Below are 71068 nucleotides of genomic sequence, written 5' to 3'. Positions count from 1 at the left end.
TGGAGTGTGGAAAGAGCTTCCTTCAGAGTGGAGTCCTGTCTTTACATCAAAGAACCCATACAGGGGAGAAACCATATAAATGCATGGAGTGTGGAAAGAGCTTCACTGTCAGTGGAAATCTAACTAAACATCAAAGGACCCACACAGGTGAGAAGCCCTATCAATGTATGGAATGTGGAAAGAGCTTCATTGCCCGTCAAAGTTTAACTAAACATCTAAGAACCCACACAGGTGAGAAGCCATAAAAATGTATGGAATGTGGAAAGTGCTACAGTGACAGTGGACAAATAACTAATCATCAAAGAACCTATACAGGGGAGAAACCATATAAATGCATAGAGTGTGGAAAGAACTTCAGTCAGAGTGGAAATCTTAATAAATATAAAAAAAACACAAGGGAGAAACCATATAAATGTATGGAGTGTGGAAAGAACTTCAGTCACAGTGTACATCTCAATTCACATCTAAGAACCCACACGGGTGAGAAACCATATAAATGTATGTGATGTAGAAAGAACTTCAGTCAAAGTGGAAGTCTAACTAAACATCAAAGAACCCACACAGGTGAGAAGCCATATCAATGTATGGAATATGGAAAGAGCTTCGGGGACACTGGAAGTCTAACTAAACATCAAAGGACCCACACAGGTGAGAAGCCATATAAATGCATAGTGTGTGGAAAGAGCTTCAGTGACAATGGACAACTAACTAAATATCAAAGAACTCATACAGGTGCGAAGCCACATAAATGTATGGAATGTGGAAAGAGCTTCAGTGACAGTGGACAACTAACTAAACATGAAAGAGTCCATACAGGTTAGAAGCCATATAAACGCATGGTGTGTGGAAAAAGTTTCAGCTGGAATAGAACTGTTTATACACATCAAAGAACCCATACAGGGGAGAAGCCATATAAATGCATGGAGTGCGGAAAACGTTTCACTGTCAGTGGAAATCTAACTAAACATCAATGGACCCATTCAGGAGAGAAGCCATATAAATGCATGGAGTGTGGAAAGAGCTTCACTGTCAGTGGAAATCTAACTAAACATCAAACAACCCACGCAGGTGAGAAGCCATATAAATGAATGGAACGTGGAAAGGGTTTCAGCAGTGGAAGAACTCTTAATACACATCTAAGAACTCATATAGGTGAGAAGCCATATAAATGCATAGTGTGTGGCAAGAGCTTCAGTCGGGGTGGACATTTTAATACACATTTAAGAACCCACACGGCGTAGAGCCATGAAACCCAAATATGTAAAAAGAACCTAAAAGCATGCCAGTTTGGTTTTCTTTCGACATAGAGCAGTTCTGTGCCTTTTGCATTTAAATTTAGCTTTTAACTCATTTTAGGGGCTAACTATTCTACTTTTACCAAGAGGAGGCCTGTCCTCCCAGGGCAAGCTTGGCAGAGGCTAATCTTGCTAGGTTCTTTTATTTTCTTGTTTCCTCTTAGTCTCCGTGGACTCTCACTGTTCTGGAATCCTACAACTGGAGCCAGCAGACCTCGCCATAGCCAATTTGGTAGGCCTGGACCTTTGGCATATAGTGCAGATTACATGGTGGTGGTTAACCTTTGGGAAGAAGGGGAGTGTGGTTTGGGTTCCAGTGACAGGATGACCTCCCATGTTTTTAAGGTTTGTGTTTCTCCCTTTAGAAAATTATTTAGAAACCATGATAAACCACTACTTCTCTGCTTTTGCTCTTAAGGTAGCTGGACTGGAGGGAGGGTATCAGAACATGCTGCATTTGTCACCTATGATTTATTCTTGTCCTTAGTCCAATTAGGGTAATTGGTCCTTTATTCATCCTTGCCCTTGTGGTAGCCATATTGTAATTGCTTCATTGATTATGCATGAATCCTATATATTGCTTGTTCTTATATAATAAGTTCACTACCATTTTTGTAGAAATTTTCACGGTTATTTCAATAAAACAACTTTTTGTGTGATTTTAATTTTTTGGTTATTTTCTGAGATAACTCAAAAGATTTCCCAAATTAAATTGCAGTCAAACATTTGCTCTACACATACTCTGGGGAATGGACTGCGGTGGAGGGGGGTGAGGCTGGGCCTTCAACAGCAGTTGAATGGTTTGGAGAGAGAGAGAGAGACTGCTTCTGCCATTGACTCCTCCAAGTCTTAAATGAACTGAGCTCTGCTTCCAGGGAGGCAAGCAGGGTTGTGGTTGAAAAGGGTCTCGGGGTGTGTGTGTCTTAGACCCCTTACTTTCTTGGGTGCCAGGTCCCAGCAGGGTCCCTATGTCTCCAGCATCTTACAAGCCAATTGGCATGAAAGGGGAGTGTGTTAGCCATTGAGAACAGTCTTCTAACATGCTTTCTTGTTTTTTCCTGCTGATTGGAGCCAATCAGAGGGAAAGGAGGTCAGTCAGACACCAAGAAGACTCTTTTCAGTAGCTAACACTGCCCTTTCATGGTGTGGGCTCCTAGGGATGTCTGTTGCTGTGGGAGAAGGCATTAACAAGGATCTCATTCTCAACCTAGCAGCAAAAAAGGGGAGAGGGGGCGTGGCTGTGACTAACATGAAGGGGCCCTGTACAGTACAGTACTTCTGAATTTGCCATTACCGTATTGGAGGCAATAAAGTTTCAAAGAGGGGAAGTTGATAGTGAAGGTGCTTCCTTTTGTCTCTGGAAGAGGAATAAGCCAGGTTGGGGGGGGGGCGGATGCCTGCAGAAAAGAGAGGAAAAGCCCAAAGGTGCAACAGTGGAGGGGACGCGGGGGAAGCTTTTTGGGTGAAGGGGGAGAGGATACGGGGCGTGCGTGAGGCGGGTGAGTCAGAGAGCGCCTCCGTCGGGCTCCCCTCTCGGAATCCGAGGCAGGGAGTGATCTGCCCCGACCAACTGAATGGTTTCCATCGGAGGCTCCTGGTTGAAGTTCACACTGACAATCCATTCAGTCGCCATGAGATTTCCCCGCGGGTGAGGGGAGGGGTCCGGGAAGCAGCTGTGCTTGGGGGGGGGAGTGAAGAGAGGGGGAAGGCGCTTCTCCTGCCCCTCTTCCCTTGCCCAAGGAGTCTGGGTAGACATTCTAGGAGGGCTTCAGAGAGGATCCTGCAATTGACCCCCCCCCCCGAAAAAGGTTGCCAACCACAAAGTGGACCGCAAACGGACTTTGCGCTGGCGGGACATGGGGGGGTGCCCTGATGCACAGGAAAGGGCGTGGGGGGGGGAGGGATGGTTGTGCGGCTTTTCTGGGCCAGACCCGAGGTGAGCCGTCCCTGAAATTCTTCGGCCTGGATTTGTGCCTGTGTGTGAGTGAGTGCGAGAGGGAAGGGGTTGAACTGACCAGGATCTTCTTTTTCTCCAAAGCTTCAAGGCAAAGTTGGGGTAAACAGACGCTCCTCTTGCTGCTCCTCGAGGGGAAAAGGCTTCTTGTTTCTAGAACAAGAGTTTGGCAGGACTTTCCGCTGTGGAAGGGAATGATACACGTTTATGGAAAAGGCGCCGAAGAGATGGTGCCCCCTTTTTAGGACTGGCCGCTGGCTGAGGCTGTGGGGTCTTCTCTGCTGCTTCTAGCCTTGCTCCTTCCCAGCCTCACAACTTAGCGTAGAAAATCCAGGGCTGGAAATCCTTGCGGAGTTAGAGAGGGTTCATAGCAGGGGTGTAGTCGTCCACAGTCTTGGAGGGGGGTCTTAGACCCCTTACTTATTTAAGAGCAGGGTCCCAGCAGGGTCGTTAAGTCTCCATGAGCCAATCAGCAGAAAAAGGGAGTGTGTTGGCCACTGAGAAGAGGCTTCTAACATGCTTCCTTGTCCTTACCTGCTGGCTGAAGACAATCAGTGAAAGGAGGTGAATCAGCCACTGAGAAGGCTCTTCTCAGTAGCCATCACACTCACCTTTCCTGCTCATAGAAGGCTGTACAGGCGGCCCCGCTTTATGGTGCTTCGCCTTTTGGCATTCTGCTAATGCGGCGGCTTTCAATTAGGGAAAGTCCCCGCTTTAAGGCGCTTGTTCCGCTTTTACGGCGTTTTTTGCTTGTCATGCACCATTTTTGCGTCATCTTTGCGCAACGCGCACCATTATCTTCAATGGGTTCAGCAGTTTCTGCTTTTCCGCGACAGTCCGGAACAGAACCTGCCGTAGAAGCGGGGCCCGCCTGTATAATCTTAGAAGGGGGCGTGACTATGTGAGCAGCATGGCTGTGACATCATAAAGGGACCCTGCACTTCCAAATTTGCCACTACACTACCAGTTCATAGTAGCATTCCTGGCAGCAACCCTGTAAGATGAGCCAGAGTGAGAGCCTGGGTGGTGTACTGATATAACAAGGCCCCACAGGCTCAAACCCCAGCTGGGCTATGGAGCTCATTGGGTTGCCTTGAGCCATTTCCCCCTCTCTCTAGCCTACCTCACAGGGTGGTTGTGAGAATAAAGGCTGTTTACGCACTATACATTTAAAGCACACTCAAGCACATTTTTTTCCTTCAAAGAATTCTGGGCACTAATTTCTTAAGGGTTGCTGAGAATTGTAACTCTGAGGGGTAGAAATTATTTTAGGAGAAAAATGTGATTTGAATATGCTTTAGATGTATCGGGCATACATCTAGCACCCATAATACCACACAGATGGGCAGACACACCAGTTTAACCCTATGCTTTCCTGCATTGAGTGCGAAGGACTGAAGAGGGGTTGTCATCACATTCTGTTCTGCAACCCCCTCAATGATTGGAAACTCTTTATTGAGATTTTCAGTCATGAGGAGGCTTGTAAGAGAACGCAACTGAGGCTACATTCATACTATACGTTTATCTCACTATTTCACTTTAAACAGTCATGGCTTCCCCCAAAGCATTGTGGGAAGTGTAGTTTGTGAACCATGCTGACTGAGAGTTGTGAAGAGACCTCTCTTCCCATCACAGAACTGCAATTCCCTGAGTTCTCTGGGAAGAAGAACTGACTGTTAAACCACTCAGGGAACTGTAGCTCTGTGAGAATAGGAGTCCCCTAAGAGCTCTCAGCACCCTTAACAAACTACAGTTCTCGATTCTACGGGAAAGCAATGAATGTTTAAAGTGGAATAACAGTGGAATAAATATATGCTAGACTGTTGTCTGAATGTGATGCCACCCTGGGTGGAATACAAAATTTGGGATCATGTCAACCTCTAAAACAATGGAAAACTGTTCCTGCAGGTATTTACCGTGTGACCTGTTATTAACCAATATGGAACAAAGTTTAGTTGTGAGCAGGGGAGAATTGAAAAGGAATCAATCAGCAATCTGAAAAAGGTTTCTGGGAATGGAGAGAAATGATGCTTTCTTCTCTGGATGCCACCTTACCTTCATCTTTTAAGCAGTTTTTTCTTTTTGAGATGTAACTGATCTCTTCTCTAGAACCCCACACAGAGAAGAAAACTTTGCTTTTAGATTCCATTCTTGCTGCTTCTAATAATTTTACATTGGGTTAAGATTTTCAGGGCTGGGGTTTCCACATACTTTTTGTATAGCTTCAATTATTTTATTGTGGTACAGACTACACTGTTTTATTTTTAAATATTTGTCTATAATTTTTAACTAATTTTTTGATGGATTTTCCTGGATCCCGGATTGATCTCTACTGACATGCATCTGAAATCAACGGAAGCTTGTTTCCTGGAATGTCACTCTGTATTAGTAGCTATGTTCTTCTCTTAAACAAAAAGGCCATGAGTTTAGGTGGAGTTTAGGTGGGCCAATTTAGGATTTTATTCTTACAAATTGTTCTTCTGAAAAAAGTTAAGTTTAATAGTCAAGTTGCATATTTGTATTCTATTTTGTTTTTCCATTTAATCATTATTTCCATATACTGTTCCTTGTTTGGAATTATTGTGCTCATTTCTTTCATCTACTGAAATACATTCACTGGTCTTCTTCTAATATACTTAAAATGAATCTTTCCGATTTTAGCCTCTTGAGTCCTGTTTGGTCCCCACCCTCTCACCTGTTAGGGAAATTGAATAACCTCATTTTCAGAGAATAGGTCTTTGCTGTTTTTATTTAAGTTTAGCTTCTCCCCTAAGCCATTTTTAGCATAAGCCTTTCTGTTTTTACCAAGAGGAGACTTCTACTCCCTCCCAGGGCTAGGTTGGCAGAGACTAATTTTTCTAGGTTCTTTTTTATTTTTCTTAGTCTTAATTTTTCTGAATTTCTGTAGAGCTTTTCATATAAGGAATCATGAATCTCTCTCTCTTTCCATCTCTTAAGTCCTCATTTTCACTGCACAAGCATCCTCCATTCTAGATATGGTTCCAGACCAGCAACTCACTGTTCAGCGTCTCCTTCTTCTGGACTAACACTGTGTGTTATTGACTCCTGAAGATCCCCCAAGATCTTTTATTTTTAAAATATTTATATGCAACTTTTCTGGTCAAAGCCAAAGCATCCAAAAATACTTACAAACAACAAGTATCTATTATCTATGATATTTATTTATTAAATTTATTAAATTTATATCCTGCCCTTCCTCCCAGAAGGAGCCCACTCCTTCATTTTGCACTTCAGGAAAAAACAAAAACATTAAAAAAATTTCAAAACAAAACATCTTTAAAAACACCTTTTAAAAAACATATTAAACAGCAACTCCAGTACAGATGCAGACGAAGAAAAGGTCTCAACTTAAAAGGCTTGTTGAAGGAGGAAGATCTTCAGTAGGCGCTGAAAAGATAAGAGACGGCACCTGTCTAATATTTTAAGGGGAGGGAATTCCAAGGGTAGATGCCACTACGCTTAAGGTCCACTTCCTATGTTGTGCGGAACAGACCTCCTGATAAGATGCTATCTGCAGGATGCTCTCACCTGCAGAGCGCAGTGATCAACTAAGTATATATAAGGGGTAAGATAGTTTTTCAGGTATCCTGGTCCTAGAACTTTTAACTTAGCCTGGCAGCTAATAGGCAGCCAGTGCAATTCTTTCAGCAGTGAGGTGACATACTGGCGATACCCAGCCCCAGTGAGCAGTCGCACCACCACATTTTGCACCAGCTGCAGCTTCCGGACCAACCTCAAGGGCAGCCCCACATAGAGCTTATTACGGTAATCCAGCCTGGAGGTTACAAGTGCATGCACAACAGTGGTCAGGCTATCCTGGTCCAGACACGGCCACAGCTGTCTTACCAGTTGAATCTGGTAAAAGGCACTCCTAGCCACTGAGGTCATCTGGGCCTCTGTTAACAAAGATGGATCCAGGAGCAACCCCAGACTATGAATACCCATCTCACCAAGTTGGCCCAGAAGGATACCATGGTCAATGGTATCAAAAGCAGCTAAGAGTAACAGGGTTGTATCCCCCTGTCCTTCTCCCGATAAAGGTAATCCATCAGGGCAACCAAGGCTGATTCAGTCCCATAAACAGGCCTGAACCCAGACTAGAATGGGTCAAGATAATCTGTTTCATCCAAGAGTACTTGCAATTGCTGTGCCACAACCCTCTCAATCACCTTCCCTAAAAAAGGGGTGTTTTTTGCGACCAGGCAGTAGTTGTCACAAACCAATGGGTTAAGGGTGGGCTTTTTCAGGAGTGGTCAGATCACCACCTCTTTCATGGTGGCTGGAACCTCTCCCTCCCACAATGACACGTTGACCATACACTGGATCCACTCGGTCAACCCCCCTCGGCAAGTTTTAATAAGCCAAGAAGGGTTGAGAGGACACGTTGCTGGCCACATCATCAGAAGCGCCTTGTCCATGTCATCAGGCCACATCACCTGAAACCGATCCCAAGACATTGCAGCAGGCACTGCAAAAATCAATAGTACTAAAATTAAAATTAGATTCATAGAAATAAAAGTGGAATTCTATGAACAATTCAGGCTTCATGCAGCATGCGAGATAAAAATTACCGTAGGGTAAAGACAAATGAAACAAATGAGTCTTTGAGGCCTTTTGAAAAGCCTGAAGCAAGCCACCCACCACAGGTACATTGATACAAGGAAATATGGCTAAGCGCAATCTACAACTGCTAGACCCCCAATCTTTTCCCTGATGTAATAGATCAATCAATCACTTTATTACAGTCATAAGACCAGACAACAATTAGATACACAAAAGACTGAGGGCAATTTTACAGTTTTGCTAATAGACAGGTATATTTAAATAAATTGTGACTGAGAGTCGCAGCCGTTTAATATACCAGAACGTAATATATTGTAAACAGATCCGTTCTTTGATTTTGAATTTGTAAGTAAACATCTGAAAATCAATCATTTAATACTTAGCTAGATAAAATCAATTAAACTTTTATAAAATATAACTATTTTAAGTCTATTAGCGGGTAAAAACTGAAATACATGTTAAAATATGACTGTTTTAGGTGCATTAGAGGGTAAAAACTAAAATTAGTGCTAAAAGATTTTTAATATAAAATCGTAAGCAAATAATTGTTGTTAGGGATTATTTAAAATGACTTTCCTATGATTTATTACAGCCATAGTGTATTTGGCAACAATTAACGTTGTCTCTGGGGAGTGGTCTCCTAGTAAATAATCGAGCCTAGAGGATTCAGATCTATGTGAAAAGGGAGCTAAAAGAGGTGATATTAGTTGGAATCTCAAAGCTCGATAGAATTGGCATCGTAGTAATACATGAGCATTTGTTTCGATTTCTCCCTCCCCACATGAGAACAATAGGTCCATATATGGAGTTTTATTATATCGTCCTTCCAAAAGTGCCGAGGGAAGGACATTGAGTTTGATCCAGGTGAAAGCCTTCCGATAGTTGGGAGTAACTAAATCCGATATATATGACATTGGGGTCAAATAATGTAAATTACATCTCTGGTTTTTAATTAGGATTTGTTGGTGTTGAACATCTATATCTCTTATTCGCTGTTTTATAGATGACCGTGCTGTTTCTAAGCCCATTTCATAGATTGTTTGAATTGAGAAGCCTATTTTTAAAGCTTTATTTTGGATCGCTTCAGCCCATGTAGATTTATAATTATCAATCAAAATATGGGGGGTTAAGCCTTCGGGATCAAATATGAGTTTTAGCCAAGTGTTAATCCTATTGAGCCACACTCTTGATTCAATAGATTGGACCCCCAACTCCAATCGTAAAACACAGTTTGGCACACACAGAGGGACGGCCATAATGGATCTTAAAAATATATTTTGAACTGTTTCTAGCTCCTTTAGATTATCACTGGCACTCACTTGGGACCCAAATGTTAATTGTGGGATTATTTTAGCATTGAAAAATTTCAAAGCAGGAGGTAAAAATTGACCTCCTTTGGTATAGAAAAAAGTTGTCAGGGCTTTCATTGTTCTTGCATTTAACGCCGCCAATTTGATATGCATGTGATGACTTCCTGTTCCTGATGTTTGAAAGATTATACCCAAATACTTAAAGGCGTGTACCTGCTCAATTTCTTGGCCTTCTATATGCCAATGGTGTTTGGTTCTTTTTTTGGTGAAGGCCATTACTTTAGATTTTTGGTGATTTATTGTTAGTAGTTCGGAGGAGCAGTAAGAGGCTATTTGGGAGAGTAAACGTTTTAAGCCTATTGGGGTCCTTGAAAGTATTACTATGTCATCTGCATACAGAAGGGCGTTTCTTGGAATGCCTGCAAGAATCGGTGAATGTAAAGAGGCAGCGTCTAATTTTGAAACAACATCATTAATGTATATATTAAACAGCAGGGGTGCCAAAATGCAACCCTGCTTAACCCCTTTAAAAGTTGGAATTGGGTTGGTTAAATATCCCTTATTATTACATCTCACTTGGAGGGTTGTTTTTTTGTGAAGGCCTTGTATCAAGATTAGCAACCGTTTATCTATTCCCAGATTATTTAATTTTGTCCACAGTCTAGATCTGTCTACCGAATCAAAGGCGGTTTTTAAATCAATAAATGCTGTATACAGTGCACCACCTTTGTTGCCTGTGTTAGGTCCAAACCCAACATGCAAGTCGCCCTGTCAACCCCAACTCGCTTATTACACCCGGGAAGAGTGCGGAGTTGAGTGCAAATGAACCCACTAAGAGATCAAGTAACACGAGACAAAAACCTTTGCAAAGGGGACCCAATACTTACAAGCCGAAGCAGGCCAGCATGGGAACCTCGTTTATTGGTGTTCAAGGGTTTATATAGGCTTACCCCGAAGTTTACAATATCGGGTTCACGTCATAAAATACAAAAGAAGCAATTGCTAACTGTCATAGCTTTGGGGCATATGTAAGGAGGTAAAGGGGTACAGGGGGAAGGACAAAGTGGAAACATCAAGACTATCTCTTAGACTCTATGTCTGCATATTTCGCATGTCCTTGAGATAAGCACTATGCAGGAGCAGACAAAGGCAACTATTGAGGGGAGGCCCAGCTGCAACCGGGCGCCCCCTAAACTGGAGACAGACATGATATTACTTTGCTTACATATCAAAGGAGTTTTACAAGTCAAGGTTTGTGGGACATTGGAACAGCGTTTGACATTGCTATGCAAGGCACATTAGTAACAATAAGCAAGGTTATAAGCATAAATGTGATACAGAAATGCATAGTAGGGACGTGTCCAGCTTAAACCGGCTTTTATTATGCGAGCCACTGGAATGTAGGTAAGGGTCAGGTCACCAGGAAATAAACCGACATTTTATATCAAAAGTCAAATAAAGGCCACTTTGGTTCTATTTCCCATAAAGCCCAAGCTGGTTTAGATAGGACAAGTGAACTATAGTTTTACAAGCACTGGGGATTTCAATTTAACCCCAACAGTGCCCCCTTTCAGCCCTGAGAGACTAACTAGTCTCTCAGGTAGCTGTATTACCTTGCTTGGGTTGCCAAATCGGTCTCAAAGCCATTTCCATGTAAGTTGGTTGCGGTTTTCGGAAAAATGACAGTGTGAGCTTGTTTATACAGACTGAGGCCAATTGCATCAAATTTGGAATAGCAGATTGAGGCTTTCGGGAAAATGAGAAATCAGCCTATGCAGGCAGGCGGAAGCAAGCTGGATTAAATTTGGGATGCATTGTATACAGCAACAAACAGCTATTAATAATACTATAACTATTACAACATAAAACACAATCTTGCGTCAGTCTGCTCAACTTCCTTTTCAGTACATCGACCAAGGAACTGTCAAGTATGACTGGACCTTTTGATACTACTAGAATGGCTCGTTTGCTTGGTTTTGGTCCCTAAAACTAAACTCAGAGACCTATAGACATTAACTGAATAACATTAGAAATACATTGCAAGTAACAATATCCAGTAATAATAATAATAATAAAAACTATTACTATAATCACATAAAACAATATCTTCTGCCAGCTAGACCAAAATTCACAGAGCCACCAAGGGCCAGCAGGCATTTGGCGACCCGTTAAGCCCCATAGGAAAAGAACAAGTCAGTGACCAAAGGAAAATCAAATGCAACAAATGCTACCATCTCAACAGTAATATTACCTTACCCACTGTTTTATGTCCCATTCTTCAAAGTCCAATTGCCATTTTCAAGTGGGTATATCACATGTATTGGTCACACAGACGTCACCTCTTACTAAACCGCTTATCACCCAGCCCTCCTCTACCTCCTTTAAGCTGTAGCAGGAAGCAAAGCAGACTGTACTCCTTAAGTAACAAAGGGAACTCCCACTTATCCATGTGGTGAAGTGTGTGTTCCTTGTTTTGGTTGTCCCTGTCTTCTGTAAAGTCCAGGCCAGTGGGGGGGTCTCAATATAAGAAGACCCCCTATGTCTGTATATATTTTCCGATATGTGTGCTTCTAGTCAAGAAAAAAGGAAAACTAATGCTATTTCTAACGAGCAATGGGATTCCCTGTGGATGGGGGTGTATCCGCCAAGGATTAAGATAACATTTATGCGACAGCGTTTAACTCTGCCCTTGTTTTTCTATGCACAAAACCTCTGGAATGCATTACCAGCCGTGGGGGTATGTGTGAGTTGGGGTGGAAGTTATAGCTCTTGGCTTTTGCACCTCCTAGATTCCACTTGAACCAAAACGGGGTTAGCCAAGCCGTACCACTCCCTCCTTTTATGTGAAAGGCAGATGTACACAGATGACCTTTCACATATTAGCAAGCACCGTTCTGCCCCCTGGCTCCAATACTGACTTCCGGGGTCTGACTGTGCCATATGAGATGGATACACATTACAAGGGCTAATTAGACAAAGATCAGAATTCAAATCACCACAATGGGGTACATTATAAGGGTTAAACCTTCTTTGGCATCCTTATCCCAGCCAAACAGGGAATTCCAAATACATCCATGTTACTGTATCTGTGAGTGCTTATCTATAATGTAAATGACTGTATGGCAATCATGTGCTATCTAGAGTGTACTTGCTCCCCCATTTGTTTAACTGCTTCTAATTGTTTCTGTACATAGGATGAGAAAGTAGTGTCTGAAGATCAGCTAGGTCATAACCTAATGTGATGGGTTTGAGGTGTTGAAACAAATCTGGATTAACTAATATTCTCTGGATGATCCATACAGGGACTTTAAATGGAAAATCACATCCTACCATTTCCTTAATACCACAAAGGCATCTATTGAAATGTTAGCATAGGTTGTGTATAGTACTTATCAATAACATCATAATCACAAAATGTTCTAAGGCACATGCACCCATGTCCAGAATATACAATAGTTGAACTTAATTCATTTCTTAGCATGAAAAAGCCATAAGATACATTAATCATTTTGAGAGAAAAGCAATCTTGATGGAATTCCAAACTATCATCTTCCTAGATTCTTATGGTGTTGACATCCATTCACATTAATTGTTACCTATTCCTAGCCATTGTAATGACAGAGTGAGAAAATAAACAAATGGGTCAAAACTTCACATTGATGAACCTCACATCTGAAGTAGCCAAATTCAGTAAACCCCTATTACAGAATCACTCAGAAGGATTTGAAAAGTAAAAACATCTAAAGAACAAAACAGCCATAACATATAAATTATGAAGGGAAAACAATAACAACAACACATTCTTAAAGGACAATGTATAAACAGTTACATTCAATATTACAATGGAAATATTACAAAGAAAACAAGTAAATAAAACAAATAAACACACTGTGGGATGGCTTGCACAAAGTTCATCCTGTTCCTGTTCATGTTCAGTTACAGCTTCCACTGAACATGTGTGTCTTTTGCTGATGCTAGGCAGAGAAAGGACTGTATGAAAAGATTGCAAACTTGCACAAGGTGCCCGTTTCAGGTTGCTGGCCAAAATAGGCCCAAAAATAGTTCTGTGGTTAGGTAGAATGAAGCAGGCCTCTATGCTGTTATTGCAGCAATACAGGAAAATAGCATGCCAGTTGCATATCGTGTTCTGGTCCTGGAGCACTTCAAAGATCGAGTCCAAAATGTCTCAAAATAAAAATCTTCTGTGATACACACGCAAAAGGAAAATGTTCCTTGGGGAGAAAACACTTCAGTACAGGAAGGAAAATATAAAAATAAAACATCCATGGCCACAGATGAGACTTCTGATCAAAGTGGACAAAACCAAAATATTGTTTTTGCAACAGACAGACAAAACACACAACAGTACAACATATTCTAAACTCCTGAGTTTCCCCATCCTCTGGCTATGTAGAGCCTTGCTCATGAAAAGTAGCCACAGAAAGCAGAGAAAAAGGATTTATACCTCTTGCTATGAATGCAAAACGAAGAGATGTTAGTGGCACAAATAGATTAAGTTCTGTTCCAAATCAGCAGGGTGTTCCAATGGTGCTCATCCTGTATGTAGAGCAGTTGCTCTAAGTGCCTGTCAAGGAATAAATGCACTAACATGCGTTATAATTGTGAACATCATTTTAAAAGAAAAAAGTTCATTAGTAATAGTGTGATTTATATGCACAAGGTATGACAATGAGGAAAGCATTTTCCTGTTGAAAGTCCTGGTCCATCTTCAGTCAAAGAGCAACTGGGGATGAGTTTCTGTTTTGGAAGCAAAGTAATATTGATTCCCAATGTGAATTCTAATATGAGGTAGACAATTACTGTGGCTGGAAGCTCTGCATTTTGGTCCCCTTTTGCTAATGAATTTACCTAGTCACAAGAGGGCATCACATTAGGTTTAAACAGCAAGGTGGCCTCAGTTTTGCCTATCTAGGAAATGGGCAAATCATACATTTCACAGACAAATTTAAAACAATTACCTGGGATCGAGTACCTCAAGAAGGGGTTTTATTTTCCTTATGGAAGAAAGAACCTTCAAGAAGTTTTGTTGTTGACTTCCAAATATATATATATATATATATATTTTACTCAAGTTCAAAAGTTTAAACAGGTATAGGTTCTAATCCACAATCTAGCAACAATGATGAAGAAGAGAGAAAAAAAACCCACATACAACATTTTGTTGTTTACTGTCATTTTTCCCTTTTCCTGTCATTTTTCCCTTTTCTTATTACCATCAATAACTATTTCTCAAACTATTCTTCCTCTACCATCAAAATAACTTATTTCCTAGAATCCTTCATTTTACTTACAACCTTTCTAATTCATGGGTATCTCTTCCCTGTCAAAGTGTATGGGGGGAGGAAAACATTTCTACCCACAAGGCACTACATACAAATTTAGTTGGCACTTACAATTGCCTCCCTTTATATACAGGTAAATGGGTAGAGTAGTTTCAAAAGTAATTTCGTTATTTTTGCCCCTTTGGCCACTGACAGAAAAACTAACTGTGCCAGGCTTTTATCTACAAGCAACAGCCAAAGGTTCAGGTCTAATCTAAACAAAAGGAACTCTAGTATCTTCTCCTGATTTCAAGATGTATGCGTAATACGTTTGTGCTAGATCTAGAGAACAAGGGGGGGGGAACCAATCTCTTTCTCTTTTCTGTAATTCTGGCTCAACATGCAGTAACAAAACAAACAAACGAACAAACAAACAAACAAACAAACAGAACCACGTCAAAAGAAACGTAACATTTACAAGATAAGAAATAACTGACAAATAATGAAAAGCAAAACTTATTCTAGACAAATATCCCCCCCTCTGTGAACATCTGCTATTGGGATTAATGTCAAACGGCAAGGGCTGAAATAAGAAATTATATTTAATAAGTTACAATCACATAACAGACAGCACAATAATTAGGAAAACACAGCCAATCCGTCTTTATATAAAACATAGTAAACCATAGGGATAACGTTAGACTTAAAGCATAAAACTGCTGCAGAGAAAACAATCATCCCACTGTTTAAACAGACTGGAGAAAACAATTTTAAGAAGCTTGAAAAGGAAGGGAGCTCCAAAGAAATAAAACGTTCCTCAATGGCAAGGACTGAGATAAGGAAGATATAAAACATTACATCAGGAAGGAAGATGCACACAAGTAATTTGTAGCAAGCAAGACAGACAAACACAAAAAAAACCTTAATAATCTAAATTCATATCAAATAAGGAGGAAGGGAAGAAGGAGTTAACCCAGGACAGGAACAAAAGAAAAAGAAACCCCGACATTCTAAAAGGAATCGCTTAGTTCAAATCCTATACTTTCTATAAAAAAAAAATGCTAAGAACTACTAAGAGAACAGGTGGGCAGCGCAGCTGATCCAAGCAGTTAAAAGAGGAAAAGGTAAAATCAGCATGATTTATGAACGACAGTAATGGAAGGAAAGTTCCCTTGAAAGCAAACCCACAGAAAAACTTTCATACATACACTGAAAAAAAGCTATACGCATACAACCTCTCACTTGGGTACCCAACTCATACACATTTCTTTTATGCAAATCCTTCCTATTACCATTCTTACGTTCTTACTTCCCGGGAAAACACAAGCCTTACACACCTAGGAGTCTGACCCGTCCCTGGGCGTCCAGGTACGGCTGGTCTCGCACAATCAATGGCGTTTCCTTAGTCAATAACCGTTTCTCTTTTTCTCCTTTTCGCAAGCGCGTGACCGTTCCCCCCTGAGGGCCCCTCTCCTGGATCCTTCTCTTCCGTCTCAGCACTTGAATCGGAAGAGACTTGTTTCCGTGCCGGCCGAGGAGCCCCGCCTTCGGGGCTGGAAGGCGGCGCTGGCGCGGAAAGCATAATAGAACGACTTAAAATCATTCTTCTATCTGAGTCATCCTCAGAAAAATAACTTGGAGGGGGGGCCTCACCGGTCAAAGATCTGTCTTTCAGCATTGTAAAAACCCTGCAATCTCTGCACTCCCATCTGCCATAGGAGCCAGAAATGCAATTAATCTGAATGTTTTACCTCAATCCGCTCCCCTACTCCTCTTAAAGGAACCACTCTTTGGCTACCGTTCACCCGGTGCCAATACTGCAGTTACCCGCGGTCTCGCTACCGCACAGAGCTCAATCATCTTTCTCTTTTTCAGGCCTCTCTTACGCACAGGCAAGTCCTCCTCTTGCCACAGCATACACATTATTCCCAAAGGGCTGTCCTTTACCGGCACACTCCCTTTATTTCCCATGACGTCTGATAGCGGGTTTTCCTCAACTGTGCTTTATCCCCAAAATGTCAAAGCCGCCCGCTTTTATTGATAACCGAGAAAATTCTCTCGTGGCGCCTGTTATCAAATTAAGGGGTGCAATGGCAAAAAGGGGGTCCGCACAAGGGATCCCGGACGAGCCCCCAATTGTTAGGTCCAAACCCAACACGCAAGTCGCCCTGTCAACCCCAACTCGCTTATTACACCCGGGAAGAGTGCGGAGTTGAGTGCAAATGAACCCACTATCAGAGATCAAGTAACATGAGACAAAAACCTTTGCAAAGGGGACCCAATACTTACAAGCCGAAGCAGGCCAGCATGGGAACCTCGTTTATTGGTGTTCAAGGGTTTATATAGGCTTACCCCGAAGTTTACAATATCGGGTTCACGTCATAAAATACAAAAGAAGCAATTGCTAACTGTCATAGCTTTGGGGCATATGTAAGGAGGTAAAGGGGTACAGGGGGAAGGACAAAGTGGAAACATCAAGACTATCTCTTAGACTCTATGTCTGCATATTTCGCATGTCCTTGAGATAAGCACTATGCAGGAGCAGACAAAGGCAACTATTGAGGGGAGGCCCAGCTGCAACCGGGCGCCCCCTAAACTGGAGACAGACATGATATTACTTTGCTTACATATCAAAGGAGTTTTACAAGTCAAGGTTTGTGGGACATTGGAACAGCGTTTGACATTGCTATGCAAGGCACATTAGTAACAATAAGCAAGGTTATAAGCATAAATGTGATACAGAAATGCATAGTAGGGACGTGTCCAGCTTAAACCGGCTTTTATTATGCGAGCCACTGGAATGTAGGTAAGGGTCAGGTCACCAGGAAATAAACCGACATTTTATATCAAAAGTCAAATAAAGGCCACTTTGGTTCTATTTCCCATAAAGCCCAAGCTGGTTTAGATAGGACAAGTGAACTATAGTTTTACAAGCACTGGGGATTTCAATTTAACCCCAACACCTGTATACTTAGAAATTAAATGATGTAGAATGAGGGCGTGGCCAATTATTGAGCAACGTGGACGAAAACCTGCCTGTTCAGGAACTAGAATATCTTTTTGGTCCAACCACATAGTTAATTTACTGTGTAGGTGAGCTGCATAGAGCTTACTTATGATGTTTAGTAGACTTATTGGCCTGTAATTTGCCGGATTAGATTGTGGACCTTTCTTATAGATTGGGATGATAATTGCTGCACCCCAATCCTCGGGAATCCTCATTGTAGAATCAATGTAGGTAAAAAGGGTCGACAAAATGGGAGCCCACCATTTTGCGTTAGTTTTAAAAACTTCAGATGGTATATTATCGGGGCCAGGTGCTTTGTTTGGTTTTAAGCGAGTAATAAGATCTACAATTTCCTCGTTAGTTACTGGAGGCCAAGATGGAACATCGTTTATGGTAATTTGCTTTCCAATTGCCATATCGGTATTAGACTGGTAAATTTTTGAGAAATAATTCTCCCAGGCAGTTGATGATATCAAACAATTTGAATGGGCATATGGCTTTGGCCAATGATGAGCAATTAAACGCCAAAAGATAGTTGAATTTTTCATTTTGGCAGCATCTAAAAGTCGTTGCCAAATTTGTAAAGTTTCTAACCCTTTCTTCTTCCTTATTAATCTTTTGTAGTTTTTTTTAGCTTCACAATATAGTTGAAGATGAACCAAAGATCTATCTGATTTGTACGTTTGATAAATGGCTGTTAATTCTCTTCTTGATGCTCGACATTCCATGTCGAACCAGGACTTAGATTTGTATAAAGTGGCACTTGGTTTCCTTTTTATATTTTTTTCGATGGTCATATAAAGAGTGTCCATCAATTTATGAAGATCTTGAAAAGGATCTGATGGATAATTGGGAGATAGAAGTTGGGCTTTAACATGCTGTATTTCAGAGGTATTCAAAGTGAGCGTAATAGCTTTTTCTAGTTTGGGCACCCATGTAATCTTGGCCTGGCGGATGACAATTTCATCATCCGCAAACGTTCGTTGGTTTAGATGAATATGTTCATCTACACAGTTAAGTTCCATAGTTAAGGGAGAATGGTCGCTTTCTGGGCGATTTATAATTTTGCAGTTACCAACCAGTTGGAATAACTCTTCCGATATAAACATAAAATCTATCGACGATGAGCCTCTAACCGAGAAATATGTAAGTTCCCCCTCCTGATCCCCATTTGTGCGACCATTAAGCAAGATGAGATTTAATTTAATTGTTAGGTTCATGAGACAAAGGCCTGTATAATTTATTCCTTTGTCTTTTGAGTGTCTCGTTGGGATATTTTGAATATTTGCTATTATTGGAGACGGTTGGTGATATTTGGCATAAAGGGCTGGATCAGATTGGCCTATCCTGGCATTAAAATCACCTGCTAATATCAATAACATTTCAGGGTATGAAGATGTTAAATTTATTAGGAAAGATTCAAGTAGAGCAATTTGTTTGCTAACTATTTTTTTTACCTCTGCAAGGAGGAAGATAAACATTTACCAGAATTAAAGAAAAACCTGACAGTTTTAAAATAATTGCAGAAGCCAATTCATGGAGCTCACTCGACTTAATAAATCGAGCTTGGAGCGAAGTGGAGACAAATATACAAGTCCCCCCTTTTGGATGACCCCCTTTGTTACTCATAGTGGCTGCCATATGGAAAGTTGAATACCCTTCTAAATTGACTTCTTCCAGAGACCAAGTTTCTTGGAGTAGGATAATGTCATGTTGGACCAAGAAATCCTTTATAAACGGATCATTTATCTTATTTCTCCAACCTGCGATGTTCCAGGAGACTATTTTCAATTTATCTATAGGAGGATTGCTCATCAGTCAGTTGGCAGATGAAAGGGATCTGTTTTTGTTCAGAATTGTCCCCTTAGATCGTCTTGCTTCTGTTGGCAATTTATGTTGTTGTGATAGGACATTGATGTCGTTAGCAGTGCTCCTAGAAGGAGATGTAATTGTCAAGAGAAGATGGGCCTTTGAAGACAGGGACTGCTTAGCCCCTGTATTCGGAATATGCAACGAGTCACTGTTTTCCTCAAAGGTGTTTAATCTGATTTGGGAATTGTGATCATCAGGCACATTGGATAAAAAAGGTTGTAAGTTGCATTTCTTTTTTTCTTCCAGAATCGATATTAGCTTTTTAAGTCTGGTGAGGATTTCAGTTTGAGCCTTTGATTCCAGTTCACTATATGAGTCTATAAGGAGTAACTCTTCTGGTAAAAAGTCAGAGTATTTTATAGAATTATTAATTAATGTCGGATTTACAGCAGGTAATCCTTGATGTTGATTGTCAGTTTTAACTGGGGTGTTATCATGCTCCATACATTTCGAGGGAGCTTGGTTTTCAAAAAATCTTGTAATCCATATTTTGTGTTCTTGAAAGTATGACTTTTTCTCATATAAAGATTTTACTATGCTGATATCTCAAAACGTTATTATAGCTCTTATGTTTTTATAGTTATAGAATAAATAATCAATAGAGGTGACTTCATTAGGTTTTACTAACCCAGGAACTATTTCTTCGACTAATTTGCAAAAATGGTAACTTCGTTCGTATTGACTTAACATACCTTTAGGTTTTGGATAGTTTATAAAAACCAAACAAAGTATTTTTGTTTAGAACTAAGTTCATTTTTTGATAGATTGGATAATTTAGTAAGTTGGAAGATTCCAATTGCATAGATATTTTGTGAGGAGTCCCTTGCGAATGAACCGTCAATCCTTGGTTTTTTTTGTCAACCACTATTTCTGCAATTTCTGCAGGATGAGAGATTTCTTTAGGACTTTGTCGATTGTTATCTAATAATGGTTGGTTTTCTCCTTTATGGTTATTAGGTTTCTTATGCTTCCTCTTTTTTCTTTTCTTCTTGACCCCTTGGGATGGTGGATCAATTAATCTAAAAAGCTTACCATAGTTCATGTAAGATTTATGTCTGGTTTTGCAGTTTTTAATATTTTTTGTTTTCTTAGTTTGATCCAAAGGGCGTTGACAAGCACGTTTCTTCTTTTTATCTCGCAATCTGCTGTCAGAAGACATTGTTTGGCAGGTTTGAGTTGATTTAGTTGATTGACCATTAACTTTACTATTGTGTTGGTCCATTTTCATTATACAGTCTATCAGGATAGTAAGTAGTGAAATAGATTCTGCAACAAAGCTGGAGATCTGTGATAATGATTGTGTTACCGCCGAACTCCATGTCTCAGTTGGTAATATTGTTTTCTGGGTGGGTTACGCTGTGGTATCCAACTCCTTCAAGTTGGGCATGATTGAGAGAAAAGTAGAACCAAATGAGATTCCTTGATGTGGAAAGACTAAGGGTGGTTTGAAGTTTGATGTACACCCCTTTGCTATGGATACTTCCGTCAGGGATTTCTGGAGCAGCAGATCCTCGATTTCTTTTCCATATGCCATCTCTGCTGTTTCATCATTGTGGGAGGATTCCAAGGGAGGCATAGAGCTATAGATGTTTTCATCTGTCAGATTGGCTCTCTGAATAGTCTCGGCCAAAATTGAAGAGGTGTTTGATTCTACTGCAGAGATAAGCTCCTGTGCTAAGTTTGGTGAGAAAGGCTTACTCCCTTTGGCAAACCAAATAGATGGATTACTAATAGTCCAATCATTTATATTCTTTTCTGGAAACAAATTATTTTTGTCTTCAGTTCGTTGCTTTCCTTTCTCTTGTATGTTATAAAATTGTGTTATTTTAGGCTGTTTAATCTTGGGATTTTTAACATTTTTGGAGAGATTTTCAGGCTCTGCACTGGGAGTAATACCCAAAGTTCTGTAAGATTTTCTCGTTAAAACCATGATTTTCTTCTATTAGTGATATTGCACTTATAAGTTTGGGAAGGTTAGTTGGCAAGAGCTAATCCCACATTTACTGACATTTATATTTTCGATGTAATAGAGTTGCAGCATGCGCCTGGCACCTCCATGTCTCGCTGGCAGTGTTGAAGGAAGCCATTCAGTTAGATCTCAGTCTGGTTTCTGGCCTGGTTATAGGATAGAAATAGCCTTGGTCACCTTGGTACATGACTTACACAAGGGAATGGATTAGGGTGTGTGGGGTGTCCAGATCACTTGGTAGCTTTCACAACTAGTTGAAACAATTTCAAGGCTTCTTTTTGTGCAGAGATATAATCTGGAAGGGGATGCAGATGGTACAGCAGTGTACTTCAACCTTGGGACATGGGTGTAGTCGTCCAGGGTCTTGGGGGCCTTAGACCCTTTGCTTTTTTGGGAGCAGGGTCCGAAGCATCCTGTGAGCCAATCAGCATGAATGGAATCTGTTAGCCTAACATCCTTTCTTGTCCTTTCCTGCTGATTGGCGCCAACGAGAGTGAAAGGAGGTGAGTCATCCACTGAGAAGTCCCTTCTCAGTAGCTACACTCTCACCTTTCATGCTTATTGGCTCTTAGAGATGTCTGTTGTTGTGGGAGAAGGCAATAACAAGGATCTCATTCTCAACTCAGCAGCCTAAAGGGGGGAGGGGTAGCTGTGACTAACACAAAGACTTCTGAACTTGCCACTACACGATCCCAGATGTCAGAATACGACTCCCATCAACCCCAGCCAGCTTAGCCAACGGCCAATGATAATGGAAGTTTTAGTACAAGAATCTCTGGGGATCCAAGGTTGAAGAACTGTGGTAGAGACATACAGCGTTACGCTGGCATAGGAAGATCACTGACATTTTTCTTTCTCTTTCTGATTATATAGAAGGATGCATACATGTGTTGCACCACACATAGTCCTTTTATTTATGTTTGTTCTTTATTAAATAGAAGTGTTTAAAAAAAAATATTAAAAAGACCCGTTGGACAGTTTGTAGATGGGGAGAGACAGCATCTGGTGCTCATTCTTCCCCAGGATAAATGAACTGAGCTCTGCTTCCAAGAGGAGCAGGATTAAAACAACACCACTTTATTAGTAAATTTTCAAGTATAACACAGCAACAAAAACGTACACCAGTCCCCTGTCCTTCCTCCCCACATCCCATAGAAAACCTCTATCCCTCCCTCTCCCAGGTTTAAGTTTGGAGGCGATGGGAAGGAGCACGTGGTCGATGAGAGGGTCCAACGATGGAGCAAGGATTGTGGGTAGGTAGAGAGAATATGGAGAAATACGAAGAATATGGACATAATATGGAGAAACCGATTGGTTCCCAATTGGAAAGGGTGTGAGACAGGGGTGTATTTTATCACCCTATTTGTTTAATTTATATGCAGAACATATCATACGGAAAGGGGGATTGGACCAAGATGAAGGGGGTGTGAAAATTGGAGGGAGAAATATCAGTAATTTAAGATATGCAGACAAAACCAGTAATGATTTGAAAGGAATGCTGTTGAAAGTTAAAGAGGAAAGCAAAAAGAGGTACAGCTGAATATCAGACAACTAAAGTGATGACAACAGAAGATCAAACTTTAAAGTTGACAATGACATTGAACTTGTCAAGGATTATCAAAACCTTGACACAATCATTAACCAAAAATGGAGACAATAGTCAAGAAATCAGAAGGCGGCTAGGACTGGGAGGGCAGCTATGAGAGAACTAGAAAAGGTCCTCAAATGCAAAGATGTATCACTGAACACCAAAGTCAGGATCATTCAGACCATGGTATTCCCGATTTCTATGGACGTGAAAGTTGGACAGTGAAAAAAGTGGACAAAAGAAAAATCAACTCATTTGAAATGTGTTGTTGGAGGAGAGCTTGGGCCATGAAAAAGACCAATAATTGGGTGGTAGAACAAATTAAACCAGAACTATCACTAGAAGCTAAAATGATGAAACTGAGGTTATCATACTTTGGGCACATCATGAGAAGACATGATTCACTAGAAAAGACAATAATGCTGGGAAAAACAGAAGGGAGTAGAAAAAGAGGAAGGCCAAACAAGAGATGGATTGATTCCATAAAGGCAGCCACAGACCTGAACAGGGTGGTTTACAAGAAATCATGTTGGATTTCGCTGATTGCTAGGGCCGCCATAAGTTGAAATCGACTTGAAGGCACATAAGAACAACAGAGAGAGAAGAAAATGTCCACTTCTTGCACTTAGTCTTCCAAGGGTTAAAAGATCCACGCTTTGGTTCCTAGAGGGGCCGGACAACTGAGAAGGGGGAAGATAATAGCGATGGGCTTCCTTTTCTGTTCCCCCGGAAGGGGAATAAACCCCCTGCGATTCCTTGGGGAGGAGGCGAGAGGGTTATGCACACAGAGACCCGAAGAAAAACATAAAAGGAGGAGAAACATAAAAGGGCCCCATTGGAGGTGATGTGGGGGGACCCTTTGGGTGATTAGGGGGAGGATTTGCTTTTTAGGGGGGGAAAGAGAAGACTCTTCAGCCGACTCCGCTCTCAGCATCGCAGGCAGGGGCTGGTCTCCCCAGTCCAGCTGCATGGTTTCTGCTGCAGGATGCTCTTTGAAGCGCCCCTTGGAGATCAGTTCAGTCTTTGTGACATTTGGGGGGGGCGAGAGGGCGCCTTGGGGTCGCCGAATCAGCTTTGTTTGGGAGAGGGGGGACAAGAGCTCCTGCATGTTTGAAAGGAGGAGTGGCCTTTTTCATTTCTTCCTCCTCCAATCCTCCCTCTCCAAAACTCCAGGGGACCGGGTTGATCTCCCGGAGGGCTTTAAAGAGGATGATTAATAAGCCCTCGAATAATCCAAATGTATTCACTAGACCAAAAACCTGCATTGTGTCGATTAGACGTGGAAGGGGGGGCAGGAATAGCTGTGCAGCTTTTGTGGACCTTTCTGAAGTTCCTTCTGACATAAGAGCATAAAAAAAGCCTGCTGGATCAGGCTAGTGGCCCATCTAGTCCAGCATCCAACCAGATGTCCGTGAGAGGCCAGCAAGCAGGAGGTGAATGCAAGAGCACTCTCCCCTCCTGCGGTTTCCAGCAACTGATATTTGGAAAAATACTGCCTTTGACTGTGAAGGTAGTGCATAGCCACTGATAGCCTTCTCCTCCTTGAACATTTCTGATCCTCTTTTAAAGCCATCCAAGTTGGTGGCCATCACTGGGGTTGAATTCTATAGTTAGGTGCTGTGTGATGAGGTACTTTGTTTTGTTTGGCCTAAATAATCCAACATTCATCTTCACTGAATGTCCATGAGTTCTTGTGTTATGAGAGAGGGAGAAAAACATTTCTCTATCAACTTTCTCCATTCCATGCATAATTTTAGACACTTCTGTCATGTCACCTCTTACTCGCCTTTTCTCTCAACTAAAAAGCCCCGAATGCTGCAACCTTTCCTCATAGGAGAGGATTGCAAAGAGCTTGAAAAGGAGCTCAGCAAACTGAGTGAATGGAAATGTAAAGTATGCATATTGGAGCAAAAAATCTTCAGTTCACATTTACACTCATGGGGTCTGAACTGGCTGTGGCTGAGGAGGAATGAGACCCTGGGGTCGTCATAGATAGCTCAATGAAGACGTCAGCCCCAATTAGTTGTGAAAAAGGCAAATTCAATGCTAGGAATCATTATGAAAGGTATTGAAGACAAAACTACTGATATCATATAATGTTGTTATATAATCTATGGTGCTGCTGAATTCGGAATTTTGTGTCCTCCAAAAGGATATTAGAGCTGGAAAGGGTTAAGAAAAAGGCAATCAAAATGACCAAGTGGATGGAGTGACTCCCCTATGAGGAAACGTTGCAGCATGTAGGACTTTTTAGTTCAGAAAAAAAAGGCGAGTCAGAGGCAACCTGATAGACGTTTATAAAATTATGCATGGCATGGAGAAAGTGAATAGAGAAAAGCTTTTCTCCCTCTCGTAACGCTTCAGTCTGTGGTCATCCAATGAAGCTGAATGTTGGAAGATTCAGGACAGGCAGTTCTTCACACAGCACTTAGTTAAACAATGGAATTTGCTCCTGTCATGAACTGCTGCTGCCAGTTCAGTTCCAGGACTCAGTTTCCCAAACCCAGGGCAATTGATCCTGGCAAGGCACAACCCTGTGCCTCCCCTTATTAGGGCTGAGTAAGCCAAGAACAACCCTGTAAGGTAGGTAGACTGCCACCACCCCTTAATCTGGTCACACACTCTGGGCCAAGGGGAAACCCAAAGTGCCAGAAATAGACCTGCCAAGAATTCCAACAGAGAAAAGCCAAACCACACTCCTTGTCTTGGAGCCTTCAGGCAAAATGCCCAAATATACAGTAGTCCATGGTCAATTGGCCAAGGTGCTGGATGCAGAGCCACACTACCCCTACAATGAACACACACAGGTAAATGAGAAGTAGCTGTATTAAATAAAATATGTGTGCACAAATATAGTAGCAAAATAGTCCTTAACTCCCACACCCCTGGGGACCAGGTAAAACACCGAGAGTTACAGACAAAAAATAACAACGCTATCTAGCCTAATCTATACTTACAAAGAGGTAAACAGTAACATAGCTTCATGGTTCCACATCTCCCTAGAGATGTGTAGCAGATGGTAAGATGGAACCCCACCTAGGTAGCATCAACAACCATAAGGCAACAGTGGGGAACAAAGGCTAAGGTTTGGATCCTATACTTATGGGAAAATGCCCAGCAACAGCCAGGAATTAATTAGCCAATCGGGGGGCTTTCTGATGATGAAACATTTCTGGAGTTTTTGCACCTAATGGTCACGCACTCCCCACCCTCCCAGGCCACTTGATCTTGAAGTACCAATCTCCACTGATAAGCAGGTGTTCTTACTTGCAGCCTAATTAACTGACTTCAGATGTGAAAACGGCAAACTCACGGCCTTCACAGAGGCCCCATTTCAAGCGAGATGTTTCCCCCACAATTCCTTGCCTCTGAGCTATTTTAGAAAACAAATTATTGACAATTCCCTTAAGAGGCAGTGATGGCCACCAACTTGGATGGCTTTAAAAGCCAATTAGACAAATTCATGGAGGAAATGGCTGTCAGCGGCTACTAGGCATGGTGGTCATGCTCTGCCTTCATAGGCAAAGGCAGCATGCCTTTGAATACCAGTTCCTGGAAACCGCAGGAGGGAGAGTGCTCTTTGCACTCAGGTCCTGCTGGTGGACCACATGCAGAGCCAAGACATCTGTTTTCACTACCAGAACTGAACTGAATTCACAGTCCTTTCTCATAACACTCCACTCTTCATTAGCTTTCTTTGTTTCAGCAGCTTCATTTAGGTGGGGAAAGTCATTTTGCTGTTTCTGCAATTTAACAATTGAGAAACAATTAAGAAATCTTTGCTAAAATACAACAAATTACCCACAGATATATTAGTAGATCCTGATCTATCTTCTACTCACCCTAATTTTTCACTTTGATGTGTATTATAGATTGTAGATATTGTAAATTAGATTGTACATAATGTGTATTAGATGATACAGATTATAAGGTGCTTTGTATCCAGTTCTATTTAAAATTGTTTTAGTTGCCCACTGAATTGCCCCAGACTATTAGCTATCTCCATATTTCATGTGGAGGGTTCATGACAGAGCCTTTTCACATCCCCTGGAGGTTGGTAAAAGAGACCTACCTGCACAGCTGGACCTGGGTCACAAAGTGGAGGATAAAATTTATGGAAGTGAGCAGGGTGGTGGGGGACCAAGATAACCTAGACTGAATTGTGGGCACAGGAGAGACTTTCCCAAGCATCGACTGGAAGGAGGTTGGAAATACATTGAGGGTCTAAATCTGGCCCTCCTGATGTTTGCAGAATTACAGCTCCCATCATCCCTGGCATCACCCATGTTTGCTGGAGCTGATGGGAGTTGTAGTTCAGCAACATCGGGAGGGCCATAGGTTCCCCACACCTGGTGTAAATGTTAGGCCGTTTCTAATCAGACCCTTTGAAGCAAATGGGACATGAAGGATAACAACGTAGGAAAATGAAATATTAATAATTTATTAATTTCCTTCTACGCAATCATCTGAAGGTGATGTACAATAAAAAAGAAAAAGAAACCACTTAAACATGCAAAAATCAGCAGATACATCTAAAACAGAGCCAAATAGACACGCATGGCAAAGAGCCATTTGCCCATTTATCACTCCTGAGAAACATGAGGCAGCTTATAATGATAAGAGCCATGAAACTCAAGCAAGTAAAAAGAATAACAGTCTTCCTATCACGTCTTCTCTCCCCTCCCCTGACCCTGGAATGATGTATCAGGGCTGGTTCTAAAGGGCAGCCAGGTGGGGTACTGGCCAAGGGCACATGGGGCCCCTGCACTCCCCTTCCACAATCCACGGCAGGATCGCTGCCGCGGATAGCAGGGCAGGAGCTTCAGAGCCGCCTACCATTCCCCCGCTTCACCTACCTTTCTCTCTGCTGTTTTTTGCATTGCCATCAATCAAGATGGCAGCCGCAGTTTCCCTAAGGCGTTGAAGCCTCTGCCGCCATCTTGGTTGATGGCAGCCATGTGCACGTGTAGCACACATGCGTGCCACCAACTAAGATGGCGACAGAGGCTTTAGCCCCTTAGGGAAACCTCAGCCGCCATCTTCATTGATGGCAAACCTGCGCGTGCACTGCGCACAGCCAAAAAAACAGCACAGAGAAAGGTAAGTAGAGTGGGGGAATGGTGGGCAGCTTGGGATCTCCCGCCCTGCGATCCACAGTACCAATCCTGCCGCGAATTGCAGAAGGGGAATGCCGGGTCCCGGGGCAGGCTGGTGCCGAAGGGCCCCAGCATGCCTGGGGCCGGCCCTGGATCTCATCTCTTTTTACATCAGGGGTGGGGAATCTGTAGTTCCGAGCAGCCCAAGCCCGCCTGACTAATGGTCAGGGATGGTGAGAGTCATACTGTAGTTCACTGTTACACTCCCATTACAGCTTGAGTTCTGGGCTCTGCTGAAGGAGGAGACTGAAATAGTTTGAAATACCTCTTTTGCACCTATGCACAGATTCAAGAGTTCTTCACGTGTCCCTTAAGCCTAAGGCTGTACAGAGTCCTTGTATGAGGCAATCGCAATTGCCTGGACTTGTGCTGCGCCTCAGCAGTAAATCTAATATGGGCAGACTTTAACAGGAAACTCCCACCAGAAATCTCTCAGGACTAGAGAGAAATCAGAATAAAAAAACAGAGTTGAACAGTGGAAGGAGCTTAGGCTTTTTATTGACTACACATTTCTGTATGAGTATGTATGAGCATACTTAGTCTGGTCAAAACATATATAAAAGAATGACAGTTTAAAGCTCACCCAAAGGGGCTCGGAAGAAAACTCAGCAATTAGGCAAACTGACAGCAGCATGACTTGTGCATTAGACTGGTAAACAACTGCATTTGTGATCTCTCTTTATAGTCTCCCATCTCTAGATCATCTGATCTGCAACATCATCTTACTGTTCCCACAATCTTTTCTCACAAATTCATTCCCTCAAATTTGTCATAAACATTCTCATGGGACAGTTTTACCTTTGATTGTTCTCATAGCCATTCCATTTTATAAACTTCCTCATAGATATTCCCAGAGATGTGTATCAATTCATAGGTGAGGTGGTCAGGTCACTGCCCAGACTTCCTGGAGGGGGAGAATGGGTACAGGAACGCTTGTATTTTTAAAATGCATTTTCTCCAACTCTGAAGGGGGGCAAACTTATAACTCTATAACCTTATATAAAACATACATTATTTAAATGGGCCTACTACAGGATATAAATATGACATATCAGAGATGGGCTGAGAGAGGTTAGGATTCCTAGCCCCTATAGAATCATCCATACAAAACTTCCCTCAGGTTGGTGCAAAGGTCAGAAAACCTCAGTTGTTCCCTCAAAATCCCTCCCAGGTCAAATCCAGTGATCAGATGAATGCAGAAGCCTCAAGCACCATTGCCTTGCCTGTAGATTTTATTTATTTCTTTAAACACATTTATAAATCGCTTCATATTTCAAAAATTTCTAATATTTGTACAGTGTACAGTCTAAAAAACCAAGAATATATCATGGAAACAAGAACAAATACAATCTAAAACCAATAAAACAACAACATAAAAAACTATAAAAGCAAATAAAACAGAGAATCAGGATTTAAGCATGTAAAACAGGATTCAGTCTTATGGGTCAGGAAAAGCCTGGGCAAAAGAGAAGTCTTCGCAAGACATCTGAAGCGACTTCATGTATGGCAGAGGGAAGGGCATTCCGCAGTAGAGGAGCCACAGCAGAAAGCGGCTGATATTCTGTAGGGTGCAGTGCCATGAGTAGAATTTCCACAGATGATCGAAGTGATCTTACAGGTCGATACAGAGACAGACGGTCTTTTAGGTAACTTGCTCCCAAGTGCTCCTGAATTGTTCAGGGTTTTCTGTTCTAACAACAAGACTTAGAACATGGCTCAGCAGCTGATCATCCAGTGTGGTTCCCTCAGTACAGGAGTAATGTATGCACATGCAGGTGCTCCCAACTCAGCAGCCTGGCCACACCATTCTGCACTAGCTGCAGGTTCCAGACCAATCCCAAGGGAAGCCCCACGTGCAGTGCCTTGCAGTAGTCCAGTTGTGAGGTTACCAACCTATCAATCACAGTGGAAAAAAGTGTAGTTGGCATAACAACCTAAGCTGATAACAGGGGCTCCTTGCCACAGAGTTCACGTGAGTCTCTAGTGACAGATGAATCTAGGAGTATCCACAAACTGCACATCTGTTCCTTCAGAGGGAGTGCAATCCCGTCCAGAGGTATACGTAGTCTCCTGGGTATTTACTGGTGAGGAATTCCCCTTACAGTACAGAACACCAGTGTGCATCACAGCCTTCGCATCTGACCATCTACTTTTTTGACTGCAGCCAGATTGAAATACAACTACAGAAGAAAGAGTTTTATCCTGGTTTATCTTTGTCTTCTCTCACAAGCTGTGTTTTACCCTTTTTCTGTATATAATCTTGTGGAAATTACCCCCTTTATATCAAAGCAGGGGAAAATCCACATAGTGCTGAGGCTACTGAAATCAAGGGGGAAATGGAGCAGAAAGGAATTCATGTTGTCAGAGATGGGAGCATATTTGAAAGGTGTCGTGTTTCAGCAGGGTATACAGAAAGTAAATGGAAAAACCTTGGAGATGCTGAGAACAGAGCTAATTGTGTTTGTTCTCTGATGTGATCCTCTTTCTGATGTGAACTCATAATAGGATGTTCTTTTTCTCCCCAGATAATAGCTAAGACACTAGGGAGCCATTTGTGAAATCATCGGAAAGAACTAAGAATGAAGTGGGAAAAGAGGCATTTTGAATTTAATTTCTCGGGATGCCGGCATCCATGAACTCCCTAATGGAGATGATTGTGAAGGAAAAAGACAGAAAAGTTTCCAGTGTATGTGAAAATATTCAATGACCAACTGGTACTAAATAGACATTGCAGAACCCAAACGGGAGAATCCTCATAAATGCATGGGATGTCTAAAGACCAATGGAAAATTTAAATTTAAATTACGTCAAAGAATCCACATAGAACGTGGCAAGAGCTTCGTCAAAGAGAAATACAGGAGAAATCATATGAGTGCTTTGTGTGTAGAAAGGGTTCCAGTCGGCATGGCACTTTTGCATGAAAAAACCCACACAGGGAAGAAACCATATAAATGCTTGGTATGTCAAAAAAACATGGGAGAAGCCTTAGAAATGCATGGAGTGTGGAAAGAGCTTCAGCTGGAGTACAAGCCTCACTATACATCAAAGAACTCAAATTGGTGAGAAGCCCTATATGTATAGAATGCGGAAAGGCATATAACTGCACAGACTGTGGAAAGAGTTTTAGATGTAGTGGTACCCTTGCCTTACATTTGAGAATGCACTCGGAGAAACCACATGAATGCTTAGTGTGTGGAAAGAGCCTCAGTCAGAGGGCACATCTTAATACACACCAAAGAACCCATACAGGGGAGAAACCATATAAATGCATAGTGTGTGGAAAGAGCTTCAGTCAGAGTGGACATCTTAATATACATCTAAGAACCCACACGGGTGAGAAACCATATAAATGTATGGAATGTGGAAAGAGTTTCAGTGATAATGGAAGTGTAACTAAACATCAAAGAACCCACACAGGTGAGAAGCCATATAAATGCATGGTGTGTGGAAAGAGCTTCAGTATCAGTGGAAGTCTTAATACACATTTAAGAACCCACACGGGTGAGAAACCATATAAATGCATAGAGTGTGGAAAGAGCTTCAGTCAGACTGGATATCTTAATATGCATCTAAGAACCCACATGGGTGAGAAGCCTTATCAATGTATGGAATGTGGAATGAGCTTCAGTCAGAGTGGAAATCTTAATACACACCTAAGAACCCACACAGGTGAGAAACCATATAAATGCATAGAGTGTGGAAAGAGCTTCAGTGATAGGGGAAGTCTAACTAAGCATCAAAGAATCCACACAGGTGAGAAGCCCTTTCAATGCATGGAATGTGGAAAGAGCTTCAGTGAGAGTGGAAAACTAACTAAACATCAAAGAACCCACACAGGTGAGAAGCCATATAAATGTATAGAATATGGACAAAAGTTCAGTCAGAGTAGCCATCTTAATACTCATCTAAGAAGCCACATGGGTGAGAAGCCCTATCAATGTATGGAATGTGGAAAGAGCTTCAGTCAGAGTGGACATCTTCATATACATCTAAGAACCCACATGGGTGAGAAACCATATAAATGCATGGTGTGTGGAAAGAGCTTCAGTATCATTGGAAGTCTTAATACACATCTAAGAACCCACACGGGTGAGAAACCATATAAATGTATGGAATGTGGAAAGAGCTTCAGTCAGAGTGAAAGTCTAACTAAACATCAAAGAACGCACACAGGTGAGAAGCCACATAAATGCATGGTGTGTGGAAAGAGCTTCAGTATCAGTGGAAGTCTTAATACACATCTAAGAACCCACACAGGTGAGAAACCATATAAATGTATGGAATGTGGAAAGAGCTTCAGTGATAGTGGAAGTCTAACTAAACATCAAAGAACCCACACAGGTGAGAAGCCATATAAATGCATGGTGTGTGGAAAGAGCTTCAGTCGGAGTGGACATATTAATACACATCTAAGAATCCACACAGGTGAGAAGCCCTTTCAATGCATGGAATGTGGAAAGAGCTTCAGTGAGAGTGGAAAACTAACTAAACATCAAAGAACCCACACAGGTGAGAAGCCATATAAATGTATAGAATGTGGACAAAAGTTCAGTCAGAGTAGCCATCTTAATACTCATCTAAGAAGCCACATGGGTGAGAAGCCCTATGAATGTATAGAATGTGGAAAGAGCTTCAGTCAGAGTGGACATCTTCATATACATCTAAGAACCCACACGGGTGAGAAACCATATAAATGCATGGTGTGTGGAAAGAGCTTCAGTCAGATTGTACATCTTAATATGCATCTAAGAAGCCACACAGGTGAGAAGCCATATAAATGTATGGAATGTGGAAAGAGCTTCAGTGATAGTGGAAGTCTAACTAAACATCAAAGAACCCATACAGGGGAGAAACCATATAAATGCATAGTGTGTGGAAAGAGCTTCAGTACCAGTGGAAGTCTTAATACACATCTAAGAACCCACACAGGTGAGAAACCATATAAATGCATAGAGTGTGGAAAGAGCTTCAGTGATAGGGGAAGTCTAACTAAACATCAAAGAATCCACACAGGTGAGAAGCCCTATCAATGCATGGAATGTGGAAAGAGCTTCAGAGAGAGTGGAAAACTAACTAAACATCAAAGAACCCACACAGGTGAGAAGCCATATAAGTGTATGGAATTTGGAAAAAAGTTCAATCAGATTGGCCATCTAAATACTCATCTAAGAAGCCACATGGGTGAGAAGCCCTATCAATGTATGGAATGTGGAAAGAGCTTCAGTCAGAGTGGACATCTTCATATACATCTAAGAACCCACACAGGTGAGAAGTTATAAATATGCATAGAGCGTGGAAATAGCTTCAGTCGGAGTGGACATCTTAATAGACATTTAAGAACCCTCCTAAAGGAGAAAATATTTGAATGCCTGGTGTGTGGAAAGAGGAGCGAAAATCAGAGCTTCAGTCAGAGTGAAAATCTTAATAAACATCAAAATTCCTACAAAGGGGAGAAACAATATAAATGCAGAGAGCGTGGAAAGAGTTTAGGTCAGACTGGAGACATTACATCAAAGAACCCACACAGGTGAGAAGTCATATAAATGCATGGAATGTGGAAAGAGCTTCACCTGGAGTGCAGCCCTTAATAAACATCAAACAACCCACACAGGAGAAACCATATAAATGCATACAGAGCTTCAGAGAGAGTGGAGCCTCTGCTTTACATCAAAGAATCCACACAAGATAAATCATATGAATGCTTCGTGTCTACTAAGAGCTTTACTCAGTATTCAAGCTGTAATTCACATGAAACAACTCACATGGACAAAATCATAAATGTATGAGGAACTGATACAGCTTCTTAATATTTTGGTGGAACTATATCAATATATGGAGTATATATATCAATATAGGAGTAATGTTCTTTGTTGTTATGTGCCTTCATGTCGATTACAACTTATGGCGACCCTATGAATCAGTGACCTCCAAGAGCATCTGTCATGAACCACCCTGTTCAGATCTTGTAAGTTCAGGTCTGTGGCTTCCTTTATGGAATCAATCCATCTCTTGTTTGGCCTTCCTCTTTTTCTACTCCCTTCTGTTTTTTCCAGCATTATTGTCTTTTCTAGTGAATCAGGTCTTCTCATGATGTGTCCAAAGTATGTTCTTACTCCTATAAACTATATAAACTACATCTGGGATCAGAGGCACCATTCCTGAGAATATCAGTCCCTGGGGAGTAACATCATGAGGGAGCTATTGCCCTCATGTCGTGTTTGTGGGCTCCCACTAGGCAAGGGCTAGGAAGCCTTCAGACTTGCAAGATCTTGTTAACCAGAGGACAAGCATTATTATCTGGGAGTACACTCCCTCTGAATCAACAGGGCTTCCATGCAGTGCATTCAAGACTGGGATGCTCCTCTCCTTCTTAATAATACTTCATATTTATACCATGTTTTTAAGGTTTTCAAACTTCACATGCATTATCTAGCCCTGATCCTTACAACAGCCCTGTAAAACAATATATGGAGTGTAGAAAAAGCTTCAGTCAACTTCCAGACCTGATTTGTTGTTAACAGACCACTCACAGAAGAGAAACCGTTTCAGTACTTGGAGATCTTACTAGCATCAGTGAACCATACAGATGTTTACTCAGTGTCTAAAGCTGCTTTGAGAAACCAGGTTTAAGACTCTGGTCTTCTGATTTTTCACAAAGCCAGATATTCTACACTAATCCACCTGGGGAATATTCTTTCCAGTGGAGACAGTCAGCAGGCACTAGATTTGCTTTTCGGAGCATAGCTGTGATTATTTTGATAGGGAAGTCTAGGCTCCTAAGATGCACAGTCTATGGTACCTTTCTTCGAAAGACCACTCATTCTTCCAAGGGCCTTTTCAGCAGTGCAGGGGGACTGCCCATTCACTGGGCAATGATTATTGGGGAGGATTAGGAGGGGAGGATAAGAATAATGGAAAGGAAGGAGTCAGGTTTTTATCCTGCCAATGTGACAGCAACTTTAATGGTTCACAGGTGGAGGCCAGTGGTATTGTGTCCTCAGTAGGGCAATTTCTTTCATCTGTGTAAACTGGGAGCTTCCACAGCACAGGGGTTGAATACTTATGCAAGCAACATGTTTCAGCTTTTTATGTTTCTTACAAACCTTTCCCAACATAAAATCAATGTCACCTTACAGTAATTGATTTTGAGCTTCAGTGTTTCAAAATAAAATACCATACAGAACAAAATTACAGTGTACCATTTAATTCAGTAATATGAGGGTATTGGTCAGGAATCATAGAATCATAGAACAGTAGAGTTGGAAGGGGCCTATAAGGCCATCAAGTCCAACCCCCTGCTCAATGCAGGAATCCAAATCAAAACATTCCCAAAAGATGGGTGTCCAGCTGCCTCTTGAATGCCTCCAGTGTTGGAGAGCCCACTACCTCTCTAGGTAATTAGTTCCATTGTCGTATGGCTCTAACAGTTAGGAAGTTTTTCCTGATGTCTAGTTGAAATCTGGCTTCCTGCAACTTGAGCCCATTATTCCGTGTCCTGCACTCTGGGACGATCGAGAAGAGATCCTGGCCCTCCTCTATGTGACAACCGTTCATGTACTTGAAGAGTGCTATCATATCTCCCCTCAGTCTTCTCTTCTCCAGGCTAAACATCCCCAGTTCTTTCAGTGTCTTCTCATAGGGCTTTGTTTCCACTCCCCTGATCATCCTTGTTGCCCTCCTCTGAACCTGTTCATTTGTCTGCATCCTTCTTGAAGTGTGGAGACCAGAACTGTACGCAGTATTCAAGATGAGGCCTTACCAGTGCTGAACAGAGGGGAACTAGTACTTCACACGATTTGGAAACTATACTTCTGTTAATGCAGCCTAATATAGCATTTGCCTTTTTTGCAGCCACATCACACTGTTGGCTCATATTCAGCTTGTGATCAATGACAATTCCAAGATCCTTTTCACATGTCGTATTGCTGAGCCAAGTATCCCCCATCTTATAACTGTGCATTTGGTTTCTTTTTCCTAAGTGTAGAACTATGCATTTATCCCTGTTGAATTTCATTCTGTTGTTTTCAGCGCAATGTTCTAGCCTATCAAGGTCCCTTTGAATTTACTTTCTGTCTTCCACGGTATTAGCTATGCCCCCCAATTTTGTATCATCTGCAAATTTGATAAGCATGCTCTGTACCTCCTCATCCAAGTCGTTAGTAAAAATGTTGAAGAGCTCTGGGGCCAGGACCAAGCCCTGTGGTACCCCACTTGTTACGTCCACCCAGTTTGAGAAGGAACCATTGATAAGCACTCTTTGAGTACGATTCTGGAGCCAACTGTGGATCCACCTGATAGTTGTTCCATCCAGCCCACATTTAGCTAGCTTGCTAATCAGAATATCATGGGGCCCTTTGTCAAAAGCTTTGCTGAAGTCAACATATATTATGTCCACAGCATTCCCACAATCTACAAGGGAGGTTACCCAATCAAAAAATGAGATAAGATTAGTTTGGCAGGATTTGTTCTTCATAAATCTATGTTGGCTCCTAGTAATCACTGCATTGCTTTCAAGGTGCTTACAGATTGTCTGCTTTATAAAATGCTCCAGAGTTTTTCCAGGGATTGATGTTAGGCTGACTGGTCTGTAGTTCCCTGGTTCCTCCTTCTTGCCCTTTTTGAAGATAGGGACAACATTAGCTCTCCTCCAGTTATCTGGCACTTCACCAGTCCTCCATGATTTCGCAAAGATAATAGACAGCGGTTCTAAGAGTTCTTCAGCCAGTTCCTTCAATACTCTAGGATGCAGTTTATCGGGCTGTGGAGATTTGAACTCATTCAAAGTGATTAGGTATTCCTTGACCATTTGTCTATCAATCTCAAGCTCCAATCCTGCCCCTTCTACATCATGTTTCCCGGGAGGGTCATAGACCCTTTTTTGGGAGAAGACTGAGCCAAAGTAGGAATTGAGCACTTCTGCCTTTTCTTTGTCATCTGTTATCATTTTGCCATTCTCATTGAGTAGCTGTGCCACCATTTCTTTTCTCTGTCTTTTACTATGGACATACCTGAAGAAAGCTTTTTTGTTGCTTTTAGCATCCCTCGCTAGCCTCAGCTCATTCTCAGCTTTCGCCTTCCTTTTTTTTTTTTCAATAATTTTTATTCAGATTTTCATAAAACATACAAGACGAAATCATAAAACATTCAAAGACAAAAAACAAAATCAAAAATATGACTTCCGGGAAGGGTGACTTAGCCTGTGCCTGCTTTTGAGACGGGCTCCTGCCTCAAAAGAAGCTTATTCAGATATATCAGTCAGATTTTTTTTTTTTTTGACTGATTAAACTTCTCCCGGGTAGGGAGAAACGAAGAGATTAACCTCAAAGCCTATTTTTGTTGGGACGACCAGATCTCATTAATTTATGGGACGAGGTCCAGCCGACGAAGGTGGGACGGATTTTCAACAACAAGCTCTATCTGATAAAGCGAACGTTCATCTTATCTTCTAAGAGAGAACGCACTAACAGGCAAGCACCCTTCTTTCTATATTTTTCTTTTACTTGACTTAAATTGTTGCTGTTTAAAAGAGATTTGCCAGATTGATCGGTTTTTGACATCTCACTGGGGAGCCATAACTTCTCTCTGCTACTCACTAATTAATAGCTTATCTCTGTTTTTGTTGCAAAAAGCTGTCCTGGATTTGCATTCTAAAGATATACACAGAAGAGGGATTTCTATTCCAGATTTTTATTTTGAAGAATATTATATTGTCTGAGACTACTCTCTTTTTGGTCTATTTTATTTTGACGAATCTGTTTCCTGACGACCGCCATTAATTGTTTCGATCCTGGGAACTGCATTTTGTTTACTTAAGCATGGAGAGATAAGGCTGTCTGCTCTGTTTATACTGTGATGTCACCAAGTTTGGAGTATTAACCCAATTGTTGCTGAAATAAGAAGTGGTTTTCCTATATTTTTCTTTTAAAATGGCAATTAAGAAAGTGGCTGAGAATCTGGAAATAACCATGTTTCAGAAAATAATGGATGAGATTGAGATAACGAAACAAAACCTGCGACAGGGTTGTAAGGAGCTGAAAATTGAATTGAGTAAAATGAAGCAGGAGATTAAAGATATAGGGGTCCCTGTGAGAGAGGTGACCCTGGAAGGGGTCCCTGTGAGAGAGGAGACCCCGGAGATTGGAACAAACGTGGAACAGGAAAAAGATTTGGAGTCTATGGACTTTAGAAACAAAATCTATTGTTTGGAGACACAGGAGATTAAAGACATAGGGGTCCTTGTGAGAGAGGAGACCCTGGAGACTGGAACAGGGGTCCCTGTGAGAGAGGAGACCCTGGAGACTGGAACAGGGGTCCCTGTGAGAGAGGAGATCCCGGAGATTGGAACAAACGTGGAACAGGAACAAGATTTGGAGTCTATGGACTTTAGAAATAAAATCTATTGTTTGGAACTCAATGTTATCTCTGAAGAAATTAATGAAGATTCTAGAGATAAAGTTATCAATGGCATGGATAATCTTCTGGACTGGATTGATGTGATGGAGCCCAATATAGAGAAAATCTATGGAATTAACTGCAGCCATGTGACAATGGAAAAACTTTCAAGAGATGACCCAGTGTATTTTGAAAAAAAGAACAGAGATATGATTTTACAGCAGTATTTCAGCAACCTATTCAGAATGGATGGCAAGAAAATATTTGGGATAGAGGTAATTCCCATCAGACTCTTACTATATGACTATGGCTTTGACAGCAAGATTATTATGGAATACTGATAATGGAAGATTGGATACTGAAATTACTGGACTTAACAAGACTACTGAAGATGGAAGATGGAAAATGGAACTAATAGGGATAATAGAACAATGGCTACTGAAATTACTGAACTTAACAGATTCTGATGTGATGGATTAATTGAAATGTTTATTTTGACTATGGTTATGACAATAAGATTATCATAATTAGTAATGAGATGGATTAATCGATATGCTTATCTGGAAAAAAAAATTGATAGATATATTTCTTAAAGAATTGAAACCTCTCTTTGACTTTTTGTGGAAAGAATAAAGTAATGTTTATGAGATTTGATGATTAAGTAAGATAACTACTGGAGGAAAGTGATTTTATAATATGACTTAAGAGACAGGATTGTTATATATTATAGACTTATAACTGATTTGATCTTTGACAAATGGGAAGTCAATATTTTACTCTTTATTTTTTACTTTTGTTTTTTTTTTTTTTTTTTTTTTTCAGCTTTCGCCTTCCTGACGCCATCCCGGCAATTCCGTGATACCTGCCTGTACTCTTCCTTTGTGCAGCTGTAGTTAGAGAGAAAGACATGCTTGCAATCCTGTGTTTATATTTCTTTCTCAAATAGGAATAAACACTTCTGATGTTGGGAAGCACATCCGGTACATGAACCATCATAAATACTTCTATCTATCAAAGTATGTTTTAAGAATCAGTGCGAAGTCTGTGAAATCAGGAAACCAGATTTCGACTGAACATCAGGAAAAACATGCTAACTGTTAGAGCAGTAGGACAATGGAACCAGTTACCTAGCGAGGTGGTGGGCTCTCTGACACTGTAGGCATTCAAGAGGCAGCTGGACAGCCACCTGTTGGGGATGCTTTAATTCGGATTCCTGCATTGAGCAGGGCAGCCTTTCCCAACCAGTGTGCCTCCAGATGTTGTTGGACCACAATTCCCATTCTTCCTGACCATTGGCAATGCTGGCTCAGGCTGATGGGTGGTCCAGCAACATCTGGAGGCACACTGGTTGGGAAAGGCTGGAGCAGGGGATTGGACTCGATGGCCATACAAGCCCCTTCCAACTCTACTATTCTGTGGTTTATTCCTGTGTTTTGGGCTTTAATTCACCAGATTTTGGCACAGGTGGCTCATGATGGAAAGCCTGAAGTGCAGCTGTCTGCCACAGACAACAGGCGCATAGACAGAGGGAAATAAGAATCCATAAGTTTCCTTAAAAGCATGTTCTACAGTTTGCTTAGTGTCTTTTCCTAGATGGGAATGAAATTGTAGAATAGGCCTGACTCCTTGCCTGCAACTTGTAAACCGATTATTTACATCTGCTTCTGCTTGGTTTCTATGAAGGTTATGGAGTAGAATATATATATATATACCGAAGATAATTTCTTTATATATATAAAATTTATCTTCGGTTCCTCCTAGAAAAAGCCCTAGTCACGTCCTCAGCAGATGACTTAGGCTGCAATCCCATACACTTACCTAGGAGTAAGTCCCACTGAACCCAACTGAGTTTACTTCTGAGTAGGCACCTACTGGATTGCAGCCTCACTTTGGGGAATGGACTGCGGTGGAGGAGGAGGCAAAGCCGGACCTTTCAAGACCTTTATTTTTGTAAGCCGCCATGAGTGCCATATTAGAAGGTAGAAGGGCGGGATAGAAATATTTTAAATAACAAATAAAATAAATAGGCCTCTTTCAACAGTAGTTGAACGATTTGGGGAAGGAAGGGGGGGGACGGAGGGAGAGTGTTTCTACCACTGGACCTTCCAAGGGTTAAACGAACTGAGCCCTGCTTCCTAGAGAAGCAGGGACGTTTAAAAGGAGGGGAAGATAATAGTGAATGCGCTTCCTTTTGTTCCTGGCAGAGGAATAAGCCTGGTGAGATGGGGTGGGGGAGGGAAGGGCTGATGCGCGCAGAGAAGAGGAGGAAAAGCCAAAAGGTGCCGCGGGGGAAGCTTTTGCGTGAAGTGAGAGGGGGGGAGTAATAGAGAGCCTCTGTCTGGTTCCCCTGGGAATCCCGGGCAGGGACTGATCTGCCCTGCCCAGCTGCGTGGTTTCGATTGGAGGCTCCTGCTTGAAGCTCACTTTGGAAGTCAGTTCAGTCGCCATGAGCTGGGGAGGCGGGGTGCTTTGGGTGCAAGGGAGTTGGTTGGGGAGAACCGGTAGTGTAGCGGCAAATTCAGAAGTGCAGGGTCCCTTCATAATAGTCACAGCCACGCCCCCTTCTCAATTTATAAAACCCTCTTATAGAATCACCTGGCCAGGTTTGAATACTGCTTTAGAAGACTCTTCTCAGGGGCGAACACGCTCCCCTGTCATGCCGATTGGCTCATAGGATGCTGGAGACATAGGGACCCTGCTGGGACCTGGCTCCCAAAAGAAGTGTTTAAGACACACAAACACACACCCCAAAGCCTGGATGGCTACACTTATGGGGAGCTTCTGTGTTATGCGTAGGGGTGCGAGGGAGGAGGAGGGGGCTCTTTCTCTTCTCCTTCCTCCTCCAATGAAAGAAGGCTGTCCTCGCTGCACCCATGCACTCTCCCCGCTGTAATGCCCAAGGGGACTAGGGTGATCTCCAAGGAGGGCTTGTAACGAAACAGACCACAAACTTGCATTGTCTCTACAGGCCATGAGAGGAAGGAAACAGCTGGAGGAGGGATAGCCCTGTTGTTTTTATGGGTCAGAGGCTGGAAGGGAGCCATCCTTGAGCTTCTTTTGCTAGGGTTTTGTTTACCTTCTAAAGACTCAAGGCAGGGATTGTGGGAAATAAATGCCTCTCCTCACTGGACTGGGTGTTGGGAGGGGCTTCTGCAGACATCCTCTTGAGAGTGTGGTGGGACTCTGTGCTGTGGAGGGCAGTGATAACAATTTATTTAAAAATATAGTTTATTTAAAAGTTGCCAAATGCATCTCGCACCCATTTGAGGACTGGGAGCTGAGTGTGGCTGAGGCTGTGGGTTCTTCTCTGCTGGTGCCAGCTTTGCTTATGCCCAGTGTCGCCACTTGCCTGAGAACATTCACGGCTGGAGGTCTTTGTGGGGCTATAGAGGGTACATTGCAGAATACCTGAGTGGTCCTCACAACAACCCTGCAAGGTGGGCCAGGGTGAGACTCTGTGTGGTGTAGTGATTAAAGAGGGACCCAGGCTCAAAGCCCCACTGGGCTGTGGACCTCAGTTGGTTACCGTGAACCAATCCCCTTCTCAATGCATCCTCCTTCACAGGGTGGAGGGGACACCAAGATCACTACACTGTATTGTGGGAGAGGCACGACATTCCCAGGCATAGACTGGAAGAAACTGCAGGAGGAGGTTGGAAAGCTATTGAGGGCCTAAATGTGAGGCCGTTTCTAGGTTAGGCTCCTTGAAGCAAATGGAACATGAAGGAAAATAACACAGGGAAGTGGAAAATTATGTATTTATGTGGTCCATTTATCATGCCTGAAAAGCTTGAGGAAGCATATAGTAGTCAGAGCCATGAAACCCAAATATGGAAAAAGAATGAAGGTCTTCCCATCATGGCTTCTGTCCCATACCTCAAGCCTGAACATGACCCCTCAGCTGCCCCAGACCTAGATTCTCCCATTATAGATGGGGTGGGGAATTTGTGGCTCTCCAAACGTTGTTGGACTCCAGTATCTGCTCTCCCCCCCCCGCCAGCATGGCCAGTGGTCAGGAATGATGGGAGTAGGAGTCCAGCAAAGTTGGGAGGGCCAGAGGTTCCTCACTTTCGTTTTACACCACTCAGTGACAACAGCATTAGGAGACCCAGAGGTGCCTAGTTTCCCCCTCATGCCTCTCCCCCTCGGGATCAGCAGCACAACAGGGATGTGGTGGAGTGGAAAGAGGAGGATGGCATCTAACAAAAGATGATACAACAACCCTGCTGTGTAGTTCACTGTTACACCCGTACCACAGCTACGGGGTGTGCAGAGAGAGAAAGTGAGTAGCACTCATTTTTTATATGTCAAATCTAGGGTATGGGGGGTAGATGTTCTAGCCCCTATGGAATCCCCCAAACAAAACACTCCTCTGGTTGCAGAAAAGTTCAAGCAACCTTAGCGGTTCCTTCAAATCCCCCCCCAGGACTATTCCAGGTCTCATTTGCACACAGAAGCCTGATGCTCAGGTTTTTAGAAATGAACGCCGTACATTCAGTAAAACCCAAGCTAGAAATGCAGGGGTCTCCTGTCTTTGTTTCGTATTTTTTGGGGGGGAGGGGCAGGCTGCTTGCAGCCCAGTGACAAAAATAGAAAAATCTTGGCTTTGTCTCTTGATTTCTATGGCCAGTCCTTCCTTAAACCCAGCCGTGTGTCTGATGTTTTTATAGCTATCTAGGAAAGATAGGGACCAAGAGGTAGGCCTAGAGCAGCGGTCCCTATTTCTTTCCCCACAGACCACTTCGTGATTTTTCTGCCTGTTGTAGCAGCGGCAATGCTCTGTGATAGGTGCTGTATGACTTTTCAACTGCATTTTTGCGGTCACGCTGCGGACCACGTGAATGAAGCTGGTGGACCACTGGTCCACAAGATTAGCACAGGGAAAGGAAGGAAGTGTCGGTATAGTGCTTCACCTCCAGGGTAGAGAGCAAGGCTGTTCCCTTCCTATTTATAAAAGCCCTCCAGTACCAGAGAGACAGATGCACATACCTGTGCTTGGGGGATGTACTTCAAAGACAAAAAGCACTGTGAAATTGTCACCAACTCGGATCTAGCCAGTGCAATCCTATGCATTGCTAATTTTTCAGCAGGTCCCTCTGCGTTTAAGGCTGCAGCCTCAGGTCATTTTATCTTTCAAGCTGTGCCAGATGCAACAACAGAAGGGCTGGGTCACCAGTGGAGTCCTACACGAGTGCACTTTGGTAGGAAGCTTCCAGTCATGAGGAGGATTGTACATACGTTCAGCTGAAGGTGATGACAAGGCCTCCTTCAGACCTCCTTGCTCGCTGAAGGTGGGATTGGCCAGGTGCTCCTTGCCTAGGTGGGTGTGTTAGAGGTGTGGACGGTTGCACGTGGGCCCGCTCCTTCTACCCATTTTACGCCTCAGGCATTTGTTCATAATGCTTGAAGAGGCATAATGTTTCCACGGTTGGAGGCAGGATGCTTCTGAATACCAGTTGCCGGAAACCACAGGAGGGGCAAGTGCTCTTATGCTCAGATCCTGCATGCTGTCTTCCCATACACAGCTGTTTGGCCACTGTGAGAACAGGATGCCGGACTGGATGGGCCATTGTCCTGATCCAGCCGACTCTTATGTCCCTTTTCATGCTTGAAGAGTGATCCCTTCCCCACTCAAAGTGAGCTCAGTGGTGTCTGGACAGAGTTCATTTTGGTGTGTAAGCGAACGTACGCAGGAGAGATTATTTCTCAGTAGAGTTTTCTCTCACTTTCTTTCAGTGGCTGGTAGCCTTTGAGGGCTCGGCTGTGTGTTTCACCAAGAGGGAGTGAGATCTCCCAGATCCAGAGACGAGGAAGTCATGCGGGAGGATCAGGATGATAAGAGCTCTCAGGGTAAGGGTGGTTTTCCCCTGGTTGACAGATGTGGAAGGGATGAATTCCTCTTCCTGGTATTCGTTACTGCGCTGTAGAGACGCCAATGTGAAAATGGGAGGCTTTGCTCTGGACATGCCTGCCACGCTGTGCTGGACCTCAGCTTAGCTGCCGCCATTTTGAAAAGTATGACAATCCATTTTTGGAGAGGGGATACTTGCTGTGTCCATGACTTATCCCCGATACAAGCACAGTGCCTCATTGGCCACCTCCTTTGGCCCAGTCCTCTCCAATAGTTTCCTGGTGGGGCCTGCCAGGGTGTATCCCCCCCATCCCCCCATACTACTAAAAGAAAGAAACAAGCTCACTGCACATAGAAAACTGTTTTTTACCGGAGTGGCTTCTTCCCCAGTTGAAGCCCTGAGACGCTAGTTTTCTCTGTATGTGCAGACCTTCCGTAACATGGCCCTCCCAGATGTTGCTGGTCTCCCATCACCCCTAACCGTTTCCCATGTTGACCGGGGCTGATGGGAGTTGAAGGCCAGCAACATGTGGAGGGCCATCAGTTCCCCATCCCTGCTGTAAGAGATTGGCCCGTGCCCTGATCTCACACACTGAGCAGGAAAGGAGGCGTCTGTTCCATAACATCAGGGCTGGAATGTTAACTCAGGAGGACGGTAGGTCCCCACAGATGGCATGAGGGACCCAACACATGATGTCAAATATGTGGCTCTGCCTGGCTCAGCATTAAGCACCCAGGCCAAGCGGGGAGCCAAACAAACAACATGTAAAACGTCTGAGGTGTCTTGGAGCCTGCTGTAGCCTGCTTAGCGGTGTGTCTGTGCAAACGTACCCCTTTTGAATAATAAATTATTGTTTTCTGTCAACCTAACTCAAGTAAAAGGTTAAATTCCAAGATCCCAGGAGAATAATACCTAGGCAGACTTTAAAATGACTTGGTAGGCCTAGGATGGTAACTAAAGGAAGATAGAAGCTGCCTAGAGCCACTTCCTTTAGAGATCCAAGGGGAGATTTCCAGATGGAAAAAGGAGATTGAATAGTGATTGTGACGGGAGTAGTGACTGGAGATGTCTTTAGGGCAAGTGGGAGATTTTGGTGCAAGGATGGGCTGGGAGCGAAGGGAAAGTCCTGGTTGTGGGGGGAAAATAGTAGTGGGTGGCTCTGGGTACTGAAGGATTGGGGATATAGGTTTTGGGGGTGAGATCAGGCAAGTGGGAAGAGAAGAGTATAGCAAGGAGAAGAAATTGAGCAGATTCCCCCCCTAAGAAAGGAGGACTTGATGGGGCTGGGAATCTGAAGAGAGGGAAAGTGAGGGTAAAGACTAGCTGAGTCCCCGAGTCTCGGATGACAGACTTGCAGATAGAGAAAAGCAGCAACTGGCCAAAGGGGTTCTAGTGCAGGCTGCTCGTATCTCTTACTGTGACCAGAACTGCAGCCTCGCAGTCCCTGCACAGGCTGCCTTTCTCTAAAATAATGGAAATTAATTGAGTCTCATCATAAAAGGACTTCTCGGTCTGACAGCCAGTTTCCCCATGTCTCGGGTCCTGCCTAGCTGGAAGCCCAAGAAGAATAGACAGAAAGAATCTACTCACTGAGGGAAAGTTTATAATGGGAACAGACTGGCAAGGAATTCCCCTTGCAGTCCAGAACAGCAATGCAACTCACAGCCTTTGCATCTGACCATCTACTCTTCTAGCTGCATCCAAATTAATTAGAACCACAGAACAGAGAGTTTTATGGAAGTTGGTCTCTCTCTTCTGACACAAGCCTTGCTGCTGTTGTGTTTTCCCCCTTCTCAATATATAATCTTGTGGAGATTAGCACCATTGTCTCAAAGGAGGGGGGGAATCCATACAAGGTTGTGCCTACTGAAATCAAGTGGGAAATGCAGCAAAATGGCATTTAAATCCATGTTCTTGTCTGAGGCAGGAGTGTATTCAAAAAGTGGCAGGTTTCAGCGGGGTATACAGAGAGGAAATGGGAGAATCTTGGAGGTGCTGAGAATAGAGAATCAGTGAATTGTGCTTGAACTCTTATATAATCCAGTTTCTGTCTTCAACTCCTTATAGGGTATACTTTCCCCCCCTCCCAAGCAGGTGATGGCCAGTTCAATGAGAAATCTAGAGAGCCTTTTGTGATGTCATCAGAAACAACTGAGGATGATGTGGGAAAAGAGACAACTCGAAATCAAAGGAGACCAAAAAGGCATGCAAGAAACCAATTGAAGAACGGGATGAAGAAACCCTCTGTTTCTAAGTGCACTGACATCCATGAAGTCCTGAACCCAGAGCACAAAGGAAAGAGATGGGAAAAGTATCCTGTGTGTGCAAAAATATTCAAAGGCAAATCGGTATTAAACAGAAGCTGCAGAACTGACACAGGAGAGAACCAGTGCAACTGCGTGGAGTGTGGGAAAAACTTCAGACTGATCAGAAACCTTACCTCACAAGAAAGAATTCACACGGGGGAGAAACCATATGAATGCCTGGTGTGCGGACAGAGCTTCAGTAGGAGGGGTAACCTTAATTCCCATCAAAGAACTCACACAGGGGAGAAGCCATATGAATGTATGGAATGTGGACGGAGCTTCAGTGATAGAGGAAGTCGAAATAAACATCAGAAAATCCACACAGGAGAGAAAGGATATAAATGTATGGAATGCGGAAAGAGCTTCAGTCGTTCTGATCATCTTAATTCACACGTAAAAATCCACACAGGGGACCAACCATATAAATGCGCTGAATGTGGAAAGAGCTTCAGTCAGAGTGGAACCCTTGCTTTACATCAAAGAAGCCACACAGGGGAGAAGCCTTATGAATGTATGGAATGTGGAAAGAGCTTTAGTCGGTCTCATCATCTTACTTCACACTTAAGAACCCACACGGGGGAGAAACCATATAAATGCGTAGTGTGTGGGAAAAGCTTCAGTCACAGTGGAAACTTTAGTACACATCTAAGAACCCACACGGATGAGAAACCATATAAATGCATGGTGTGTGGAAAGAGCTTCAGTCAGTCTGGATATCTTAATGTGCATCTAAGAAGCCATCTGGGTGAGAAGCTTTATCAATGTATGGAATGTGGAATGAGCTTCAGTGACAGCGGACAACTAACTAGACATCAAAGAACCCACACAGGTGAGAAACCATATAAATGCATAGAGTGTGGAAAGAGCTTCACCTGGACTGCAGCCCTTAATAAACATCAAACAACCCACACAGGAGAAACCATTTAAATGCATACAGAGCTTCAGAGAGAGTGGAGCCTCTGCTTTACATCAAAGAATCCACACAAGATAAATCATATGAATGCTTAGTGTCTACTAAGAGTTTTACTCAGTGTTCAAGCCGTAATTCACATGAAACAACTCACATGGACAAAATCATAAATGTATGAGGAACTGATACAGCTTCTTAATATTTTGGTGGAACTATATCAATATATGGAGTATATATATCAATATAGGAGTAATGTTCTTTGTTGTTGTTGTTATGTGCCTTCATGTCGATTACAACTTATGGCGACCCTATGAATCAGTGACCTCCAAGAGCATCTGTCGTGAACTACCCTGTTCAGATCTTGTAAGTTCAGGTCTGTGGCTTCCTTTATGGAATCAATCCATCTCTTGTTTGGCCTTCCTCTTTTTCTACTCCCTTCTGTTTTTTCCAGCATTATTGTCTTTTCTAGTGAATCAGGTCTTCTCATGATGTGTCCAAAGTATGTTCTTACTCCTATAAACTATATAAACTACATCTGGGATCAGAGGCACCATTCCTGAGAATATCAGTCCCTGGGGAGTAACATCATGAGGGAGCTATTGCCCTCATGTCGTGCTTGTGGGCTCCCACTAGGCAAGGGCTAGGAAGCCTTCAGACTTGCAAGATCTTGTTAACCAGAGGACAAGCGTTATTATCTGGGAGTACACTCCCTCTGAATCAACAGGGCTTCCATGCAGTGCATTCAAGACTGGGATGCTCCTCTCCTTCTTGATAATACTTCATATTTATACCGTGTTTTTAAGGTTTTCAAACTTCACATGCATTATCTAGCCCTGATCCTTACAACAGCCCTGTAAAACAATATATGGAGTGTAGAAAAAGCTTCAGTCAACTTCCAGACCTGATTTGTTGTTAACAGACCACACACAGAAGAGAAACCGTTTCAGTACTTGGAGATCTTACTAGCATCAGTGAACCATACAGATGTTTACTCAGTGTCTAAAGCTGCTTTGAGAAACCAGGTTTAAGACTCTGATCTTCTGATTTTTCACAAAGCCAGATATTCTACACTAATCCACCTGGGGAATATTCTTTCCAGTGGAGACAGTCAGCAGGCACTAGATTTGCTTTTCGGAGCATAGCTGTGATTATTTTGATAGGGAAGTCTAGGCTCCTAAGATGCACAGTCTATGGTACCTTTCTTCGAAAGACCACTCATTCTTCCAAGGGCCTTTTCAGCAGTGCAGGGGGACTGCCCATTCACTGGGCAATGATTATTGGGGAGGATTAGGAGGAGAGGATAAGAATAATGGAAAGGAAGGAGTCAGGTTTTTATCCTGCCAATGTGACAGCAACTTTAATGGTTCACAGGTGGAGGCCAGTGGTATTGTGTCCTCAGTAGGGCAATTTCTTCCATCTGTGTAAACTGGGAGCTTCCACAGCACGGGTTGAATACTTATGCAAGCAACATGTTTCAGCTTTTTATGTTTCTTACAAACCTTTCCCAACATAAAATCAATGTCACCTTACAGTAATTGATTTTGAGCTTCAGTGTTTCAAAATAAAATACCATACAGAACAAAATTACAGTGTACCATTTAATTCAGTAATATGAGAGTATTGGTCAGGAATCATAGAATCATAGAACAGTAGAGTTGGAAGGGGCCTATAAGGCCATCAAGTCCAACCCCCTGCTCAATGCAGGAATCCAAATCAAAGCATTCCCAAAAGATGGGTGTCCAGTCCAATGTTGGAGAGCCCACTACCTTCCTAGGTAATTGGTTCCATTGTCGTATGGCTGCCTCTTGAATGCCTCCAGTGTTGAAGAACCCACTACCTCCCTAGGCAATTGGTTCCATTGTCATACCACTTTAACAGTTAAGACGTTTTTCCTGATGTTGTGGTTTTTCCCATTACAGTGTTGCAAGAAAACCTGCACTTGGCTGAATTTTCTCTTCTCTTAAATATGCAGAATCATTCTCAGGCCCTGAGCCTGGCAACCCTACTCTTATTAGGGGCACACCAATGCCTGGGATACCTCTCCCGAGCAGTTTGGCAACCAGTCGGTGAAGTCCAGCCGTTCACTTCCAGGACCTTCCCACCTTTTTGGCGACTGAGGCAAAGGAGTGCGTGGAAGGAACTCCGTTCAAGCTCTGTTGGAGTCTACTTCCCCACTTGCCTTGTACTTGATTCAGATGGATACCTGCCCGCCAGCCCGTCTGTTGTCACCCCCTTCCCATAAGCAGAGCCCTGCTGGATCAGACCAGTGGCCCATCTAGTCCAGCATCCTGTTCTCATGGTGGCAAATCAGTAGCTCATGGGAAGCCTGGGTGCAAAGAGCACTCCCTCCTGCGATTTCCAGCAACAACTGGTATTTGGGAGCATACTGCCTCTGACTACAAAGCCAGAGCATAGCCATCATGGCTAGTATTCATTGATAGCCTTAAAAATGTAAATGTACTGCCTTCAAGTCGATTCTGACTTATGGCGACCCTATGAATAGGGTTTTCATGAGGCTGAGAGGCAGTGACTGGCCCAAGGTCACCCAGTGAGCTTCATGGCTATGGGGATTCAAACCCTGGTCTCCCAGGTCATAGTCTAACACCTTAACCACTACACACTGGCTCTCCTGATAGCCTTACCCTCCATGAATTTGTCTAATCCTCTTTTAAAGCCATCCAAATTGGCTCCTGTGGGAGTGAATTCCATAGTTTAACTGTGCACTGTGTGTCCTGAATCTTCCAACGTTCAGCATTATTTGATGTCCATGAGTTCTAGTGTTATGAAAGAGGGGGAAAACATTTCTCTATCCACGTTCTCCATGCCATGCATAATTTTATATATGTCTATCATCTCACCTCTGACTCGCCTTTTCTCCAAACTAAAAAGCCCCCAAGTGCTGCATTCTTTCCTCGTAGGGGAGCTGCTCCAAGCCCTTGATCATTTTAGTAGCCCTTTCCTTTGTTGCTCAACAATGTCTTCCTCCCGAGTCTCTCTTACCTACCGCTCTGAAGTCTCGAAAGTCATCAGCTGGCTCCAGTTGTTTCCTATTTGCTTCCTCAGGTCATCCATCACAGAAGGGGAAGCTGCATGCTTTTTCTGCCAGCAGACTCTCCTCTCCATCCTTTGCCAGCAAGTCAAAGGATGTTGATGGGGGCCCTGATCCTGCCTCTAAGCAGGGAGGAAGCCCAATGTGCTATGGGGTGGTCCCTGGCAATCCTTCACATGTGTATTTCTGGAAGTCCACAAAATTAATTTGGGGGTTGCCAAATCAGAGAATCATAGAATAGTAGAGTTGGAAGGGGCCTATAAGGCCATCAAGTCCAACCCCCTGCTCAATGCAGGAATCCAAATCAAAGCATTCCCAACAGATGGGTGTCCAGCTGCCTCTTGAATGCCTCCAGTGTTGGAGAGCCCACTACCTCTCTAGGTAATTAGTTCCATTGTCGTATGGCTCTAACAGTTAGGAAGTTTTTCCTGATGTCTAGTTGAAATCTGGCTTCCTGAAACTTGAGCCCATTATTCCGTGTCCTGCACTCTGGGACGATCGAAAAGAGATCCTGGCCCTCCTCTATGTGACAACCTTTCATGTACTTGAAGAGTGCTATCATATCTCCCCTCAGTCTTCTCTTCTCCAGGCTAAACATGCCCAATTCTTTCAGTGTCTTCTCATAGGGCTTTGTTTCCACTCCCCTGATCATCCTTGTTGCCCTCCTCTGAACCTGTTCGTTTGTCTGCATCCTTCTTGAAGCGTGGAGACCAGAACTGTACGCAGTATTCAAGATGAGGCCTTACCAGTGCTGAACAGAGGGGAACTAGTACTTCACATGATTTGGAAACTATACTTCTGTTAATGCAGCCTAATATAGCATTTGCCTTTTTTGCAGCCACATCACACTGTTGGCTCATATTCAGCTTGTGATCAATGACAATTCCAAGATCCTTTTCACATGTCGTATTGCTGAGCCAAGTATCCCCCATCTTATAACTGTGCATTTGGTTTCTTTTTCCTAAGTGTAGAACTATGCATTTATCCCTGTTGAATTTCATTCTGTTGTTTTCAGCGCAATGTTCTAGCCTATCAAGGTCCCTTTGAATTTACTTTCTGTCTTCCACGGTATTAGCTATGCCCCCCAATTTTGTATCATCTGCAAATTTAATAAGCATGCTCTGTATCTCCTCATCCAAGTCGTTAGTAAAAATGTTGAAGAGCACTGGGCCCAGGACCGAGCCCTGTGGTACCCCACTTGTTACGTCCACCCAGTTCGAGAAGGAACCATTGATAAGCACTCTTTGAGTACGATTCTGGAGCCAACTGTGGATCCACCTGATAGTTGTTCCATCCAGCCCACATTTAGCTAGCTTGCTAATCAGAATATCATGGGGCCCTTTGTCAAAAGCTTTGCTGAAGTCAACATATATTATGTCCACAGCATTCCCACAATCTACAAGGGAGGTTACCCAATCAAAAAATGAGATAAGATTAGTTTGGCAGGATTTGTTCTTCATAAATCTATGTTGGCTCCTAGTAATCACTGCATTGCTTTCAAGGTGCTTACAGATTGACTGCTTTATAAAATGCTCCAGAGTTTTTCCAGGGATTGATGTTAGGCTGACTGGTCTGCAGTTCCCTGCTTCCTCCTTCTTGCCCTTTTTGAAGATAGGGACAACATTAGCTCTCCTCCAGTCATCTGGCACTTCACCAGTTCTCCATGATTTCGCAAAGATAATAGACAGCGGTTCTAAGAGTTCTTCAGCCAGTTCCTTCAATACTCTAGGATGCAGTTTATCGGGCTGTGGAGATTTGAACTCATTCAAAGTGATTAGGTATTCCTTGACCATTTGTCTATCAATCTCAAGCTCCAATCCTGCCTCTTCTACTTCATGTTTCCCGGAAGGGTCATAGACCCTTTTTTGGGAGAAGACTGAGCCAAAGTAGGAATTGAGCACTTCTGCCTTTTCTTTGTCATCTGTTATCATTTTGCCATTCTCATTGAGTAGCTGTGCCACCATTTCTTTTCTCTGTCTTTTACTATGGACATACCTGAAGAAAGCTTTTTTGTTGCTTTTAGCATCTCTCACTAGCCTCAGCTCATTCTCAGCTTTCGCCTTCCTGACGCCATCCCGGCAATTCCGTGATACCTGCCTGTATTCCTTTGTGCAGCTGTAGTTAGAGAGAGATACATGCTTGCAATCCTGTGTTTATATTTCTTTCTCAAATAGGAATAAACACTTCTGATGTTGGGAAGCACATCCGGTACATGAACCATCATAAATACTTCTATCTATCAAAGTATGTTTTAAGAATCAGTGCGAAGTCTGTGAAATCAGGAAGCCAGATTTCGATTGAACATCAGGAAAAACATGCTAACTGTTAGAGCGGTAGGACAATGGAACCAGTTACCTAGCGAGGTGGTGGGCTCTCTGACACTCTAGGCATTCAAGAGGCAGCTGGACAGCCACCTGTTGGGGATGCTTTAATTCGGATTCCTGCATTGAGCAGGGCAGCCTTTCCCAACCAGTGTGCCTCCAGATGTTGTTGGACCACAATTCCCATTCTTCCTGACCATTGGCAATGCTGGCTCAGGCTGATGGGTGGTCCGGCAACATCTGGAGGCACACTGGTTGGGAAAGGCTGGAGCAGGGGTTTGGACTCGATGGCCATACAAGCCCCTTCCAACTCTACTATTCTGTGGTTTATTCCTGTGTTTTGGGCTTTAATTCACCAGATTTTGGCACAGGTGGCTCATGATGGAAAGCCTGAAGTGCAGCTGTCTGCCACAGACAACAGGCGCATAGACAGAGGGAAATAAGAATCCATAAGTTTCCTTAAAAGCATGTTCTACAGTTTGCTTAGTGTCTTTTCCTAGATGGGAATGAAATTGTAGAATAGGCCTGACTCCTTGCCTGCAACTTGTAAACCGATTATTTACATCTGCTTCTGCTTGGTTTCTATGAAGGTTATGGAGTAGAAATTATATATATATATACCGAAGATAATTTCTTTATATATATAAAATTTATCTTCTGTTCCTCCTAGAAAAAGCCCTGGTCACTTCCTCAGCAGATGATTTAGGCTGCAATCCCATACACTTACCTAGGAGTAAGTCCCACTGAACCCAACTGAGTTTACTTCTGAGTAGGCACCTACTGGATTGCAGCCTCACTTTGGGGAATGGACTGCGGTGGAGGAGGAGGCGAAGCCGGACCTTTCAAGACCTTTATTTTTGTAAGCCGCCATGAATGCCATATTAGAAGGTAGAAGGGCGGGATAGAAATATTTTAAATAAATAAATAAAATAAATAGGCCTCTTTCAACAGTAGTTGAACGGCTTGGGGAAGGAAGGGGGGGGACGGAGGGAGAGTGTTTCTACCACTGGACCTTCCAAGGGTTAAACGAACTGAGCCCTGCTTCCTAGAGAAGCAGGGACGTTTAAAAGGAGGGGAATAGTGAATGCGCTTCCTTTTGTTCCTGGCAGAGGAATAAGCCTGGTGAGATGGGGTGGGGGAGGGAAGGGCTGATGCGCGCAGAGAAGAGGAGGAAAAGCCAAAAGGTGCCGCGGGGGAAGCTTTTGCGTGAAGTGAGAGGGGGGGAGTAATAGAGAGCCTCTGTCTGGTTCCCCTGGGAATCCCGGGCAGGGACTGATCCGCCCTGCCCAGCTGCGTGGTTTCGATTGGAGGCTCCTGCTTGAAGCTCACTTTGGAAGTCAGTTCAGTCGCCATGAGCTGGGGAGGCGGGGTGCTTTGGGTGCAAGGGAGTTGGTTGGGGAGAACCGGTAGTGTAGCGGCAAATTCAGAAGTGCAGGGTCCCTTCATAATAGTCACAGCCACGCCCCCTTCTCAATTTATAAAACCCTCTTATAGAATCACCTGGCCAGGTTTGAATACTGCTTTAGAAGACTCTTCTCAGGGGCGAACACGCTCCCCTGTCATGCCGATTGGCTCATAGGATGCTGGAGACATAGGGACCCTGCTGGGACCTGGCTCCCAAAAGAAGTGTTTAAGACACACAAACACACACCCCAAAGCCTGGATGGCTACACTTATGGGGAGCTTCTGTGTTATGCGTAGGGGTGCGAGGGAGGAGGAGGGGGCTCTTTCTCTTCTCCTTCCTCCTCCAATGAAAGAAGGCTGTCCTCGCTGCACCCATGCACTCTCCCCGCTGTAATGCCCAAGGGGACTAGGGTGATCTCCAAGGAGGGCTTGTAACGAAACAGACCACAAACTTGCATTGTCTCTACAGGCCATGAGAGGAAGGAAACAGCTGGAGGAGGGATAGCCCTGTTGTTTTTATGGGTCAGAGGCTGGAAGGGAGCCATCCTTGAGCTTCTTTTGCTAGGGTTTTGTTTACCTTCTAAAGACTCAAGGCAGGGATTGGGGGAAATAAATGCCTCTCCTCACTGGACTGGGTGTTGGGAGGGGCTTCTGCAGACATCCTCTTGAGAGTGTGGTGGGACTCTGTGCTGTGGAGGGGAGTGATAACAATTTATTTAAAAATATAGTTTATTTAAAAGTTGCCAAATGCATCTCGCACCCATTTGAGGACTGGGAGCTGAGTGTGGCTGAGGCTGTGGGTTCTTCTCTGCTGGTGCCAGCTTTGCTTACGCCCAGTGTCGCCACTTGCCTGAGAACATTCATGGCTGGAGGTCTTTGTGGGGCTATAGAGGGTACATTGCAGAATACCTGAGTGGTCCTCACAACAATCCTGCAAGGTGGGCCAGGGTGAGACTCTGTGTGGTGTAGTGATTAAAGAGGGACCCAGGCTCAAAGCCCCACTGGGCTGTGGACCTCAGTTGGTTACCGTGAACCAATCCCCTTCTCAATGCATCCTCCTTCACAGGGTGGAGGGGACACCAAGATCACTACACTGTATTGTGGGAGAGGCACGACATTCCCAGGCATAGACTGGAAGAAACTGCAGGAGGAGGTTGGAAAGCTATTGAGGGCCTAAATGTGAGGCCGTTTCTAGGTTAGGCTCCTTGAAGCAAATGGAACATGAAGGAAAATAACACAGGGAAGTGGAAAATTATGTATTTATGTGGTCCATTTATCATGCCTGAAAAGCTTGAGGAAGCATATAGTAGTCAGAGCCATGAAACCCAAATATGGAAAAAGAATGAAGGTCTTCCCATCATGGCTTCTGTCCCATACCTCAAGCCTGAACATGACCCCTCAGCTGCCCCAGACCTAGATTCTCCCATTATAGATGGGGTGGGGAATTTGTGGCTCTCCAAACGTTGTTGGACTCCAGTATCTGCTCTCCCCCCCCCGCCAGCATGGCCAGTGGTCAGGAATGATGGGAGTAGGAGTCCAGCAAAGTTGGGAGGGCCAGAGGTTCCTCACTTTCGTTTTACACCACTCAGTGACAACAGCATTAGGAGACCCAGAGGTGCCTAGTTTCCCCCTCATGCCTCTCCCCCTCGGGATCAGCAGCACAACAGGGATGTGGTGGAGTGGAAAGAGGAGGATGGCATCTAACAAAAGATGATACAACAACCCTGCTGTGTAGTTCACTGTTACACCCGTACCACAGCTAGGGGGTGTGCAGAGAGAGAAAGTGAGTAGCACTCATTTTTTATATGTCAAATCTAGGGTATGGGGGTAGATGTTCTAGCCCCTATGGAATCCCCCAAACAAAACACTCCTCTGGTTGCAGAAAAGTTCAAGCAACCTTAGCGGTTCCTTCAAATCCCTTCCCCGGACTATTCCAGGTCTCATTTGCACACAGAAGCCTGATGCTCAGGTTTTTAGAAATGAACGCCGTACATTCAGTAAAACCCAAGCTAGAAATGCAGGGGTCTCCTGTCTTTGTTTCGTATTTTTTGGGGGGGAGGGGCAGGCTGCTTGCAGCCCAGTGACAAAAATAGAAAAATCTTGGCTTTGTCTCTTGATTTCTATGGCCAGTCCTTCCTTAAACCCAGCCGTGTGTCTGATGTTTTTATAGCTATCTAGGAAAGATAGGGACCAAGAGGTAGGCCTAGAGCAGCGGTCCCTATTTCTTTCCCCACAGACCACTTCGTGATTTTTCTGCCTGTTGTAGCAGCGGCAATGCTCTGTGATAGGTGCTGTATGACTTTTCAACTGCATTTTTGCGGTCACGCTGCGGACCACCTGAATGAAGCTGGTGGACCACTGGTCCACAAGATTAGCACAGGGAAAGGAAGGAAGTGTCGGTATAGTGCTTCACCTCCAGGGTAGAGAGCAAGGCTGTTCCCTTCCTATTTATAAAAGCCCTCCAGTACCAGAGAGACAGATGCACATACCTGTGCTTGGGGGATGTACTTCAAAGACAAAAAGCACTGTGAAATTGTCACCAACTCGGATCTAGCCAGTGCAATCCTATGCATTGCTAATTTTTCAGCAGGTCAATCTACGTTTAAGGCTGTAGCCTCAGGTCATTTTATCTTTCAAGCTGTGCCAGATGCAACAACAGAAGGGCTGGGTCACCAGTGGAGTCCTACACGAGTGCACTTTGGTAGGAAGCTTCCAGTCATGAGGAGGATTGTACATACGTTCAGCTGAAGGTGATGACAAGGCCTCCTTCAGACCTCCTTGCTCGCTGAAGGTGGGATTGGCCAGGTGCTCCTTGCCTAGGTGGGTGTGTTAGAGGTGTGGACGGTTGCACGTGGGCCCGCTCCTTCTACCCATTTTACGCCTCAGGCATTTGTTCATAATGCTTGAAGAGGCATAATGTTTCCACGGTTGGAGGCAGGATGCTTCTGAATACCAGTTGCCGGAAACCACAGGAGGGGCAAGTGCTCTTATGCTCAGATCCTGCATGCTGTCTTCCCATACACAGCTGTTTGGCCACTGTGAGAACAGGATGCCGGACTGGATGGGCCATTGTCCTGATCCAGCCGACTCTTATGTCCCTTTTCATGCTTGAAGAGTGATCCCTTCCCCACTCAAAGTGAGCTCAGTGGTGTCTGGACAGAGTTCATTTTGGTGTGTAAGCGAACGTACGCAGGAGAGATTATTTCTCAGTAGAGTTTTCTCTCGCTTTCTTTCAGTGGCTGGTAGCCTTTGAGGGCTCGGCTGTGTGTTTCACCAAGAGGGAGTGAGATCTCCCAGATCCAGAGACGAGGAAGTCATGCGGGAGGATCAGGATGATAAGAGCTCTCAGGGTAAGGGTGGTTTTCCCCTGGTTGACAGATGTGGAAGGGATGAATTCCTCTTCCTGGTATTCGTCACTGCGCTGTAGAGACGCCAGTGTGAAAATGGGAGGCTTTGCTCTGGACATGCCTGCCACGCTGTGCTGGACCTCAGCTTAGCTGCCACCATTTTGAAAAGTATGACAATCCATTTTTGGGGAGAGGGGATACTTGCTGTGTCCGTGACTTATCCCCGATACAAGCACAGTGCCTCATTGGCCACCTCCTTTGGCCCAGTCCTCTCCAATAGTTTCCTGGTGGGGCCTGCCAGGGTGTATCCCCCCCATCCCCCCATACTACTAAAAGAAAGAAACAAGCTCACTGCACATAGAAAACTGTTTTTTACCGGAGTGGCTTCTTCCCCAGTTGAAGCCCTGAGACGCTAGTTTCCTCTGTATGTGCAGACCTTCCGTAACATGGCCCTCCCAGATGTTGCTGGTCTCCCATCACCCCTAACCGTTTCCCATGTTGACCGGGGCTGATGGGAGTTGAAGGCCAGCAACATGTGGAGGGCCATCAGTTCCCCATCCCTGCTGTAAGAGATTGGCCCGTGCCCTGATCTCACACACTGAGCTGGAAAGGAGGCGTCTGTTCCATAACATCAGGGCTGGAATGTTAACTCAGGAGGACGGTAGGTCCCCACAGATGGCATGAGGGACCCAACACATGATGTCAAATATGTGGCTCTGCCTGGCTCAGCATTAAGCACCCAGGCCAAGCGGGGAGCCAAACAAACAACATGTAAAACGTCTGAGGTGTCTTGGAGCCTGCTGTAGCCTGCTTAGCGGTGTGTCTGTGCAAACGTACCCCTTTTGAATAATAAATTATTGTTTTCTGTCAACCTAACTCAAGTAAAAGGTTAAATTCCAAGATCCCAGGAGAATAATACCTAGGCAGACTTTAAAATGACTTGGTAGGCCTAGAATGGTAACTAAAGGAAGATAGAAGCTGCCTAGAGCCACTTCCTTTAGAGATCCAAGGGGAGATTTCCAGATGGAAAAAGGAGATTGAATAGTGATTGTGACGGGAGTAGTGACTGGAGATGTCTTTAGGGCAAGTGGGAGATTTTGGTGCAAGGATGGGCTGGGAGCGAAGGGAAAGTCCTGGTTGTGGGGGGAAAATAGTAGTGGGTGGCTCTGGGTACTGAAGGATTGGGGATATAGGTTTTGGGGGTGAGATCAGGCAAGTGGGAAGAGAAGAGTATAGCAAGGAGAAGAAATTGAGCAGATTCCCCCCCTAAGAAAGGAGGACTTGATGGGGCTGGAAATCTGAAGAGAGGGAAAGTGAGGGTAAAGACTAGCTGAGTCCCCGAGTCTCGGATGACAGACTTGCAGATAGAGAAAAGCAGCAACTTGCCAAAGGGGTTCTAGTGCAGGCTGCTCGTATCTCTTACTGTGACCAGAACTGCAGCCTCGCAGTCCCTGCACAGGCTGCCTTTCTCTAAAATAATGGAAATTAATTGAGTCTCATCATAAAAGGACTTCTCGGTCTGACAGCCAGTTTCCCCATGTCTCGGGTCCTGCCTAACTGGAAGCCCAAGAAGAATAGACAGAAAGAATCTACTCACTGAGGGAAAGTTTATAATGGGAACAGACTGGCAAGGAATTCCCCTTGCAGTCCAGAACAGCAATGCAACTCACAGCCTTTGCATCTGACCATCTACTCTTCTAGCTGCATCCAAATTAATTAGAACCACAGAACAGAGAGTTTTATGGAAGTTGGTCTCTCTCTTCTGACACAAGCCTTGCTGCTGTTGTGTTTTCCCCCTTCTCAATATATAATCTTGTGGAGATTAGCACCATTGTCTCAAAGGAGGGGGGGAATCCATACAAGGTTGTGCCTACTGAAATCAAGTGGGAAATGCAGCAAAATGGCATTTAAATCCATGTTCTTGTCTGAGGCAGGAGTATATTCAAAAAGTGGCAGGTTTCAGCGGGGTATACAGAGAGGAAATGGGAGAATCTTGGAGGTGCTGAGAATAGAGAATCAGTGAATTGTGCTTGAACTCTTATATAATCCAGTTTCTGTCTTCAACTCCTTATAGGGTATACTTTCCCCGCCTCCCAAGCAGGTGATGGCCAGTTCAATGAGAAATCTAGAGAGCCTTTTGTGATGTCATCAGAAACAACTGAGGATGATGTGGGAAAAGAGACAACTCGAAATCAAAGGAGACCAAAAAGGCACGCAAGAAACCAATTGAAGAACGGGATGAAGAAACCCTCTGTTTCTAAGTGCACTGACATCCATGAAGTCCTGAACCCAGAGCACAAAGGAAAGAGGTGGGAAAAGTATCCTGTGTGTGCAAAAATATTCAAAGGCAAATCGGTATTAAACAGAAGCTGCAGAACTGACACAGCAGAGAACCAGTGCAACTGCATGGAGTGTGGGAAAAACTTCAGACTGATGAGAAACCTTACCTCACAAGAAAGACGTCACACGGGGGAGAAACCATATGAATGCCTGGTGTGCGGAAAGAGCTTCAGTAGGAGGGATAACCTTAATTCCCATCAAAGAACTCACACAGGGGAGAAGCCATATGAATGTATGGAATGTGGACGGAGCTTCAGTGATAGAGGAAGTCGAAATAAACATCAGAAAATCCACACAGGAGAGAAAGCATATAAATGTATGGAATGCGGAAAGAGCTTCAGTCGTTCTGATCATCTTAATTCACACGTAAAAATCCACACGGGGGACCAACCATATAAATGCACTGAATGTGGAAAGAGCTTCAGTCAGAGTGGAACCCTTGCTTTACATCAAAGAACCCACACAGGGGAGAAGCCTTATGAATGTATGGAATGTGGAAAGAGCTTTAGTCGGTCTCATCATCTTACTTCACACTTAAGAACCCACACGGGGGAGAAACCATATAAATGCATGGAGTGTGGAAAGAACTTCAGTACCTGTGAAACTCTTTGTTCACATAAAAGGACCCACACAGGGGAGAAGCCATATACATGCGTAGTGTGTGGGAAAAGCTTCAGTCAAGGTGGAAACCTTAGTACACATCAAAGAACCCACACAAGACAGAAGCCATATATATGCATAGTGTGTGGAAAGAGCTTCACTCACAGTGGAACCCTTAACACACATCAAAGAACCCACACAGGACAGAAACCATGTAAATCCTTAGAGCATGGAAAGAGCTTTAGAGAGAGTGGAGCCCCTGCTTTATATCAAAGAATCCACACAAGACAAACCATCTGAACGCTTGGTGTGTGCTAAGAGCTTCATTTGAAGTCTAAAGTTTAATTCATTTACAATTTACATCAGAGAACCCATTGTGGGACAAAATTACATAAATGTGTAGAAAGTTCAGCTTTTTTATGTTTAGTAAAGATCGTGTTGGCTTCTTACCATTTTAATTCCCTGCATGTTTTATTTTTGTTAATTAATTTTATTGGTGTGTGGCCAGAATAAACAAATTCACTCACAACAGCTAATGCAATAATAAATGTGTTAGTCTCTCCTGTGTCATAAGAATCCTGTCGTACATTGCCACGCTAATTTTCAAAACAAAAATATGCAAATTGACACATAATTTAAATTAATACTTAAAGAAGGCGGAAGATAAACTAACTTAATGGCACTTCTAGTTGCAACCACACCCAGGTCTTTTATTATATTTTATTAGTTATGTTAACGTATTAGAAGTATGTAAGAACCTCTCTGATTTAATTATTTTAATTGCAAGATTGGAAGGCACAATTAATTAAATGTACTGGGAACTGAGCCTCATTGTTTTCATTGGACCTTATTCCCAGCAAAGTGTGCATACGAATGCTTCTAAGAAACCAGACGTAAAGTGAAAGAAAGTCAGGAAAGATTGGAAGCCATTGTTTAATACTTCTATGACATTTAATGCAGATCTCACTTCGATCTGTTATAAGCTTTTAAGAATATGAGAAGAGCCTGCCGGATCAGTCCAGTCCATCTGGTCCAGCATCCTGTTCTCACAGTGGCCAACTGCATGACTTAGTAGGAAACCCGCAAACAGGACCTGAGCCCCAGAGCACTCGCCCCTCCTGTGGATTCCAGCAAGCGGTGTTCAGAAGCAGACTGCCTCTGACAGTGGAGGCAGAGCATAGCCATCAGGGCTAGTAGCCATTGATAGTATTATGTAGTCAAGCTATCCCAAGTCCAGGAATGGCTACAGTTGTCACAACAGTTGAAGCTGGTGGAAGGTGCTCGTAGTCACAGAGGCCATCTGTGCCTTCCATAACAAAGCTGAATTCAGGAACACCTGAATACCTGTGTACATGCTCATTCAGAGGGGGGCAATTCATATAGGGCAGGCAACTGACCAATTTCTTGGACAGAGAAGCCCTTCATCCCCAGACCCTCTATCTTACAGTGGATTCAAAGCTTGTTGTCTCTCATCCAGCCAACCACTGAATCCAGACACCAGTCCAGGGCCTGCACAGCTTCTCATTCAGATGTTAATGGAGAAATATAGCAGAAAGTGATCAACATATTGATAGTATCTTGCTCCCAAGTGCTTCATGATCATTCACTCCCAATGACTTCATATATACATACTAAATAGCAATGGAGACAAAATTTTTCTGGCATTGCACCCCATAACTGGGAGGAGGCTAGAGGGCACTCTCCCACTATTCTCTGGACTTGGCTCTATTATTTATTTATTTGATTCCATTTTATGAATCATGGCCATGGCTGCAGGGATCAAGAGGGATGCAGTCTTGGGCAGCAAACCCACTGCCTGGTTTGTTGGGTTTTTGTACTGGAATGTATTGTAATCTCTGTACCAATTGTGATTTCCATTCTTTGAGCACCAATCCTTATGTAGCTGAACTGGCACTGGCCACCACAGACAAGACAGAGGTATCAGTAGGTTTGGTGGAATGCAGAACATAAAAATTAAGAAACATCACCCTAAGGTGGAGGACTCAGAATAGCCCAGTGAGGATTGAGGATGGTCAGCATATGGAGCCCTAATGGCTTGGGACCCAAATGCCTAAAAAGCACCTTCCCCACCATCATCTTAGACCCTATGATTGGCAGGTGAGGACTTGGTGGTGGTGGAGGTGCTGCCACCGGGTGGGGTGGAGCTGTCCAGTTGCCATTGACCTGTGACAGGGCCTTTTCAGTGATGGCTCCCTGTTTGTTGAATGGAGTCCCCAGTGATGTGCATCTATGTCCATTATTATTTATTTTGAAGAGGAATTTAAAAACATTTCTATTTACACAGGCATTTGAAGGCCAAAAGAAACTGTTCCTGGCCACCTGGAAATCACTGGATGAAAGAATGGTGTTGTTTTTTATCTGTAACTGTTTCCAGAATGTCTAAATTGTTTTAAGAAATTTTTGTTATAGATGGTGTTGTTGATGTGTTGCCACTCTGGGCTCCTTCAGAATGGCAGGATATAAGTTCAGTGAACAACATCAACACCGAGGGTCTTGTGAGGGGCTGTGTGACTAGAACACTGGGGTGACAGGAGAATGGAATAAAGTACCCTGGAAAAGGCATACATGACTGGCTGAGACCCAGAACAGGAGCCCTCTAAACTTCTAAACAGGCTCACCAAAAGGAAAAAAAAGGTTTAAGCAGGTGCTGAAAAGAATACAGCAAAGGCGCCTGGCTGATATCAATAGGCAGAGAGTTCCAAAAAGTAGGTGCTGCCACATGAAAAGAATGATTTCTTACAAGTGTGTCATGAGTATTATGTGGCACCTGTAACCGTGCCTGTTTTGCAGATGGAAGCAGTCAAGTGGGCACATATGCGGTAAGGCAGTCCCGCAAGTAAACTGGTCCAAAACGGTTCAGGGCTTTATATACCAATAAGAGCACCTTGAACTTGGCCCGGTAACAATTCGGCAGCCAATGCAGATCCGTGAACAGGGGTGTTACATGCTGAGAGGGTCTCACTCCTGGACCAATGAATCAGACACAGCGTAGGGAAGATGCATGACGTGCACAGTCTGTGCCAGCAGCGCTTGCCATTGTAGTCTATGCAAAACGGTAAGTGCCATGAACGCAAATGGACCTGCCAGTCAAATCCCAGCAGATCATCCACGTAACTTGATTCCCGGTCCACAGTTGGGGATGTGATTGATGTGTGACACGACTTTCTTGAGATCCAGTGTTAAAAGGCAGATGTTGGGATATCTCCAAGAACACTCCAGCGGGCACCTGGCTATTAAACGGGCATCAGAAACCTTTCCAGAATGACCACTGGACTTGCAGCCTTGCAGCCTGTTCCAAAAGCCTCAGTGGAGGCTTCAACCAAGCAAGGAAGGTCTCAAGGTGTGTGTGTGTGCACAAATCATTGATTCTTCCATGGCTGGAAGGTAGTCTAGGTTGCTCTAATATCAAACAGCTGCAGATGGTTTTTTTGGTGTGTTTTAATGGTTCTGAGCTTTATAGATGTTTCATAGTTATATTGGTTATATTTTATCTATGATATGTATTTTGAGTTTTTATATCCTATTGAGAGCCATTGTGGCATAGCGGTTAGAGTGTTGGACTACGACCTGGGAGACGAGGGTTCGAATCCCCACACAGCCATGAAGCTCACTGGGTGACCTTGGGCCAGTCACTGCCTCTCAGCCTCATGAAAACCCTGTTCATAGGGTTGCCATAAGTCAGAATTGACTTGAAGGCATTACATTCATTCATTCATTTGGATAAATTGCTTGCAGAAAATGTATGTATGTATGTATTTATTTATTTATTTTATTATACTTGTATACCGCCCCATAGCTGAAGCTCTCTGGGCAGTTTACAGTAACTAAAAACATTACAACAAATACAATTTAAAACAGATCTTATAAAAACAATTTAAAACACAATTTAAAAATTTAAACAGTATAAAACACATGCTAAAATGCCTGCGAGAAGAGGAAAGTCTTGACCTGGCGCCGAAAAGATAACAGTGTTGGTGCCAGGTGCACCTCGTCAGGTAGATCATTCCATAATTTGGGGGCCACCACTGAGAAGGCCCTCTCCCTTGTTGCCATCCTCCCAGCTTCCCTACATTAGCCAAAAGTGCATGCAAAAATCTATTTATTTTAAACAACAGCAAGAGAATAAAACAATCAAAACACATCCACATCTATGTGTCTAGATAGGCTTGCCGAAATAAAAAAAAATTTAAGCAGGTGCTGAAAGGAACACAACAATGGCACCTGCCTGATATCAGTCGGCAGGGAGTTCTAAAAAGTGGATGTTGCCACACTAAAAGAAAAAATTCTAAAAAGTGAGAGACGAATAATATGTGGCCCCTGTAACAGTGCCTGTTCCGCAGGTCAAAGCAGTCGAGTGGGCGCATAAGGGGTAAGGCAATCCCCCAGGTATACTGGTCCTAAGCTGTTAAGGGCTTTATATACCAATAATAACACCTTGAATTTGGCCTGGTAACAATTCAGCAGAGCTTCCCTCCTCTTTAAAATTAAAAACAAATTCTTTTTGCTTTGCTTATCATGCGGTTGGGCTCACTGCAAAGCGCAGGACTGGAGAGACCCAAACCATCCATCACCAGCGTTTTTTAAAGCAGATTTTCCAACTGCACAAATTCCCCTTTGGACACCCCACACTAAACAAACAAAGAGCACAAGGCATGCTTTGCTCCTTGCTTGCACCCTGGTCTCAGTGTCAGTTTCTCCACAGAAGTCAGTGGTGATGATCTCCTATACAGCAACCATTCAATTATGAATCTGCCTGAGTTCACTATCAGGACAATCCAATGGCTCTTGTCCCAAAGTAAATACCAGCTTAGTGACACATAGGTGCAAGGGCCATTGGATCATCCTGAAAGTTACCCATCAGTTCTGGCCGCCTATTAAAGCTGCGCTGCCAGAATTGGTACCTCTCAAACACTGGGCTTCTCCCGTTTCCATCAAGATTGCCTGAGCTGGTGATGCAAAACTAGTCCATTTGACACTGCAGTCAAGTGGGCCTGCACCTCAGACTTTCAGTACTGACTGCTGACACCATAAGCTATCATTGTTTGTGTATTTGTGGGTTCAGGGGTGAGGGGCACACATATAGGTAAAAAAAAGACAAGACATGAGGATCACCACCACCACCACCCCTCCTTTCTTTACTAAAAACCTTCCTGCGCAAACCGCAAAGTCAGACACAGAAATGTCTTAGCCGGCAAGAAACTCCAGAACTGTCTCCAGCAGGTAGTTACAGTTCTCCTCTGCCCTTGAGAATCCTCCTTCCAAAGACCTTTAGCATAACTCACTCCTTTTCTTTTTTTTAATATAGTTTTTATTGATTTTACAAACTTTACAAATTCCCTTAGAAATACACCTGTTGAAATGTGGAAAAAAGAAACAGAATGGATTTCAAATGGAAGAATAAGTCAAACCCATATCCATAGAACATTGTTCCAGAACTCTTGAGGATCATCCAGGTGGACAGATGAGTCAAAGATGGAACTTTTGGGACAACGTGGGCCCTGTTATGTCTGGCAAAAACCAAACACTGCATTCCACATGACGAACCTCATACCAACGTTGGTCAAGCATGGTGGTGGCAGTGTTATGGTTTGGGGATGCTTTGCTGCATCAGGACTTGGACGACATGCCAACACTGAAGGAACCCTGAATACTGCTTTGTATCAGAGAATTCTACAGGAGAATGTCAGGCCATCCGTCTGCTGAAGCTGAAGCGCGGCTGAGTCACGCAGCAAGACAATGATCCGAAACACACAAGCAGGTCTACATCGGAATGGTTGAGGAACAAGAAATGTAAAGTTTTGGAATGGCCTAGTCAAAGTCCAGACCTAAACCCCATTGAGATGTTGCGGCAGGACCTGAAAGGTGCATGCTCGAAAACCCACAAATGTCACTGAGTTAAAGCAGTTCTGCGTGGAAGAATGAGCCAAAATTCCACCACAGCACTGTGAGAGACTGATCAAGAACTACAGGAAGTGTTTGGTTGCAGTCATTGCTGCTAAAGGTGACATAACCAGGTTTTGAGTCGAAGGGGGCAATCACGGTTTCACCTGGGGGCATTAGATGTTTCTTAATTTTCTTTAATAAATAAATGAAATAAAACGCAAACTTGATAGGCAACCCTTGTCAGTATCAATTTTTGGCAAATTTTGAAGAGTCTCGGACCAGAACGATGATTCAGAAGAAGAGGAAAGGGCAAAATAAAAGCCAAAGGCCAAAATCAAGACAATAAGCTACCAAAGGACTCCAAAATACCGCCGTGGCTCTCAGGCGTTCCAAATGTGAGCATATTGCGTGGGTGGTTTATTTCCATATTCATTTTGATTAATGTATGCAATAAATGGGTGCCATGTATTTAAGAAACGATCTCTTTGGGTATGTCTTGAGCCAGTCGGGGTTCAGCCATTAATTTTTCCATAAAAACTAGGAACGAGGCCTTTCGATAGCAATAATCCATCATAGCTCCAACTAAATCTTTCCAGTGAAATGGAGATATGAGAACAAAGAGTGATGGCGAAGGAAGCCAGCAGACGAAACCTCAGGTGCCTCCAGGCCCTGCAGGAACAATGCCCACTGTCAGGGAAGGGGGGTTGCCACGGTAACACTGAATGTGACATCATTTGCTGCTGGTATAACAGCTGCCAGCCAGAGGTGTCCAGCCTGGGTTTTAGAGGGGAGTTAGAGGTGTGGAGGAGAGTAGGAGGCGTTAGGAGACAGGAGAGAGGAGAGGCGGCGTTTGGTTTTTATTGGAATTTTGTTTCTTTTTATTTTGATCTTTCTTTTTTATTTCATTTTTTGTTTCTTTTCATTTTTGTTTCTTTCGATTTAATTCTTCTTGTTAGGGTTTAGGGTCAGGGTCAGGGTCAGGGTAGATTAGGGTTAGGAGGGGCGGTTGCGCTCCAAGAGCTTCAGTCATGCAGAAGATGTAAGGAGGGTTTCCCCTGCTTTTCTTGATATCCTGGGGGGAGCGCCCGGGGTCCCTCACGTGGCCTTCACCCCTGGAGGTTACAGGGTCGGTCGTCCTCCTGCTTTGTTGAGTCCAGACGTCCGTCCACCACCTCCTGAGCTGCAGAGACCAGGAGGACTCTCCTCCAAAGGCTTCTCTGAGCACATCCGCCCAAGAGGAACGCAGCCGGGCCAGAAGAAAGAGCCCCCTCCCCCAACGCTTCCGCCTGCGGTCCTCATTCGGTCCTCTCCCTCCTCTCTTCTAGCTTGACATGCCTGCAGGGTCTCCTGGCGCGCACTGCCAAGCTGACCCCTTTAGGGGCGGCTTCCCCCCCCAAGGCGGCAGTGCACCTGCTTCACATGGAGGAGGAAGCAAGTGGCCCCTCTCCGCGAAGCCAGGCCAGGTGAGCAGGCGTCCCTTTTTGGGGGGAGGGGGAAGGTGAGGATGGCGTGGCAGCGTCTGCAATGGTGGCCACCTGGGGCTCAGGTCTTCCACATACGGAGAGCCCTGCTAGATCAGGCCAAAGGCCTGTCTAGCCCGGCAGTCTGTTCCCACAATAGTCAACCGGATGCTGCAGGGACAAAAGCCACAACAGGAGCCCTCTCGCACTTGGGATCCCCAATAACTGCTCCTATGTAGAGGCACAATGTCTCTTCTTCTGGGTGGAATATATGGCCACCTTGGCTGGAAGTATCCTCCGTCATTTCATAGTTCTCTTCTCCAGCAGCCCCCATCAACACATCTAGTGGCAGGGAGTTCCGTCCTTCAGTCCTTCCTCTTGTGCGTCCTGAATCTCCCGCCCTTCCGCTTTCCTGGAAGACCCCACCGGGTTCTAGCATTATGGGGGGGGAAACAGCTCTCCCTGTCCACTCCATGCACCATTTTACACACCTCCCGCCTTACGATGCAGAATAACAGGACACATGAAAGAGAGGAAAAGCGGGGAGGAGGAAGGAGGAGGGTGCCAGATGTGTAATGGCGGAACAGGAGTTGGATGCCCAGCCCAAGGGAAGGCCTTTGAGGGAGGGAAGGTGGCAGGGGGGAGCAGAGGGGCCCCCTCAAGCTCAGCCAGGGGATGGCAAGACCCTGCCCAGCAAAGGGTCCGAGGAGAAGCCGAAGGAGGGAAGGGATGGAGCCAGGGAGAGGGTTGAGAGGGTTTGGCACAAAGGGGGTAGACTAAACAGTTGCAGCGGGAGGATGAGCAGGAAGAGGGTAGAATAACGTATGTGAGGAGCAAACCTTTCCTCATATCTGTTCCTCCTCTTTCATTGCAGAACCGCAGATGGAAGAGGGTGTCCCCTCTGGTGCTGTCCTTCAGCCTCTGCCCACTAGGTAACAGAGCCCACAGAGGCTTTCTCTGGCAAGCTGGAGCTCAGTTAGTCCTGCTTTGGGTTACGCGCACTATAATTTTTGGGACCTGATGCAGCATTTTCTCCTCTACAGCTGGAGTCCGTGAGAAGAATCGTCCTTCCTGAGCTGTCCTGGCTGTGCCTCTAAACCAATGAAGGTAAGATCTCCATCCTGGAAGCAGAGAGCCAGCCCACAGGCCTCACTTCCCACACAAAGACATCGTCTGTAGCCTCATCGGGGCATGAGGGGGCCTCTTAGCTGTCACACCAGCTGATCTCTCAAGCTGTAGGCTCTTGAAATCCCAGCCCTCCTGCCCCAAGGCGAAACAAGTGGGGTGGGGTGGGGGACAGAACTAAGTGGCAGTTGCCAGCTGCTCCCTCAGTGGTGAAGACTGATGACTGCAGCAGGAGGGGGCCAAATGATGCCAGAAGGGCGGTGAGGATGGGGGGCTAGCAGCCCCACTGGGCCAGCCAGGCATGGGACCTCCATCAGTTGCCTAAGTATGCCAGGGGTGGAGTCTGGACCGTGCAAAGTCAAATAAAGCAGCCACAAGGAAGACTCACTTCTGTTCCTTTCTTTCCCACCCAGAAGAGCTGCAGATCGAAGATTTGGAATAAGAGGCAGGACAGCAAGGGAGGGAGCCCTGTTTCTCTCTCTGTGTGTGTGTGTGTGTTGCTTGAGCGCTTTTGTTGTTGTTATATATATATTGTATTTTTTAATCTTTAGATTCATAAATAGTCAATTTTGACTGACCTGCCATTTGTCTTTATGATCTGTGTGGCACCAGATTACTTGTACCCCAAAGCTGTGATCTGCCACCTTCCCAGTGGGGCTGAAAACTCATATGTGGGGAGGGGGTTGGTGGCAGGTTTGAGAGGGCTTTGAAAGGAGGCATGCTAGGCAACGCAGCTACCCTCTTACTTTGCCCACAGAATGCCTCTTGGCTTGGTCTGGGGGAGAAATTCGATTCAGATTGCCTTTCAAGATGAATTGATCAAACTGTCTGATACAACATTAGAACTGAAACGCAGCCATCCTTTGAAATGCACACTTATCCGAATTTTGCAATGCGCTTCTCCAACTGAGTAATGTTTACAGAAATGCATGTATTGGGGGAAAATGTGCCCAAAGTGAAAATATTGGTGAAACTAACATACAAACATGCATCATATTAGGATAAATTGCTTGCAGAAAATGTGTACCTTAGTCAAGAGGACATACTAAAATGTATATAATAGGATACATTTGCACTACAATGGTGAAGAATTTTCATGAGGATTTTTTAAAAAGAAAAAAAAACACAAATTGTGGCAGAAATATGGAGAACCGAATTTTCAAACAATGAGATATGGAGAGAACCAAAATATGCTGATGATTCCATCCCTACTCTGAGCTCAGCCCCTGACAAACATCCCTCAGCAAAGTTGCCCCAACCCCAAAAGCTGTGCAGGCCCTGCCAGCAACCGTCAGGGATGCTGGGAGTAGTAGTCCAATGCCATCTGGAGGGCATCGCCTTGGCTTCCCAGGTTACGGTCTAAGAGCACCTGAGGCTACCACATTGCTGAAGGGAGGAAGACGTGGATGTGGTCAGTTGTCTGGACTGGGGATTGCCTGGGAATCTGGAGCACCATGGCAGCGAGGTGGGAGAGAAAGTGCAGGAAAATAAATAAAGATGACCCTGTTCTAAACATATCATTTATTTATTTAAGTGTATATACTTCTTGATTGTAAACACACACACACACACACACACACACAAACAAAATCTCTAAGTGGTTTACAAATGAGATTAAACATCAAAGTTAAAAACATGTAATTAGAAACATTTTTAAGCAAAACAGTAACAGCCTATTTCTGCTCATTTCTAGATGTGGTAGAGGCGTTTCTTAAGTACAACAGATTCTGCTGGTTTCTGCTTAGGCCGCCTTTATCCCTAGATGGCATCTAGCCCACTCCTTCCCCTTTTGTCATGCTGTTGCCTTCAAACTGTCACGCGGCTGGAAAGCCCCTCATGCGGTCAGAGAGGAAGAAGAGGTCAGTAAGAGAGGGAATCGATGCGATAGTAGGTATCCCTGCTCAGCCCGGGAAAGCCACTCTTAGCCTAACCTATTCTGAAGGACTGTTGTGAGGGTCACTTGAGAAAGGAATTGTATGTTGTCACTGGCTAGAACCTTTTCCCTTGGGTGCACAAAGGTGAGGGTTCTACATGTTCTCTC

The 71068-nt window shown here is 43.8% G+C and overlaps 3 protein-coding genes, 1 long non-coding RNA gene and 1 pseudogene across 28 annotated transcripts; all 5 read left to right on the top strand.

Moving 5' to 3' along the window:
- Positions 1 to 1088, top strand: part of LOC133378876 (zinc finger protein 391-like) — a 1566-nt pseudogene extending 478 nt beyond the window's left edge.
- A 22506-nt stretch (positions 1089 to 23594) lies between these two features.
- LOC133382422 (zinc finger protein 721-like) lies at positions 23595 to 35146 on the top strand. Its single transcript, XM_061622129.1, has 2 exons — positions 23595 to 23702; positions 30543 to 35146. The coding sequence occupies exon 2, from the start codon at positions 30969 to 30971 to the stop codon at positions 33294 to 33296; it is 2328 nt and encodes a 775-aa protein (XP_061478113.1). The 5' UTR covers positions 23595 to 23702; positions 30543 to 30968; the 3' UTR covers positions 33297 to 35146.
- A 5135-nt stretch (positions 35147 to 40281) lies between these two features.
- LOC133381169 (zinc finger protein 239-like) lies at positions 40282 to 49045 on the top strand. Of its 16 annotated transcripts, none has more exons than XM_061619832.1 (4): positions 40555 to 40626; positions 43500 to 43729; positions 44146 to 44259; positions 46329 to 49044. In XM_061619832.1, exons 3-4 carry the CDS (start codon positions 44226 to 44228, stop codon positions 47492 to 47494), a joined length of 1200 nt encoding a protein of 399 aa, XP_061475816.1. In that variant the 5' UTR covers positions 40555 to 40626; positions 43500 to 43729; positions 44146 to 44225; the 3' UTR covers positions 47495 to 49044. The 16 variants fall into 16 exon arrangements, with proteins under 16 accessions (XP_061475826.1, XP_061475816.1, XP_061475811.1 ...); XM_061619827.1 differs by having other exon boundaries at positions 40568 to 40626; positions 43497 to 43729; XM_061619837.1 differs by having other exon boundaries at positions 40608 to 40626; positions 43548 to 43729.
- Positions 49046 to 53657: 4612 nt separating this feature from the next.
- On the top strand, positions 53658 to 61363 carry LOC133381168 (gastrula zinc finger protein XlCGF8.2DB-like). 10 transcript variants are annotated; one of them, XM_061619815.1, is made up of 4 exons: positions 53892 to 53969; positions 56839 to 57071; positions 57488 to 57601; positions 59673 to 61363. In XM_061619815.1, the coding sequence occupies exons 3-4, from the start codon at positions 57568 to 57570 to the stop codon at positions 60836 to 60838; spliced, it is 1200 nt and encodes a 399-aa protein (XP_061475799.1). In that variant the 5' UTR covers positions 53892 to 53969; positions 56839 to 57071; positions 57488 to 57567; the 3' UTR covers positions 60839 to 61363. The 10 variants fall into 10 exon arrangements, with proteins under 10 accessions (XP_061475806.1, XP_061475799.1, XP_061475800.1 ...); XM_061619816.1 differs by having other exon boundaries at positions 53907 to 53969; positions 56842 to 57071; XM_061619817.1 differs by lacking the exon at positions 53892 to 53969 and adding an exon at positions 54013 to 54031.
- Positions 61364 to 67592: 6229 nt separating this feature from the next.
- On the top strand, positions 67593 to 70540 carry LOC133381167 (uncharacterized). Its single transcript, XR_009761635.1, has 4 exons — positions 67593 to 67905; positions 68777 to 68834; positions 68946 to 69009; positions 69441 to 70540. It is a non-coding gene; the product is annotated as an uncharacterized LOC133381167 (long non-coding RNA).
- The last annotated feature ends 528 nt before the right edge of the window (positions 70541 to 71068 follow it).

The sequence above is a fragment of the Rhineura floridana genome, chromosome 3 (assembly GCF_030035675.1).
Source record: "Rhineura floridana isolate rRhiFlo1 chromosome 3, rRhiFlo1.hap2, whole genome shotgun sequence".
Taxonomy (NCBI): domain Eukaryota; kingdom Metazoa; phylum Chordata; class Lepidosauria; order Squamata; family Rhineuridae; genus Rhineura; species Rhineura floridana.
Note: the sequence above shows the minus strand (reverse complement) of the source record. Positions and strands in the feature narration are given on the sequence as shown.

Excerpts from the sequence above, each read along its gene's own strand:
- LOC133382422 (XM_061622129.1), top strand. The coding sequence starts at position 30,969 with ATGCTTGGTATGTCAAAAAAACATGGGAGAAGCCTTAGAAATGCATGG.
- LOC133381169 (XM_061619842.1), top strand. The coding sequence starts at position 44,226 with ATGCGGGAGGATCAGGATGATAAGAGCTCTCAGG. Across the intron at positions 44,260-46,328 it reads GGATGATAAGAGCTCTCAGG|GGTATACTTTCCCCCCCTCC; the intron begins GTAAGGGTGGTT and ends AACTCCTTATAG.
- LOC133381168 (XM_061619822.1), top strand. The coding sequence starts at position 57,568 with ATGCGGGAGGATCAGGATGATAAGAGCTCTCAGG. Across the intron at positions 57,602-59,672 it reads GGATGATAAGAGCTCTCAGG|GGTATACTTTCCCCGCCTCC; the intron begins GTAAGGGTGGTT and ends AACTCCTTATAG.